Raw genomic sequence first — 72,089 nt, forward strand, 5'->3', positions numbered from 1 at the left:
TCACGGTATCATGCTGGATGGCCAAGAACTGCAGATACAGGTGGCACATGATGGTCAGCACTAGGTTCCCATCATGACCACTGCTGCCAGAGAGCTTCTCTCCACAGGTGTAAATGCCAGAGCCAAAGCCCCAAGCATCAATACCGTTCCAACAGTAGAAGCTGATCCTGATTTCAGGGCAGATCTGGCTTCAGCCACATAAAGTCTTGCTCTCACTCTTACAGTAGCTCACCATCAACTTCTACATCCAGGTCTACCCAATGATCCAAGTACAAGTCACCCTCAGTTTCCAGTTCTTCCTCCCCAACTAGGTCCAAGTCTAGATCCAGAAGCCTTCCACCAGAAAGGAAATCCAAGTTTAGACTGCAATTTAAAGATCTCCTCAGATTTCCAGAAGAGGAAGGAGTGGTGCCCTCTTAAGGTTATGAGTCAGGAAGCAACCTAACTGAGGACTCATGGAAGAGGAGGGAAGGGCAACAACACACTCAGTTGATCAAACAGTCCTTAGAACAAGCCAGTAGAGCTTGAAAAGTTCATTCTTTAACATGTTGCCTAACTTTCTACCTGTTTTAAGTTTTACCTCAAGTGGTATGCTTCTTTTTGCCCTTGCTGTTATTCAAATATCTTATAAGTTAGTGAAGTGAGCAACTGAAGTTATCATTGATTTGGATATTTCAGGTAAAGTTTTATTTTTCCTTATATACCGCTGACTTTGTGCTTGAATGTAAGCAGATTGGTTTTTTAAAAAGATTTTATTTATTCATCACACACACACACACACACACACACGGAGGCAGAGACACAGGCAGAGGGAGAAGCAGGCTCCACGCAGGGAGCCTAACTTGGGACTCGATCCCAGGTCTCCAGGATCACACCCCGGGCTGCAGGTGGCGCCAAACCACTGCACCACCAGCGCTGCTCTATAAGCAGATTGTTTTTTTGTTTTGTTTTGATTTTTTGCTTTTGTTTTTGTTTTTTATAAGCAGATTGTTAATCTAATTTGTGGCCTCCTGATTTAAGAAAATAGATGAAGCCTTTTCTTGTTGAGTAGTTAAAAACTATCTAGTGATTGACTCATCATTGCCATCATCCTTTTCAAAGAAAGACCTACGAGAGAGAGAGAGAGAGAGAGAGAGAGAGAGAGAGAGCTACCAGGGGCATCTGGGTGGCTCAGTCAGTTAAGCAACCAATTCTTAATTTCAGCTCAGGTCATGATCTCAGGATCCTGGGATGGAGCCCCACCTCTGTCTCCCCTCTCAGAAGGGAGTCTGCTTGAGATTCTCTCCCTCTCCCTGTGCCCCTCCCCCACTAATGCACCCTCTCTCTCTCTCTCTCTCAAATAAATAATATCTTTAAAAAAACACTTCAAGTGAAAAGAACTGATTTTTAAAGGATTATCAAACACAGTTCTAATCTTTCATGCATTTTTGTGCACTAGACACAGTTGTATAGCAGCTGAGTAATGCTGGTTGGCTACTAAGGTGTTATTTCCCAGTGTAGAATGCTTGGCTATTTCATGTTATTTCCTGATTGCTCCTATGTAAGGATGACATGCTGCAAAGAAGCTAATGGATATCCAGTTTACTAAAAAGTCTAACAATTGTACTTCCAGTCACCTAGGCCTTGCATGTATTATAACAAAGCATACAGTGAGCACATATAGCAGATGATAAATATGCCTTTATTTTTCCCCTCACCCGCAAAATGGTAAATCTGATCATCTTTATTTCTGAATTTAAATATGAAAAATGTTAAGAAGCAATTAATCTGTAACTTTATAAGTACTAATAACATGCTGTATCTTTTCACTTATGCTTATATTGTACTATAACTACCTTCTAAAATTTAATTAAAACATTCTCCTGGTGTCTTAAAAATTAAAATTTGTTGCCATTATATTCTCATTCATAAAGTTGTGAAATAAAAAAAAATTGAGGTCATCTATCTCAAAAGTCTTAGAAACAAAGATATTAAGACACCTGAGGACTAACCTTCAGAGATCCAAGGTATAAATATTTTAACTTAGCAAGCTAAAATCAAAGTCATACACATATGCTGCTACCTCACAGCTTTGATTGCCAACCTTGTCATAACCTTGCCCTGGCTATGCTCTGAATCTTCTGGAATTGCCTTCTATGGCTCAATACTCCATTTCAACTTATTGGTTTTGAATTAATGTTCTGGGAGATAGTTATTCCTAGCTTGATATTGGAATTTGGACCTGCTCTGACTCCCTTGCTTCTCTGTTAGCTCAGCTTTGCTGCACTAACTTAATCCCCACTCAACCTTTCCTCTTGGCTTCATGGTTGCCAATCCAGCACTATGCTTCAGGTATTCTTTTCAATTCCCACTGCCCAATTTTCTGTCTAAGCAACTGGCTAAATCAAACTTTGAAAAATAGATTCCACTTTCTCATATTAGAGTCTCAGAAATTGGAGTCTAGAGAGTTTAAATGATTGATCAAATAACAAATTAATGATTGGTCTTCAATCTAGGTCTCTAAATTCTCAACCTAATACTCTTTCATTTTTACTGAATTGCTTCAAGTATATTGCTTTTAAATACACTGAATTCAAATAGTTTGGGAAACACCAATTGTGATGTTTGATAACAAATACTAAAAACAAGACTTCAAAGCAGACAATAATGGTAATGCTGTAGGAACTCAATGTTTGAGATGAAATACATTCACATTGCAAAGGAAATTTCAAAACTTAAGTGAAATAGACCTATTACTAATACCCAGAAACTACCTAACCAAACAACTGTTTAAACTTTTCAAACACATCACACCTATATGTGTATGTGCACACACAAGCATACACCTATTCATACTAATTAAGACTTTGCTAAACTTAAGCATCCTAAAAATCCCACCAGGGAGCTAATTGGTCACAAAACATTATCTCACTCTTTATTAAGGTCTCAGTGAAAGACATTTTAGTTCCCACCAGAACCATTTCGTTTCTTAATATAAACCAAATGTTCAGTGGTAATTTACTTCAGGATATTTTCTCTTCATTTGACAATTAAATGAGCATTATTGAGCCAAGGTATCAGAATTCATTGTATAATATGTGAAACACATACGAAAAGAGGGACACTTTAAAAGGATCTAATGATACAGAGAAGTAGGGAATTTATCTAAAAGATAAACATTATATGCCTAACCAGATTTGATTCATAATCAAATGAAAATAACTGCTCATTTATTTCAACTTAATTATTTACAATTTCAGTGCCAAATACTTATTAAATAAATGACAGAAAAATCTGTATTCTTATTTTTTTCATAAAAGTCTAAATCCAATTAAACTTATAGAAATGATAAAATGGACAATAGCAAATAAGTTTTATGTGGCAAATTTATTAAAAATTACTTTTTGACATCTGACTAGATTACTGATCATATAACTCTCTTGTTGCAACTATTAGGAACCATCTAATTATAAGTGACATAAATCCTACACAAGCTTTACATTAAAAAAAAAGAAATACATTGGTTTACAGATTTAAAAATCCTAAGGCACATCTAGCTTCAGGTATTTTTCAATTTTTTTCTTAGGTATCTGGCCTTTTCTCTACTTTACTCTATCTCTTTATGTTGATTTTCCTCATTCTCTGGTATACAAGATAGGCACAGGCGTCTTTAGGTTGAAATCCTACTAGCTTAGCAACCACAACAAAAAATAATTTTTCATTTTCAACAGTTAAAGGTAACATCTCAGATTTAACTTTTTAAAATTTTTTAAAGACTTATTTATTTATTTATTTATTTGAGAAAGACAAAGCATGGGGTAGGGGGAGGAACAGAGAGAGAGTGAGAGAGAAACCCAAGAAGACTCCTTGCTGACCAGGGAGCCCTGCATCAACACAGGTTTTGATCTGACAACCCTGAGATCATGACCTCAGCCAAAACCGAGGGTCAAATGTGCAACCAACTACACCACCCAAGCACCCCAAATTTAACTTTTAAATACACTTTTGGCCACATGCCCATGCTGAAAACAGCTACTGTGACCAACAATTTGAGATGGGCTGATTAGACATGGCTGCAACAGGTGTCCTTTCCTTTATCTGTGGCAGTAAATTCAGCTAAACCTAAACCAAATGGACAAGATTGAAGAGTGGGTTTCTCCTTCAAGAAAATCAAGTTGCTATTGTCATAAGTATGTTAAGTGGACACTAAGCAGACAAAAAAAATCCACTGTTCCCAAAAAATAATAAAACATCTTAACCTGTGCCCTATTTCTTACAGGAAGAACTCAAAACTCAATTTCTATTCTGTGTCAATTAGTCCTTCTAGGATAGATTTCATGTCATTTCCACCCCAACACCAAAATTGTGGCCACAGTTCCCCAAAGAAGCCAAGGTCTTTCAAATATATTCCTTCAGCCTGACATACTCTCTTCACCAACACATACCCGACTGCCACTTTCCACCAATAGAAACTCATAATTATATTTAAAGATCCAGATTTAAATGTACCATCTCTGTGAAATATTTCCCAACTCCCATTAATCACACAGTTCCCTTGTACTTATATAATATTATAGATATAAATCTTTTATCACATATAATATATTATATTTTCAGTTTCTATGTGATGCTTCCATCACCTGGAATATAAATAATGTGGGAGAACAGACTTCTGCAATATTTGACAAATCTCTAGTAGATATTAACTGATTCAGTTTATGCTGGACAGATTCATTATAAATAAGTTCAATTGTATAATGTTTCAAATTCCATAGCCAAATCTTATCTTTACATGAACAACTTGAATGACAGATTCCAAAACAAACGTTAAATGGGTCTGGTAAGATTAATTAGTCCAAAAGCTCTTAGAGGTCTCCTTCAAATAGCACTGCAAATGAGCATGATTCTCACCACACCATCCTGGCTGGACTAACACATATGGAACAGAATCAGCAAAATCAGTATACATGATTGAAGGCAAAATACCTATTATAGATCTGTTTTAAAAGTACCTGTGATGTTATGGCTAGATAAACAATATAAATATTTATAATATAAATATACTTCTCATAATATTTGTTCATAGTATTTCTTTATAATATAAATATAATTCTCATGTATGAGAAAGGAGAACAAAAATGAAACAATGCTTTTGTGGAGAATTCCTTAAGGAACTGACCAGAAAACCTGCCAAAGTTTTTACTCAGATTTGTTTTTGTTTTGTTTTGTTTTGTTTTAACGGAAGCTTGAGAGACTGTGTAATTCAAGATGAAGCCATTAAGAATGAAAAGGATAAAAAAAATAATAGATAATAATAAAAGAGCCAACTACAGAAATTCAGCTATGGCTTTCGCAAATTATCAAAAACTGTGGGCTTTCTTAGTGAGTATCTATGATTTGAGGAATTCATGAGGAAAAAAGAGAGAGCTCCTTGGGCACCTGAAAATGAGAACTGCTGCATTTGACTAGCATGACTTTGGCGTGGCATTTTGAAGAAGGCAGTCATATGTAATATAACTAGCTGCATTCGGGTTCTTTAACTTGACATACAAATAACTAGCGCATAGCAAAGCCTGGAAAAGCTTCCCCGAAAGCCGGAGAACAGGCTCATGCAGATAAAAGGAGGTGAAGGGAAGTGCTAGGCACACAGTGAGCCTCCGCAGTATCTACTGGTTTGGAAAGCGGTGAAACCTACCCTGATCACGGTCCCCAGTTGGTAACAATGACGTACATAATAGATACCTAGGCAACAGGCAACGGTGCCTAGCAACTTCTCATATAAGGGCGGTTCTCAACTAAGGCTTAGCAGAAGCTATAGGACTGCAGCCAGGGCTGCAGGAGAAGCCTGAGCGGAGGCAGATCCAACCATGTCGGGCGGGTCCTGACACGGTAACCATAACAGAAAGAGAATCCAGTTATTGTATTTCATATTATGTATTTCATATTATTCATATTATGTATTCATATGTAACCATATGTAAGATCCAGTTATTGTTTTTCAACATCATGCCATAAAAGTCAGGTATCTTTCCACTTGTTCATCAAGATGGAAAATTCAGGTTCCGATGATGAAGAAGATGAATCTGCTGCCCGGCGCAGAAGGCAGATGACCCGATTGCTCCGGGAAGAAGATTTCTATCAATTTGTAAATAATCTGAGTGAAGAAGATTACAAGCTTATGAGGGATAACAATTTGCTAGGCATCCCAGGTGAAACTACATTAGAAGAGTTGCTGAGGAGACTTCAACGAATTAAAGACAACGTAGCACAAAATTCAGATGAAAATAGAGGTATATTTCATTTTTAGGGAGAATAGAATGGGATGGGTAAGGAACTTCATAATACTTTATTTGGTAGCAAGTAAAGTATCAAATACTTTAATTTGGTAGCAAGTAACTTCTCATTAAAAAGAACTGGCATTTACTTGATTTTTGGTGAGAATGGAAAAATATGTTTTTCCCCCAATTCACATTTGAGTCACTTTAATTGAGAAACAAGTGTGAAATAGGCTATTGATATTTTTCTTGGTTTTCCACCTCAACTAAAAGTTCCTCCTACTTCCTGAGCTATTTTTTCTATAAAGACATAGACTTCTTCACCAGTGAACAAATATATTCTATTCAACTGGGGGTAATTTTGCTCCCACCCCTCAAGGGACATTTGACAATATCTGGAGATATTTTTGGTTGTCAAAAATGATGGGTGGGTGTTACTGGCAAATAGCGGGCAGAGGCCAAGGATACTACCAAACACTTCACAATATAGGATAGCTCCCCAAAACTAAGAATTATCCAACACCAAAATGTCAATGGTGCTAAGGTTGAGAAACCCTGATCTAATCAGGTCTGCTGCTTCTCTCCTAGTGTGAAGTAGAAAATTTTACTATCAAATGAAGATGATACATAATAGTTTGGTTCTTAAGCATGGCCTCATATATACTATGCCAGGTTCAGTCTATTCATCTGATCTCACCTTCAGTTTCATGTCACCTCAAAATCTTGGTAACATTAAGAAGTATTCAAATAAATTTTAAACCTATACATATTATTTAAATTTGGGCAATGACTACAATAGTGTTATATTTTTAAACAACTTTGTATATTACCATAATAATTTAAGAGCCTAGAAGTACTGTTGTAGACTAATGAGAATTAGGCAGTAGTGTAAATTGAACTAAAATACTAGCACTGAAAAAAAAATAAAATAAAATACTAGCACTGTACCTTAACCTTATTTAATTGTATTAGTGTTTTGACAGTGGAGTGAAAAAAATGTTGTCTCTTGACTTTCCTCCCACAGTGGTACACAAGGCCATGAATATGATGAAATATTGAAAACAAACTTCCTCCAGATTCCTAAAAAAACAAACAAACAAACAAACAAACAATTCTCTCAATTTATCTAAGATTAGCTAGCTCTTTTCAGAAGGAACTCAAACTTGTCAATTTAGAAAATGTAGTTTATAAAATATTAACTCTATAAATGTGAAATCTGTTTAAAACATCTCAGTATTAAAAGTCTAATTTTTTGTTTGCTTGATAGTTCTAATTTTGATAGTTCCTTTCTGCCCCCCCCCCCCCCCGTTTTTGTTAACAGGTGGAAGACATTCTTCTGACAGTGTATCTAGTAGTGACTCTCTATTAGAATGGCTTAACTTTTTCGAGCAAACTGAAAATGTGACAAGTGAGGAAAGTGAAAACCAATCTTGGGAAGAATCGAGCTGGATTAATTCAAACAGTGATGATTCCAGATTCAATTCAGAAATAAATTTTAACCTTGATAATGGGAGCCCAAATCTAGAGAACCTATATGTACCATCTACAAGACTTACCAGAGGAGACAATATGGAAAACAGCCAAAGGCAAGTGGAAAATCCACAATCTGAATCAACATTTATAAGACCACCTAGATCAGAACAAAGTACAACTGAAACATTAATAGAAGTCCCAGTTACCAGAGTTCGGCGAAGAGCAAGAAGCAGGAGCCCAGAGCATCGGAGAACCAGAGCAAGAACTGAAAGTAGTTCAGCTCCAAATTCAATGAATGAATGTTTACTAAGATTTCATCAGAATATATCACCTGAGACGTTTGAGTACCTTCAGGTAAATGAGGCTGACATATTTTCTAGAATTCAGCAACAAGTAACAACATCAAGACAGCAAATAACTGGACTTGAGCTGCAAAATAGTGACCTTTTTACAACGTCTGGAACAAGGAGTGCTATTGAAGAAGAAAGTTGGTCAGACACAACCAGTGATGATGAATCTTGGGAATTGGAACAGATAAATCCAATCATACCATTTCATCTTGAAGTAGGACAAGTTCATCCTGGGGCATATTCTCATAGAGATGAGAGAGCTAGCAGAACTCCTTTAATATCTGAGACACCAAACAACACTGTCATTTTACAAAGTGAACAAGGAGGATTTGGGCACATGTTTCCATATTTTGAGCAGACAGAAGAAAGAATTTATGTCAGTACCATCAGAATTCCCATTCATAGCATTTTAAATACTGGTTTAAATGATACAACATCTGTTACAATTCAGAGCACATTTACAGAGACAGTGACAGTATTTAGTGACTCAAGTGACTTCATGGACAGTGACAGTGATTTAGTGTACAGTGTCTCACCCTCAAGTCAAAACATGGAAAGGGCAGAGTCACCAAATGAAAGAGATGATTCTGATGGTAGGACTAGTTCTGATTTCCATCCAAATTTTGCATTGATTTCTAGTTCAAATTCCAGCTATGTGTCTAGTTTCAATTCTAGTCCTATTTTCAGTTCCAGCTCCAGTGATGAAAATTCAACAATTAGTTCAATAATGTTTGAAGGCAGTAATGAAATAAGGACACCATCAGGCTCACCATCAGAAAGCAGGCAAGAAAGTACATCTATGAGCTCAATAACATTTGATGATAGTGACTCTTGGACCTCTCTTAATCTGGACCACTTTTTCGTCTTGAATGAAGACAATCACGACCAACCTACAGGACTCACCAAAGCACAAATTGACAACCTGGCTGTAAGATCTTTTGGTGGAAGTGGTGCATTAAAAGCCTGTAGCATTTGCATCACAGAGTACACAGAAGGCAACAGACTTCGCATCCTACCTTGCTCCCATGAATTCCATGTCCACTGTATCGATCACTGGCTGTCAGAGAACTCCACCTGTCCTATCTGTCGTGGGCAAGTAGTGGGTTCTGGTGAAAAAGAAAATTCTAATTGAGATCTGAATCCTTATCTATATAAACTGTTATAGTGATGGACAAACTGTAGTCACCTGCCTAATGTCCACTTTTGGAATGATTCTTAAATATAACAATCTGAATCTAATTTAAAATCGAGTCCCAATGTAACAATCTGAACTGACTCATTGGTTCCTGAAGGAATGACTGGACTTTCTCCAATTTCTCTTCCAGAATAAAAGGATATGTTTAAAAACGAAACAATACTATCCTGTCTGACAGGAAAAACAAATTTCACACTACAGTGGATCACTGAATTTCAAAAGAAACTTAGCAGGTACACTGGGGTAGGAGGAATGTTCCTGATTCCATGAAAAAAATGTCTGAATATATAACCAATTCAGATAGAAACTAGTAGTCTTATCTAGTCATGCAAATCCCAGACGTCTCATATCCCTATCCCATCTTAGATGTGCATACAAAGAGACAGAATACAACCAAAATAATTAAGCGAGTAAAGAATTTATTAGACCTCTTTTCCTACTGGAACCATGGAGGGTGTAGAAGAGAAGAAAAAAAAAAAAGGTTCCTGCTGTGCAAGAAACCCTTAAAAAAGTGAAGAAATTTCTCAGAGTTGAAGATCAAGCATCTGAGAAAAAAGTTTGCCCAAAAGATGCTTCGAAAAACAAGGAGGAAGATTTATCTATGAAAAAGCTAAGCATTACCACAAGGAATACAGGCAGATGTACAGCACTGATATTCAAATGGTGAGGATGGAGAGAAAAGCTGGCAACTTCTACGTGCCTAGAGAACTCAAATGGGCATTTGTCATCAGAATCAAAGGCATCAATGGTGTGAGCCCAAAGGTTCGAAAGGTGTTGCAGCTTCTTTGCCTTCGCCAGATCTTCAATGACATCTTTGTTAAGCTCAACAAGGCTTCAGTGAACATGCTAAGGATTGTGGAACCACATATAGCATGGGCCTACCCTAACCTGAAGTCGGTGAATGAAATGATGTACAAGCACGGTTATGGCAAGATCAACAAGAGAATTGCCCTGACAGGTAACACATTAATAGTCCGATCTCTTGGTAAGTATGGCATCATAAATATGTCATGGAGGATCTGATTCACAAGATCTATACTGTTGGAAAACGTCTCAAAGCAGCAAACAACTTTTTATGGCTCTTCAAATTATCTTCTCCACACGGGGGAATGAAGAAAAAAACCACCCATTTTGTAGAAGGTGGAGATGCTGGCAACAGGGAAGACCAGATCAACAGGCTTATTAGAAGGATGAACTAAGGTATATAACATGAACATTTTTGTAATCTGATCAGTTAATAAACAACTACTTTCCAATGGAAAAAATAGTTTATTAGAGACACTCACATGAAGTCATTACATTCATAATTTGCTATAAAAAGCTTTAAAAATTTTGTCTTCCTATTTCTCTTCCCAACAGTTTGTCCCACTTCTTCATACTGTCTTAAAGTTTCTCTCATTTTCTACTACCAATGTATCAGTTAGGGTCCTGGGCAAAAATTGATGGCACACTTGAAAAGGGTGATGGAAAAAGTTTAACAAAGAGGCTATTTACTAAAAGTGTGTAAAGAATGAAAGGAAGCCAAGAGATGATGAAGTACCCTGAGGCTAACAACTGTGAGAAGCCTGTATTATCACCACTAGGCTTGAAGGGGTATAGAAAGGTAGTAGTTCCTGCAACAAAGAGTGTCCTGTGGTTGTAGTAGAAGGCCATCCAACAAGAGCTGTGACCTTAGATAAACAAAAGGCAGCAATGCCAACCTAAAACTTAGGGTAAAGTGTCATGGAAATAAACACACCCTTACCTTCCTTTGCTCCAGATTGCTAATCTTCTGTTGGTAGTTTCCATTAGCCAAGCCCAACCTGAGGACACAGAGATACTGATTGATAAAGCTGATAAGGGTCGGCCTCCTGGAATCCTAAAGCAGGGCAGAGCAAGATGGCCAGTGGATCCGAAGAGCAAATCAGAAACCATCTACCACAACCAGCATTCCCAATTCTCTTCAAACCCGGTCTGTGTATGCTTTCTTGCCTCATCCCCTTGCCCTTCATTCTGCTTTGACTCAGCTCTTTAACAGTCTTCTCTTAATTTTCCTTTCATCTACTCAGAACTGATACCATGAAGAAGAGAACAAGTACATTTTATCTTTAGAAGTGATGACATGACAAACCCATAGAATTTAATTATATTGCTCTTAAATGTCTCACATTTTGGATTGCTGTGATTATAAACAACTAAGGAAAAAAATCCAGTATAGGTATTGCTTCAATGTTTGCTTTGTAAGTATATTCTAGTCTCAATTTCTTTTTTCCCGTCAAGTGCCCCCCTCAGTGCCCGTCACCCATTTGCCCCCACGCCCCGCCCTCCTCCCCTTCTACCACCCCTAGTTCATTTCCCGGAGTTAGGAGTCTTTATGTTCTGTCTCCCTTTCTGATATTTCCCACACATTTCTTCTCCCTTCCCTTATATTCCCTTTCACTATTATTTATATTCCCCAAATGAATGAGAACATATAATGTTTGTCCTTCTCTGATTGACTTATTTCACGCAGCATAATACCCTCCAAATAAATGGTGCTGGGAAAATTGGACATCCACATGCAGAAGAATGAAACTAGACCACTCTCTTTCACCATACACAAAGATAAACTCAAAATGGATGAAAGATCTAAATGTGAGACAAGATTCCATCAAAATCCTAGAGGAGAACACAGGCAACACCCTTTTTGAATTCAGCCACAGTGACTTCTTGCAAGATACATCTACGAAGGCAAAAGAAACAAAAGCAAAAATGAACTATTGGGACTTCATCAAGATAAGAAGCTTTTGTACAGCAAAGGATACAGTCTTTTTTTTTTAAGATTATTTTAGAGAGAGAGTATGTGTGAGTGGGGGGTGGATGGGAAGAGGGAGAGAAACTCAAACAGACTCCATGCTGAAGGCAGAGCCTGACTTGGGGCTCAATCTCACAATTCTGAGAACATGACCTCAGCCAAAACCAAGAGACCGACGCTTAACTGGCTTAGTCTCCCAGGTGCCCAGAATTTCTTTTTATAAGTTTAGTTCATATAATTTTTAAAAACATAGCCTAAAAAAATAGCCTAATTCTTATAAAGTGTCATATAGTTTATATATCTTAATTTTCATGTGAATGATCCAAAGTATCCAATTACTGCTTACAGCCTCCCAATTTCAATCTGAAAGCTTTAAGGTAAAACTTGAGTTCAAAACCATGCCTACCAAACTCAATTCTAATTGTCCTCATCAAAGTATTACCCAAAACCAAGACACTTTAAAATCAAATCTAGGCCATGCTTGTATTCCAATCTAAACATAGTGAAGGATTTCTTTTTCCTAATTCAGTCTGGAAACTGGAGTTTTTTAAATTTTTGTTTCTGTTTTTTTGTATATTGGCCAAACCAGCGAATTTTGCTTTTAAATTTTCAATCCTGATTTAGGTGAGAATACACTGTATTATAACCAAAGCAACAGTCATAAATTTTGCACAATGTGTAACATATATAAATATGGACAGTGTTAAGTATGTTAAGTTTAAACTTTCTCTAAAAACTTAAAGTCAGAATCATCACTGACTTTTGTTTTCTGTGTGAATTGCTGGCAACCACAGTAATTACATGGAAACATAAATGGAGTGTGCTGGTGAAGTCTTTTAATGTATCTTTGAGCTGGTATATTTTTCACACAGAAGATATTTGCATGGCCAGAAATGAAGTCTTAAATGAACCTCTAAGATTCACATTAAATTCTGAAAGTTGTTTGACTATTCTGATTGTTACTGTTTCTTATACAAGATATATTTCATTTAAAGTGAATGGAATAATTATAACACGACTTTTCTTCTTGCTATCCTAACGTGTTCCAACCTTCCAGAGGATAACAATTGCCTAATCAATGCTTCAGTACATTCACATATGCTTTCTGTGGTAGAATCCTAAAATGTTACCCACTGACTTTCATAGTAGCCCTTCCCCTGGAATACTACCTGTGAATGTGATGGAATATCATACCCATTACTAGGTTATGATGTATGGCACAGTTGATTGGGAAATTATCCAGAATGAGCCTGACCTAATCAGGTGAGCCCTTAAAAGTCACAGAATTTTGACTATTTGTCCAGATAAGATGGTTTATACTCCTCTCTTCCTGCTCCCCACTCTGTAAGTACAACTATATATCCGAGAAATACACAAGACAACCAAAGGAGAACTCTGAAAGTTCTAAAGAAGAAACTTAATTGGCTAGGGACTTTTGGAATGGATGAACAACTTCATGGAAGGACATCTTATGATCCCCACCCAAAAGAAACAGGTGACCCAGGCTCAGCACTTACTCTCAACTTAATAACAGAAAGCAGTTCAAACAGGCTCTTCCCCCACCAGATCAAATGGGAATCCCACCGAAAATACTCAGGTGAGCTCTGCAGAAGCTGTAAAAAGGAACAATTGGAATCCCTGCTAACAATAAGTGACCTGAAAGAGTGCTTTTCTTCCCCACTGGGTCTGAGGTCTCCTTTTACAACCCAGACATACTGGTAATCAAGGGTACCAGCAAAAGTGATCCCATAGCATAAAGCTCCCACCTGGGAAATGCTCTTCTCCTTAGCTGGGCCTTAGACTCCTCTCCCATACACAGAGATACCAGGCAACTTGCCTGTACCAGCCAATACCACAAAAGGATTTCAACCTGGTAAGTATTCACCATTCCTTATAGATAAGGGAGATCCTGACATAGTGCTTGTGGACGAGAGTTTCTCTTCCCCCATCTAGAAGCACCAGGTGCCCTGGCCTGGGAAGATTTTTCTGCCCCCTTAAGCAGCACAAGCACAGACCAGTACTAACCCCACCTGCACAAGATAAATCAAACAAAGTAGTACTGCAAAGGTTCTGAAAATAGAGTGTCATGAAACCATAGCCCACAAAAGTAGAAGAGGGACTGTGTGCCAAATCTAAAAAAAAAAAAAAACCTCCTAAAATTTAAACAAAACAAAAAACAAACTTTAACAGGAACAGTATCCTAACATAATAACCAAAGTGTTCAAGAGACAGTAAAGTGTCACATTTCATACCAAGAATGAGATGCATGACAACTTGAATGAGAAATGAATGATGCCAATCCCAAAATGAATTAGATGTTTGAATTATCTGACAAGGTTTTTATTTATTTATTTTTTTAAATTTATTTATGATAGTCATACAGAGAGAGAGAGGGAGGCAGAGACACAGGCAGAGGGAGAAGCAGGCTCCATGCACCGGGAGCCCGACGTGGGATTCGATCCCGGGTCTCCAGGATCGCGCCCTGGGCCAAAGGCAGGCGCCAAACCGCTGCGCCACCCAGGGATCCCATCTGACAAGGTTTTTAATACTGATTTCAGGCCTTTAAGACCTTTAACAGAGAACCCAGTCACTTCATGATGATATTCTGACTTACAGACCTTGAACTAATAAAGAGATGTTTTAAATCACTATATTTGTGCTATTTTCTTATGAAGCAACAGAAAACTAATAAACTTCTCTTCTATGATCCACCCTGTGCCCAGACAAATATTATAATGAGTCCTAAAATGTTCAGTGTCTTGCTTCTACTATAACTTTATTATATTATTGGTCCTGCAAAAAATACAATTCTTGACCTTTGGGCACCATTTTCCCCTAGAATGGAATCCCTAACTAATTCTTGCTATTGAAGCTTCAAGAAGAAAATATCCTTCCTGTTTGAACAACTGCCAATATCTTAACAGTTTAACTTTACTTCACATCAACCGATTCCACTCTATCAGTGTATGCTTTTTATATAATAAGCATGATTTAATACCCTGACTTTCAAATTATGAAGGCACTTATTTTTGTCTCAAAGCAACTGCTGAGTATTAGATTGAGCTCCCAAATCATATTCCTCTATACTTGCCCTGCCAAATATCAGAAGTTGGGAAGATTTGTACCTGAATTTTCTAATCTCCACTTGATCTGTTTTTACATTATAATTTATCTGTTTAGGTCAGAGGGGAGGAGCAAGATGGTGGAAGAGTAGGGTCCCCAAGTCACCTGTCCCCACCAAATTACCTAGATAACCTTCCAATCATCCTGAAAACCTACCAATTGGGCCTGAGATTTAAAGAGAGACCAGCTGGAATGCTACAGTGAGAAGAATTCGCGCTTCTATCAAGGTGGGAAGACGGGGAAAAAGAAGTAAAGAAACAAAGGCCTCCAAGGGGGAGGGGCCCCGCGAGGAGCCGGGCTGAGGCCGGGGCGAGTGTCCCCAGGACAGGAGAGCCCCGTCCCGGAGAAGCAGGAGCTGCACCGAATCTTCCCGGGCGGAAAGGGGCTCGCAGGGAGTTGGAGCAGGACCCAGGAGGGCGGGGATGCCCTCGGGCTCCCGGGGACACTAACACACACCTGCGCGCCCAGGAGAGTGCGCCGAGCTCCCTAATGGCTGCAGCGTGCACGGCAGGACCCGGAGCAGCTCGGAGAGGCTCGGGCGGAGGAAGAGGCTCCGCGCGGAGGGGGCTGCGTGGCTCTGGGAGCAGCTCGGCGGGGCTCGGGCGGCGGCTCCGCGGAGGGGGCTGCGGGCCGGGAGCGCGAATCCAACAGCGCAGGCTCCGGAGCACAGGGCGCCGGGACACAGCCCAGGATCCGGCCTCCCCCGGGACAGGCAGAGGCCGGGAGGGCCCAGGACAGCAAGGACGCTCCTGCCCCGAGCTGAGCAGATCAGCGGCCCCGCCCGGAGCCTCCAGGCCCTGCAGACTGAGACCTCCGGAGTTCCTGCGGGGGGTGAATCCAGGTTTCCAGAGCTGCCCCGCCACTGGGGCTGTTCCTCCTGCGGCCTCACGGGGTAAACAACCCCCACTGAGCCCTGCACCAGGCAGGGGGCAGAGCAGCTCCCCCAACTGCTAACACCTGAAAATCAGCACAACAGGCCCCTCCCCCAGAAGACCAGCTAGACGGACAGGGGAAAAACAAATTATTGACCAAGCAGCACTGGAAAGTTCCAGGGGAAATCAAGGGATTTACAGTATACAGAATCGGGATACTCCCCCGTGATTTTTTTTTTCTTTTTGATTTCTGTTTGCTTCCCCCATCCATTTTTATCCTTTCTTTTTTCTCTCTCTCTTTTTCTCTTTTTTCTTTTTTCTTCCTTTTTTCTTTTTTTCTTTTCTTTCCTTCTTTCTTTTCTCTCTTTTTCTCCTTTTCCCAATTTACTTGTTTTTGGCCACTCTGCACTGAGCAAAATGACTAAAAGGAAAACCACACCTCAAAAGAAAGAATCAGAAACAGTCCTCTCTCCCACAGAGTTACAAAATTTGGATTACAATTCAATGTCAGAAAGCCAATTCAGAAGCACTATTATAAAGCTACTGGTGGCTCTAGAAAAAAAAGCATAAAGGACACAGGAGACTTTATGACTGCAGAATTTAGATCTAATCAGGCAAAAATTAAAAATCAATTGAATGAGATGAAACCCAAACTAGAAGTCCTAATGAAGAGGGTTAACGAGATGGAAGAACGAGTGAGTGACATAGAAGACAAGTTGATGGCAAAGAGGGAAACTGAGGAAAAAAGAGACAAACAAAAGACCATGAGGATAGATTAAGGGAAATAAATGACAGCCTGAGGAAGAAAAACCTATGTTTAATTGGGGTTCCCGAGGGCGCTGAAATGGACAGAGGGCCAGAATATGTATTTGAACAAATCATAGCTGAAAACTTTCCTAATTTGGGAAGGGAAACAGGCATTCAGATCCAGGAAATAGAGAGATCCCCCCCCCAAAATCAATAAAAACCGTTCAACACCTCGACATTTAATAGTGAAGCTTGCAAATTCCAAAGATAAAGAGAAGATCCTTAAAGCAGCAAGAGACAAGAAATCCCTGACTTTTATGGGGAGAAGTATTAGGGTGACAGCAGACCTCTCCACAGAGACCTGGCAGGCCATAAAGGGCTGGCAGGATATATTCAGGGTCCTAAATGAGAAAAACATGCAACCAAGAATACTTTATCCAGCAAGGCTCTCATTCAAAACGGAAGGAGAGACAAAGAGCTTCCAAGACAGGCAGGAACTGAAAGAATATGTGACCTCCAAACCAGCTCTGCAAGAAATTTTAAGGGGGACTCTTAAAATTCCCCTTTAAGAAGAAGTCCAATGGAACAATCCACAAAAACAGGGACTGAATAGATATCATGATGACACTAAACTCATATCTTTCAATAGTAACTCTCAACCTGAACAGGCTTAATGACCCCATCAAAAGGCGCAGGCTTTCAGACTGGATAAAAAAGCAGGACCATCTATTTCCTGTCTAGAAGAGACTCATTTTAGACAGAAGGACACCTACAGCCTGAAAATAAAAGGTTGGAGAACCATTTACATTCAAATGGTCCTCAAAAGAAAGCAGGGGTAGCCATCCTTATATCAGATAAACTAAAATTTACCCAGAAGACTGTAATGAGAGATGAAAAGGGAAACGATATCATACTTAAAGGATCTATCCAACAAGAGGACTTAACAATCCTCAATATATATGCCCCGAATGTGGGAGCTGCCAAATATATCAATCAATTAATAACAAAAATTAAAACATACTTAGATAACAATACATTTATAGGGATCCCTGGGTGGCGCAGGGGTTTGGCGCCTGCCTTTGGCCCAGGGCGCGATCCTGGAGACCCGGGATCGAATCCCACGTCGGGCTCCCGGTGCATGGAGCCTGCTTCTCCCTCTGCCTGTGTCTCTGCCTCTCTCTCTTTCTCTCTCTGTGACTATCATAAATAAATAAACATTTAAAAAAAATTTAAAAAAAAAACAATACATTTATACTTGGTGACTTATATCTAGCGCTTTCTCCACTCCATAGGTCTTCTAAACACAACATCTCCAAAGAAACGAGAGCTTTAAATGATACAATGGACTAGATGGATTTCACTGATATCTAAAGAACTTTACATCCAAATGCAACTGAATACACATTCTTCTCAAGTGTAGATGGAACTTTCTCCAGAATAGACCACATACTGGGCCACAAATCGGGTCTGAACCGATACGAAAAGATTGGGATCGTCCCCTGCGTATTCTCAGGCCATAATGCCTTGAAATTAGAACTAAATGACAACAAGAAGTTTGGAAGGACCTCAAACACGTGGAGGTTAAGAACCATCTTGCTAAAAGATGAAAGGGTCAACCAGGAAATTAAGGAAGAATTAAAAAGATTCATGGAAACTAATAAGAATGAAGATACAACCGTTCAAAATCTTTGAGATACAGCAAAAGCAGTCCTCAGGGGGAAATACATTGCAATACAAGCATCATCCAAAAACTAGAAAGAACTCAAATACAAAAGCTAACCTTACACCTAAAGGAGCTAGAGAAAAAAGAGCAAATAGATCCTACACCCAGCAGAAGAAGAGAGTTAATAAAGATTCGAGCAGAACTCAACGAAATCGAGACCAGAAGAACTGTGGAACAGATCAACAAAACCAGGAGTTGGTTCTTTGAAATAATTAATAAGATAGATAAACTATTAGCCAGCCTTATTAAAAAGAAGAGAGAGAAGACTCAAATTAATAAAATCATGAATGAGAGGAGAGATCACTACCAACACCAGGGAAACACAAACGATTTTAAAAACATATATGAGCAGCTATACACCAATAAATTAGGCAATCTAGAAGAAATGAACACATTTCTGGAAAGCCACAAAGTACCAAAACTGGAACAGGAAGAAACAGAAAACCTGAACAGGCCAATAACCAGGGAGGAAATTGAAGCAGTCATCAAAAACCTCCCAAACCACAAAAACCAGGGAAGATGGCTTCCCTGGGGAATTCTACTATCAAACGTTTAAAGAAGAAACCATAACTATTCTACTAAAGCTGTTTGGACAGATAGAAAGAGATGGAGTACTTCCAAATTCGTTCTATGAGGCCAGCATCACCTTAATTCCAAAACCAGACAAAGACCCCACCAAAAAGGAGAATTATAGACCAATATCCCTGATGAACATGGATGCAAAAATTCTCAACAAGATACTGGCCAATAGGATCCAACAGTACATTAAGAAAACTATTCACCATGACCAAGTAGGATTTATACCGGGACCCAAGGCTGGTTCAACACTTGTAAAACAATCAATGTGATTCATCATATCGGCAAGAGAAAAAACAAGAACCATATGATCCTCTCAATAGATGCAGAGAAAGCATTTGACAAAATACAGCATCCATTCCTGATCAAAACTCTTCAGAGTGTAGGGATAGAGGGAACATTCCTCAACATCTTAAAAGCCATCTAGGAAAAGCCCACAGCAAATATCATTCTCAATGGGGAAGCACTGGGAGCCTTTCCCCTAAGATCAGGAACAAGACAGGGATGTCCACTCTCACCACTTCTATTCACCATAGTACTAGAAGTCGTAGCCTCAGCAGACAACAAAAAGACATTAAAGGCTTTCAAATTGGCAAAGAAGAAGTCAAACTCTCCCTCTTCGCCGATGACATGATACTCCACATAGAAAACCTAAAAGACTCCACCCCAAGATGCTAGAACTCATACAGCAATTTGGCACTGTGGCAGGATATAAAATCAATGCCCAGAAGTCAGTGGCATTTCTATACACTAACAATGAGACTGAAGAAAGAGAAATTAAGGAGTCAATCCTATTGACAATTGCACCCAAAAGCATAAGATACCTAGGAATAAACCTAACCAAAGAGGTAAAGGATCTATACCCTAAAAACTATAGAACACTTCTGAAAGAAATTGAGGAAGACACAAAGAGATGGAAAAATATTCCATGCTCATGGATTGGCAGAATTCATATTGCGAAAATGTCAATGTTACCCAGGGTAATATACAGGTTTAATGCAATCCCTATAAAAATACCATGGCCTTTCTTCAGAGAGTTAGAACAAATTATTTTAAGATTTGTGTGGAATCAGAAAAGACCCCGAATAGCCAGGGGAATTTTAAAAACGAAAACCATATCTGGGGGCATCACAATGCCAGATTACAGGTTGTACTACAAAGCTGTGGTCATCAAGACAGTGTGGTACTGGCACAAAAACAGACACATAGATCAATGGAACATAATAGAGAATCCAGGAGTGGACCCTCAACTTTATGGTCAACTAATAGTCGATAAAGGAGGAAAGACTATCCACTGGAAGAAAGACAGTCTCTTCAATAAATGGTGCTGGGCAAATTGGACATCCACATGCAGAAGAATGAAACTAGACTACTCTCTTTCACCATACACAAAGATAAACTCAAAATGGATGAAAGATCTAAATGTGAGACAAGATTCCATCAAAATCCCAGAGGAGAACACAGGCAACACCCTTTTTGACCTTGGCCACAGCAACTTCTTGCAAGATACATCCATGAAGCCAAAAGAAACAAAAGCAAAAATGAACTATTGGGACTTCATCAAGATAAGAAGCTTTTGCACAGCAAAAGATACAGTCAACCAAACCAAAAGACAACCTACAGAATGGGAGAAGATATTCGCAAATGACGTATCAGATAAAGGGCTAGTTTCCAAGATCTATAAAGAACTTCTTAAACTCAACACCAAAGAAACAAACAATCCAATCATGAAATGGGCAAAAGACATGAAGAGAAATCTCACAGAGGAAGACATAGACATGGCCAACATGCACATGAGAAAATGCTCTGCATCACTTGACATCAGGGAAATACAAATCAAAACCACAATGAGATCCCACCTCACACCAGTGAGAATGGGGAAATTCTACAAGGCAGGAAACCACAAATGTTGGAGAGGATGCGGAGAAAAGGGAACCCTCTTGCACTGTTGGTGGGAATGTGAACTGGTGCAGCCACTCTGGAAAACTGTGCGGAGGTTCCTCAAAGAGTTAAAAATAGACCTGCCCTACGACCCAGCAATTGCACTGCTGGGGATTTACCCCAAAGATACAGATGCAGTGAAACGCTGGGACACCTGCACCCCGATGTTTCTAGCAGCAATGTCCACAATAGCCAAACTGTGGAAGGAGCCTCGGTGTCCATCGAAAGATGAATGGATAAAGAAGATGTGGTCTATGTATACAATGGAATATTACTCAGCCATTAGAAATGACAAATACCCACCATTTGCTTCAACGTGGATGGAACTGGAGGGTATTATGCTGAGTGAAATAAGTCAATCGGAGAAGGACAAACATTATATGTTCTCATTCATTTGGGGAATATAAATAGTGAAAGGGAATGGAAGGGAAGGGAGAAGAAATGGGTGGGAAGTGTCAGAAAGGGAGACAGAACATGAAGACTCCTAACTCTGGGATACAAACTAGGGGTGGTGGAAGGGGAGGAGGGCGGGGGGTGGGGGTGACTGGGTGATGGGCACTGAGGGGGCATTTGATGGGATGAGCACTGGGTGTTATTCTGTACGTTGGCAAACTGAACACCAATAAAAAATAAATTTAGTATTAAAAAATATATACATAATTTATCTGTTTAAATCCAGAGCATCAATTATTCTCATGAGTGTGAACATAAATATTTCCTTCTTAACAATTTTCTGCTTTATCTTCTTTTAGTTTTTTAATATTTATTTATTTTATTTATTTATTTATTTATTTATTTATTTATTTATTTATTCTGGCCTACTTAAAAAATAAAACCTTCTCTGAACAATACTTTTTGAAAATAGGTATAGCCAATGGATAGGCCTTTGTTAGCAACACAAAGTATATCTTTATTTGGCTAACCATAAAAATAAGTTATGTTCTCAATCTTCCATAAAGAATTAAGTATAAAAATTCTTCTATAAGAGCAAACAAGTTTGAGTATATAACAATATGAAAATCAAAACACTACATGTACGGAAAATTTCACAAAGGGACATAATGTTTCTGTTGAGTAGTATTACCTGTCATCAACTGGCTTTGAGATATCAGTATATTTATCTTCAGTATATTTAAAATAATTAACCAAACAATTTACATCTTTTCATTACACAAGAGGTAAATGTACAATATGTTCTATGAGAAATTTTCCAGTATGAGAATTTGGAATGGAAATCTGAATTTTATTTTTTGTAATTTTAAGATTTGAAAATTCTTTCCCATCCTAACTTGGGCTTTTTCACTGTGAAATAATAAGAGTCTCCCTTTATGTGACAGTTGAAACTAATTTTTATTTATTATTTTTATATGTATTTTTTATTGGAGTTCGATTTGCCAATACATAATACCCAGTGCTCATCCCACCACGTGCCCCACTCAGTGCCTGTCACCTAGTAACCCCATACTCCCACCCACCTCCCCTTCACTACCCCTTGTTCGTTTCCCAGAGTTAGGAGGACAATCATTATATGGTTTCACTCATACAGGGAATATAAAAAATAGTGAAAGGGATTCTAGGGGAAAGGAGAGAAAATGGGTGGGAAAATCAGAGAGGGTGACAAAACATGAGAAACTCTTAATTTTTAGTCATTAAACCAGCACCGTTAATATTGCTACAAAAATGGGGGGGTGGAAAAGCATTTTTAGGAAATTCCTTTTTCTCTCATCCACCATTTATATAGGACAGACACTAATTATCAGCCAACTCTGGGTTCTGGGTTACCCATTCTGACATCACTAGTCATAACACAGCTATCCACCACCCCTGCCCTTGTCATCTATTCTGGAAGTGTAACTTTTGTTGTTGTTATGGCACTTATTTCTAAAATATATTTTTAATTTAACTTGTACCTGTTTCCTCTCCACTCCTACTCCAAAATAGAAGCTCCAGAAGACCTTTATTTTTATTATTATTGCTACATTTCTAAAGAGTATAATAGTTATGGGATCAGTGTGTAAATATATACAATACTCAGTATGTATTTGTGCATCTTTATGTGTGTGTGTATAGCATATACAAAATTAAAACATGTCAAACAAACAAAAATTCTACCAAAGAAAGTTCTTAGTTTGCAGAATTTTTGGCTAATGTCAGCATCCCAGACTTCTTTTTCACCTTTTATTCTCCAGAAAAAACTTATTTTAATATTGTTACCCAGCACTCTGGATTTGATCTACTTCTGTGTAAGCTTCTTTCAGTTAGTTAACATATCTGTGTAGTATTTCTTGCCTGTTAAGTTATAATATCTGCCAAAACTTTTCCAAATCATTATTTCATGCATTCAACACATATATATTTACCCAAAATGTGCCAGGTCTGATGCACAGGATGATAGGATTGTGATTAAGAAAAAAAAGAACTTATTAAACTCAACAGCAAAGAAACAAATGATCCAATCACGAAATGGGCAAAAGACATGAACAGAAATCTCACAGAGGAAGACATAGACATGGCCAACACGCACATGAGAAAATGCTCCGCATCACTTGCCATCAGGGAACTACAAATCAAAACCACAATGAAAAAAAAAACACAATGAGATACCACCTCACACCAGTGAGAATGGGGAAAATTAAGAAGACATGAAACAACAAATGTTGGAGAGGATGTGAAAAAGGGGAACCCTCTTACACTGCTGGTAGGAATATGAACTGGTACAGACACTCTGGAAAACTGTGTGCAGGTTCCTCAAAGAGTTAAAAATAGAGCTACCCTACGACCCAGCAATTGCACTGCTGGATATTTACCCCAAAGATACAGATGCAGTGAAAGACTGCGACACCTGCACCCCAATGTTTATAGAAGCAATGTCCACAATAGTCAAACTGTGGAAGGAACTTTGGTGTCCTTTGAAAGATGAATGGATAAAGAAGCTGTGGTCTATGTATACAATGGAATATTCCTCAGCCATTAGAAATGACAAATACCCACCATTTGCTTCGACATGGATGGAACTGGAGGGTATTATGCTGAGTGAAATAAGTCAATAGGAGAAGGACAAACATTATATGGTCTCAATCATTTGGGGAATATAAAGAATAGTAAAAGAGAATAAAGGGGGAAAGGAGAGGATGAGTGGGAAATGTCAGTGAGGGTGACAGAACATTAGGGACTCCTAGCTCTGGGAAACGAACAAGGAGTGGTGGAAAGGGAGGTGGGCAGGGGTTGGGGTGGCTGGGTGACAGGCACGGAGGAGGGCACTTGATGGGATGAGCACTAGGTGTTACGCTATATGTTGGCAAATTGAACTCCAATAAAAAAATATACAAAAAAAAAGAAAATAGCACTTATGATTAAGAAATGTATTGAATTTTAAAGAAGGCAGGTATATATATATATATATATATATATATATATACTGACAATCTGTGTGATGGATATTCTTATAGATGAATGCCCTAATATCTTCCAGATACAAGGTATAATGGAATGTCCTAGAAGGAGCAATCTACGTTAATATGTCAAAATTCCAAAAGTTAGGTGATATCTGAGTTGTACCCAGTAGTACTAGTAGTAATTAACCAATAAAATGAGGTCATTAATTTTATTCTAAGCAAAATAAGCATTGCATGCAAGAGTGGAGATGCATAACAGAGCTGAAAGTTCAGGGATCAGTAAGCAGTACACTGTGACTGAATCATCACATACTGGGGTACAAGAGGAAAAGGTTTAACTAACACATTAGCAAAATATTAAGAGAGGAGGCCAAAGAGGTAACAAATGGTTTCAGTATATCATGATGAAGGCTAACTAGACCTTCTAAGCAATGCACAGTTGATGTGATTTTAGTAATAAGAATAAAATTATTCAATTTCTAGAATGGTCATGCCAGCAGGGAAGTGCAGAACAGATTGTGGAAAGGTTAGATTGTCCCACTTAAAGAGTTGTGGCATTAATTGTATAAAAAAAGTATAAAGACCTCAAGTATGTGTGTCGATTGATATGTGGAAGTATACAGATTCAAGTACATAGTATTAAAGAAGTAGAATGAAATTTGGCGGCTGCTTGGATAATTTAGAGATGACCTCAAATTTCTTATTTAGATGACTGAATGGATATTGGGAAGATCCAGTGATACAAGAAATGTATTATAACTGGTTTGTCATGGTAGAGGAACAGAAGACAATTCAGCTGGGATCTCTGAGATTTGAGATGTCAGTCATATTTTAGTGGCAATGTTTAGCTGGCTATTATGGAATATCAAGTAAGCTTCTAAAATTAAAACAAAGATGCTAATTGCAGTCAAAGAAGTGCAAAGTATTGACTGTAAAATTATGTTTAGTAATAATGGAGGAAGGAAAGGGATGGAATCCCTTGGAAAAGGAGCAATTATAGACAGACATAAAGGAGATAACAAAGATAGTCAAGATAGAAAAAAGAGAGGTAAAAAGGTAATCATAAAAGCATAATGTGATGCAAGGCAAAAAAAAAAATAAAACATTTCTGGAAGGGAATGCCAAGAGTCCATTGGAAGAAATTTCTCTAGCTTAAATATACATTTTTTAAAATTAAAACATTCTGGAGGCAGGACAAGAAGAGTAGGGTCCCCAAGTCACCTATCCCCACCAACTTACCTAGCTAACTTTCAAATCATCCCGAAAACCTACGAATTCAGTCTGAGATTTAAAGAGAGAACAGTTGGAATGCTACAGTGAGAAGAGTTTGACTTTTCTTTGCCAATTTGAATGCCTTTTATGTCTTTTTGTTGCCCGATTGCTGAGGCTAGGACTTCCAGTACTATGTTGAATAGCAGTGGCGAGAGTGGACATCCCTGTCATGTTCCTGATCTTAGGGGAAAGGCTCCCAGTGCTTCCCCATTGAGAATGATATTTGCTGTGGGCTTTTCGTAGATGGCTTTTAAGATGATGAGGAATGTTCCCTGTATCCCTACACTCTGAAGAGTTTTGATCAGGAATGGATGCTGTATTTTGTCAAATGCTTTCTCTGCATCTATTGAGAGGATCATTGGTTCTTGTTTTTTCTCTTGTTGATAGGATCTATCACATTGATTGCTTTACAAGTGTTGAATCAGCCTTGTGTCCCGGGGATAAATCCCACTTGGTCATGGTGAATCATCTTTTTAATGTACTGTTGGATCCTATTGGCTAATCTCTTGTTGAGAATTTTTGCATCTGTCTTCAACAGGGATATTGGTCTATAATTCTTTTTGGTGCAGTCTCTGTTTGGTTTTGGTATTAAGGTGATGCTGGCCTCATAAAAGGAGTTTGGAAATATTCCTGCCCTTTCTATCTTTTCAGTACAGCTTTAGTAGAATAGGTATTGTTTCTTCTTTAAATATTTGATAGAAATCCCCTGGGCAGTCATCTGGCCCTGGACTTTTGTGTCTTGGGAGGTTTTTTGATGACTGCTCCAATTTCCTCCCTGGTTATCAGCCTGCTCAGGTTTTCTGTTTCTTCCTGGACCAGTTTTGGTGATTTGTGGGTTTCCAGAAATGCATACATTTCTTCTAGGTTGCCTAATTTGTTGCTATATAGCTGCTCATAATACATTTTTAAAATCGTTTGTATTTCCTTGGTATTGGTGGTGATCTCTTTCATTCGTGATTTTATTAATTTGAGCTTTTCTCTTTTCTTGTTAATAAGGCTGGCTAGGGATTTATGTATCTTCTTAATTATTTCAAAGAACCAACTCCTGGTTTTGTTGATGTGTTCCACAGTTCTTCTGGTCTCTATTTCATTGAGTTCTGTTCGAATCTTTATTATCTCTATTCTACTGCTTGGTGTAGGTTTTATTTCCTGTTCTTTCTCCAGTTCCTCTTGGTGTGAGGTTACCTTGTGTATTTGAGTTTTTTCCAATTTTTCGAAGGATGCTTGTATTGCAATATATTTCCCTCTTAGGACTGCTGTTGCTGTATCCCAAAGGTTTTGAATGGTTGTATCTTCATTTTCATTAGTTTCCATGAATCTTTTTAGTTCTTCTCTAATTTCCTGGTTTACCCTTTCATCTTTTAGCAGGATGGTCTTTAACCTCCACGTGTTTGAATTTCTTCCAAAATTCTTCTTGTTATTTAGTTCTAGTTTCAAAGCTTTGTGGTCTGAAAATATACAGGGGATGACCCCAATCTTTTGATATCAGTTGCGACCTGATTTGTGACGTAGTATGTGGTCTAGAGAAAGTTCCACGTGCACTTGAGAAGAATGTGTATTCCATTGCATTCGGGTGGAAATTTCTGTATATATCTGTGAAATCTCTTTGGACCATTGTCCCATTTAAGGCCCTTGTTTCTTTATTGACATTGTACTTAGAATATCTGTCATTTGCAGAAAGTGAGTGTTGAAGTCTCCTACTATTAGTGTACTATTATCTAAGTATGTCTTTACTTTGGTTATTAATTGATATACCTTGGCAGCTCCCACATTAGGGGCATAAATATTCATGATTGTTAGGTCTTCTTGTTGGATAGACCCTTTAAGAATGATATAGTGTCCCTCTTCACCTCTTACTACAATCTTTGGGATAAACTTTAATTTATCTGATATGAGGATTACTACCCTAGATTTCTTTTGAGAGCCATTTGAATGGTGCACTGATCTTCACAGTTTGCAGGGCGCCCAGTAGCAGGAGACTTCTTTCTGTCCTGTGCCCTCCCCGCTTCCACCTGTCTCAGGGGGAATGCAGGATCACCGGCTTTGTCCCCTAGGGCGCCCTGGGATCTGGATCTCTGTGCCACTGGATCCGTGCTCCTGGGGGACCACTTCTCCTGAAGGGAACTGAGTAAAGCCGCCTACGTCCAGAGCAGGCCCACCTAACCAACTGGCTTTGACCAAATGCCCTGGAGGGCTGTGGCACTCCAGCCCTTTACTGATATCGGCCCATGGTTTATGGTGAGCTTTCCCCCAGGGCATCCCTCTTCTTATAGTAACTGTAGGTATCTTGAGGCTTCACTGCTCCTCCTGGGATTTCATCCAACTTCCCTGCTAAGCACGTTTCCATCAGGGAAAATTCCGGCATGGATTTTTAAAGTTCCTGCTTCTCCATGGCTGGGCTTTCCTGTCCTGGAAGATTTTGCTGCTCCACTTTAGCCTGTCTTCTCACAGTTCCCCTCCCCCACTTATTCTTTTTATTTATTAACTTTTTTTTCTGCCTTCCTACCTTGTTAGAAGGGAAAACTTTTCTCTCTGTAGCATTCCAGCTGTTCTCTCTTTAAATCTCAGGTCGAATTCATAGGTTCAGGAAGTTTTTAAAGTTTTCTAGGTAAGTTTGTGGGACCAAGTGAATTGAGGACCCCTCCTCTTCTGCCATCTTGCCCTTCCTCCCCTAGGATATCATTTTAAACTGAAAACAAATACTTAGATTAATAAAAATATAGATGGAAGAGTATAGTGAAACTTTAGGTAGTAGCTTTGAGCAGGAAAGGAAATGTCGTGGACTTCGAGGGCTCTCAGTATACTGCCAGTACTTTATTTTAAAACAAAAGGATACCAATCAAATATGAAAAAATAACCCCTTGAATCTGGCTTTTGGATAGACTAGTGATTCTTTGTTGATTTTTGTAAGACTGATTTATAATTAGTAAAAGTTAAAAAAATTGTCATGAATCTGTCCTTTATTACCTCCTTCAGTCTTGGATCATGGCTTCTCCTCTCTTCCTCCTCCTTCTTCTAATTTTTCTCTAGTATATAATCTTGCATATGGAACATAGTTATGTACACATCAAACATTTGTTGACATGAATAATGCACATGAATATACTTTGCAAACTAAACCCATTATGATAAATATAAGCTTCTCACTAAAACACATATTTTCCTTCCAAGAACTGAACCAATGCAAACTGTAATATTTTACAGAGTACCTCAAAATTAAAAGGTGTAAAAACAGTATTTACAAATTTAAGGGGATCAAATTTTGCTACCCTAAGATAGACCTCTTTGTCATAGTGATTACTTTAAGCTGGTTATGTTGCAGGATTTTTCTTTTAGTGCCTGATTCTTGATCACCCCACTTGGAAGAATGAAGAGGTAGACCAAATGAAAAGTGGTGGACAGCAAAGTAAAGTTTATTGAGCGATAGTACAAAGCTCCCCAAAAGGTAGGGGACCTGAGAGAATTGCCGAGGTAGTACTAGGGGGTTTTATGGGTTCTTTGGTGTGGGCTGTCTTAATCTGATTAACCCTCCATGCACCTATCACCCAGTCAGGTTTCTGTCCATTCACATGGAAAAGAGTGGAGGGCTCCTTCCAAGGTGGTATAAAATAATTTTAAGATTGGTTTCTTCTTGGTGGAGGAGGAGGGCTGGTCCCTGCCTGCCTTTCTTCCAACTATCCTTCATTCGTTATTTTTAAGAAACTACAGATATGAGAGAAGCTCTGAAAATGTAGTAGAAGTTATTCTTACAAGAGTCATTTACATGTATAAGGGAAATTCCAATTGGAAGGGTGTCTCCTTTGCTGTACCAGAAACAGGAGGATGACTCAATCTCTAGAAACTCCTATCAATGGAGAAGACAAGGACTTAAATCTACATAATGAACTTATTCTTGTTTACTGTGCTTTTTCTAGAAATCTCCCAAGTGGTTCCTGACCCCAAGCATCTTTTGTCTTTAGTAGAAGATACTATTTAAGGCCATGGCTTTGGCCATTTTGGGGAGTTGGATTTCCTGGTCTCTCACATGTATACAAAAGGTATACATGTTATTAAACTTTTGTTTGCTTTTCTGTTAATCTGTCTTGCAAATTTTATTATTAGACCAGCCAAAAACCTAAAAGGGTAAAAGGAAAATTATTTTTCCTTCCCCACACATGAATCCTCTAGATATATTTTTGCAAATAAACACTTCTATAGTGACCTTGCCATTTTAGAACACTGGTGGAAGCAAAGCATTTATGAATAAAGTACTGACACACAATTATATGAAACATATGGGGAAACTATTAAGTATGCAGTATGCAGTCTATTAATCTAAGTATAATTCATAGCACAGATGAAAATAGATGCACAATTGTTATGACAGCATAAATGCTATCAGAATTGCACTTGAGATACTACTATAAGGTAGGCCACAGAATGGCATAGAAAAATAGATTTCTCAAGTATGCAAAGCTTAAGAATAACATTTTAATTTCTTTTTCAAAGAAAAGTAGGAAATACATGCATTAACAATGAAACTGAAAATACAACGTAATAGTTTTCATTGCATTTTTTTTTTCTTTCTGGTTACTTGGTCTTGCTAGTATCCTTCTAACCAGATCATTTAATATAAATTGCATTACATTCTGTATATCTGATTTGGTTATGATTTCTAAAAGTGATGTATTTTATTTATAAACTTCAATATTTCATAGAATATAAACAGAATTTTAAGCCCAATATTATTGTGAGATTGAGTAAAATCTATTATCAAATATCCTCATAATGAGATTTCATAGTATACAGGGAACAAAACAGAAATGAAATAACATATGAACATCCATATGCTATAGTTAGTTCAACTTGAGTAACACATTATACAACAATCCCTTGACATTCATAAAATATTTACGGTCTTAAGACAAAAAAATTCCAAATTCATAGGCATTAATCTATTCTAGGACTAATTTTACTACCCTCCCTTAAAAATATTGTCAACCTTTCTTAAACATCTATTCTAAGTCAAACTTTCTGTCATAGTCCAGGGGTTCAGAACAAGTCTCGCCCACAATGTGCCACTTTGGCATATGGACTATTTTGAGCTGAAAGCAATTAAGACCTAGTAGACCCAAGAAACATTTTTACCTCTTCTTAAGCTATCTAAAAGAACTCAGACAGGGGGCCCGGTACAAAAATTGAGTTATCACCAAAAGATAAATTTTTGGCTAAATGACATATCTTCAGGGCAAACATCTAATTACTATACATGTGTCTTTGAAGTCCCTTTGAAGCCCCTTTGAATGTCCCTTTGAAGTCCCAGGTCGCTCCTATTCCTTAGCTCAAGATGGCATATAAGCCTCAACTGTCCACCTTGTCTTTAGATCTCATATTCTTATGGAGGACTTCATATATATGTAATTAAATTTGTTGTTCTGTTAGTCTGCCTTATGTAATTTTGATTATTAGAGCAGCCAAAGGACCTAAAAGTGTACAAGTAAAATTCTTCTTCCTCAAAAATAGTCAACTATGATTTCCATACACTTAATTTGTGGATACAAGAGAAAAACTGAGTGCTGACATCAGAATATCCTCTGAGTCCATGGAGAGATTCTGAGAATAGCCTATAACCATAACAAAAAATCACAAGCTAATGGTCACTATATACAACACTCTTGATAATCATGCATACAGCATTTCCTTCAAATTGATGCTCCATGGATCTTCAGTATACAATTATTTATGGAAAAGAGATGAAATTTTTAAATTCTATAATGTTTCATAAATATACATACAGTTGACAATGTCTATAAGTATTTAAAGCAAATGATCTATTTATATTTTATTTTTCACATTATGAGGGGAAAGTTTCAAACCTAAAGAAAAATTGAAAGGCCAGTATAATGAACAAATATACTAATTATTAATGAATCACCATGCCAGTTCCATCTCTCTGTCTCCACACAAACACACAGACACACATGCCCATATACACCTCTTTCATCAAAGTGAAATTAGCCTGAGGATATCATATTTCACCTCTAAATGCTTCATCATATCTCTCCCTGTATTAAAAAACTCGTATCACCATTACCACACTTAAGAAAATTAACATTAATTCAATTCCATTCACCGTTATACTGAAGGGAAACAGAATTTGCCACCCCCAAATTTACCTTTTTGGAATATAGATTATTTTAGGCTGATTATTTTTTAGAAATAGCAGATACAGAAGAAGCTCTGATAACCAAGTAAAAGTTACCCTTTTTGTAAGGGACATTCACATTTATTAGAGAAATCTGAAAATGTCTGGGAAAAATACTACTAGAGAATGGAATATAAGTCAGACTTGTTAAACTATAGAAAAGCCACACTGATCTCTGTGGTAGAATTTTAGGTATGTGTTGTTTAATATAATTGGTAGTAATAAATAAAGAATATGTACACAATCACTTAAATGTAATAAATTACTATTGATAGAAGTCACAGGATGTATTGCCAGAATATACATTTTATTAACTCTCTGTTATAGAATAGAGATGTTTTTCAGAGCTGTCATCTTTAAAGTGGAACATATCCTCTAGACATGCTGGAGCTAAAGAACAGAAGATAACACCTCAAAAACACAACTTCATTCTCCACCAATCATTGAAAGTCACTACACCCAAGGACCTAACTCTAAATATTGCCTTTAAAAACCCTCAATTGGGAGTGACTGGCTGATCCAGTTAGTGGAGCATGTGACTTGATTTGAGGGCTATGATTTGAGGGTCCATGTTGGGCATGGAGCCTACTTAAAAACAAAAACAAAAACCTTACTTGTAAGCTATTATTAGGGAATTTGGGACTTTGAACATAAGCTCCTCATTCTCCTGGGTGGCACTGCACCAATAAATAGCCTTTCTTCACTGCAAAATCTCAGTGTCAGGTTCTTTTCCCCCATCGGCCTGTTATGCATTGGGTGGATGAAATCTCATTTGATTCAGTTACAAATTTCCATTTGTAAAGGTGTTTCCCCATATGAGTAGAAGAATGACTCTAAATCTCTAGAAACTCTTAACAAATGGAAAAGGCAATAACTTAAATCTGCATATCAACCTTACCCTTGTTTACTGTGCTTTTCCTGATAACCTCCCTTAATTGGCCTCCTCCTTACCCTAACATCTTTTGTCTTTAGCTGGAGATGTTACTTAAGGTACTGGCTTGGGCCATTTTAGATAGTTACTCAGTTTTCCTGGGTATCTTCCATGCATACAGGAGGTATGTATGCTATTAAACTTCTGTTCTAAATAAATAAATAAATAAATAAATAAATAAATAAATAAATAAACTTCTGTTCATGTTTCTCCTGTTAATCTGTTATTATACTGAGGGGAGGAGGGTTTTACCCAAGAACCTAGAAGAGCAGAGGGAAAATTATCTTTCCTCTCCCACAATACTAAAACATTCTTCATTTTCTCTAAAGTGTACTTTTTAGCTGCTGTTTTCCCTAGGATTCAATCCAATTCAACCATTGTATTTTGCTATGATGGCTCTTTAGTCTTCCATGATCTAAAAGAGTTTATCTGCTGCCCTCTACTTTTAAAGGCACTAAATCCTTTACAGAGTCAAGGCCTTTACAGTTCTTCAATATGAAACACATCCAATATTCATCTGAATGCTATATTTAGATTCAGGTAAAATATATCTGGCAAGGATACAATATAGGTGATATTGTGTAACTTCTTGTGCATCTCATCAATAGGCACATAATGTCAGGTCATCATGCTATCAGTGATTTATGATGTGACCACCAATCTCTCAGTTGTAAAGGCATATTTTCCATTTGTAATTAGTAAGTAATCTGAGGGATTGTGAATATCCTGTTCTTTCCAGTTTTTTACAATATGGTTTCAGCTATTGATCCCTCTCTGAATAAATTATTACATCAGGGGTTACAAAATAGTGAGTTTCTAATTCTGAAATTCTTTCTACATTTATTTGCTGAGATCATTTGGTATAACCTCAATTCCTGTGTTTTAAGAGATAATTTACTAGTTTTTGTATCTTTTCTCTTTTCAAAATAATTATGAATATTTATTATATTCTTCATTATATTGAATGCAGTATAATACATTACTACCATTATTCTCTTTAATCGTCAAATTGTACCAAACTTATCCATTGGACTCATGCTGAAGGTAAATCCTGAATCCTTTTGATATGGTGTCACTTGTGTTTGGGTACTTCCTTTTTGCTTGTTCAAGTTGTACTATCTCTGACCTTTCCTATAATCAGCCATATCTTTAAGGAGTGAAAATGACTTTTAAAAACCAAGATCTCACTGAGGCGGGGCAAGATGGAGGAAGAGTAGGGTCCCCAAGTCACCTGTCCCCACCAACTTACCTAAATAACTTTCGAATCATCCTGCAAACCTACGAATTTGGCCTGAGATTTAAAGAGAGAACAGCTGGAATGCTACAGTCAGAAGAGTTCCTGTTTCTATCAAGGTAGGAAGACGGGAAAAAATAAAGAAATAAAAAAGCATCCAGTTGGGGAGGGCCCCCGCAAGGAGCCGGGCTAAGGCCAGGCGGCGAGAGCCTCTGGGCAGGAAAGTCCAGCCCCGGAGAAGCAGGAACTTTACCAATATTCCCGGACGGAAAGGCGCTCGCAGAGAACTCCGGCACGATCCCAGGAGGGGTAGTGGAGCCCCCAGGTTCCCCGTCACTAACCGAGGAGGTGTGTTCCAAGGGAGAACGCACCACACACTGCAGGCTGAGCTCCCTAAAGGCCTGAGGCGAACGCGGCGGGTCCCCAGGAGCAGCTCAGGCAGCGGCTCAAGCAGCGGCTCCACCGCGGAGGGGGTTGTGCGCCCTGGGGGTGCAATTCCAGCAGCGCAGGCCCTGGAGCCCAGGGCACTGGAGGACGCAGCCCAGGATCTGGTGCTCCCCCCGGGACAGGCAGAGGCTGGGAGGACACAGGGCAGCAATGACGCTCCTGCCGCCAGAGTGACCCCGAGCTGTGCAGATCAGCGCCCCCGCCCCTGGAGCATCCAGGCCCCTGCAGACTGGGAGCTGAGGTAGTTACTGCGGTAGCTGACTCGAGGGCCAGGGAGCTGGCCGCCACCACTGTTGTTGTTCCTTCAGGTGTCACCTTGTACCTGGGGCTGAGTGGGGCTGCAAGAGAGCAGGGGCCTCATAGGATAAACAGCTCCCACTGAGCCCTGCAACTGGCAGGGGACGAGGCAGCTCCCCAGGTGCACACACCTGAGAATCAGCACAGGAGCCGCTCCCCCAGAAGACCAGCTGGAAAGAAAGGGGAAGAGCAAGTTCTTGACCAAGCAGCACTGGAAAGCTCCAGGGGAAGTCTAGGGATGTACAGTATATAGAATCAGAGGATACCCCTCCTTGTTTTTTGTTTGTCCCCCGCCCATTTGTTTTCTTTTCTCTTTTTCTCCTTTTTCCAATACAACTTGTTTTTAGCCACTTTGCACTGAGCAAAATGACTGAAAGGAAGAACTCACCACAAAAGAATCAGAATCAGTACTCTCTCCCACAGAGTTACAGAATTTGGATTACAATTCAACGACAGAAAGCCAATTCAGAAGCGCAATTATAAAGCTACTGGTGGCTCTAGAAAAAAGCATAAAGGATTCAAGAGACTTCATGACTGCAGAATTTAGATATAATCAGACCAAAATTAAAAATCAATTAAATGAGATGCAATCCAAACTGGAGGTCCTAACAATGAGGGTTAAAGAGGTAGAAGAACGAGTGAGTGACATAGAAGACAAGTTGATGGCAAGGAAGAAAGCTGAGGAAAAAAGAGAAAAACAAAAGATCATGAGGGAAAGATTAAGGGAAAAATCTACATTTAATTGGGGTTCCAGAGGGTGCTGAAAGGGACAGAGGACCAGAAAGTGTATTTGAACAAATCATATCTGTGAACTTCCTTAACTTGGGGAGGGAAACAGGCATTCAGATCCAGGAGATAGAGAGACACCCCCCCAAAACCAATAAAAACCATTCAATACTTCGACATTTCATAGTGAAACTTGCAAATTCCAAAGATAAAGAGAAGATCCTTAAAGCAGCAAGAGACAAGAAATCCCTCATCTTTATGGGGAGAAGTACTAGAAATAGCAGACCTCTCCACAGAGATCTGGCAGGCCAGAAAGGGCTAACAGGATATATTCAGGGTCCTAAATGAGAAAAACATGCAGCCAAGAATACTCTATCCAGCAAGGCTCTCATTCAGAACAGAAGGAGAGATAAAGAGCTTCCAAGATAGGCAGCAACTGAAACAATATGTGACCACCAAACCGGCTCTGCAAGAAATATTAAGGAGGACTCTGGAAAAGAAAGAGGAAATCCAAGGAAACAACCCACAAAAACAAGGACTGAATAGGTATTATGATGACACTAAATTCATATCATTCACTAGTAACTCTGAATGTGAATGGGCTTAAAGATCCCATCAAAAGGCACAGGGTTTCAGACTGGATAAAAAAGAAAGATTCATCTATTTGCTGTCTACAAGAGCCTCATTTTAGACCTAAGGACACCTACAGCCTGAAAGTAAAAGGTTGGAGAACCATTTACCATTCAAATGGTCCTCAAAAGAAAGCAGGGGTACCCATCTTCTTATCAGATAAACTAAAGTTTATCCCAAAGACTGTAGTAAGAGATGAAGAGGGACACTATATCATACTTAAAGGATCTATCCAACAAGAGGACCTAACAATCATCAATATTTATGCCCTGAATGTGGGAACCACCAAGTATATCAATCAATTAATAACGAAAGTTAAGACACACTTAGATAATAATACACTTATACTTGGTGACTTGAATGTAGCACCTTCTACAATTGACAGTTATTCTAAGCACAACATCTCCAAAGAAACAAGAGCTTTAAATGATACACTGGACCAGATGGATTTCACAGATATCTACAGAACTTTTTTTTTTTTTTTTTTTTTTTTTTTTTTCTACAGAACTTTATATCCAAATGCAACTGAATACACATTCTTCTTAAGTGTAGATGGAACTTTCTCCAGAATAGACCACATACTGGGTCACAAATCAGGTCTGAACTGATACCAAAAGATTGGTATTGTCCCCTGCATATTTTCAGATCATAATGATTTGAAACTAGAACTCAATCAAAAGAAGAAATCTGGAAGAAATTCAAACATGTGGAGGTTAAAGACCATCCTGCTAAAAGATGAAAGGGTCAACCATTAAATTTTAGAAGAATTAAAAAGATTCATGGAAACTAATGAGAATGAAGATACAACCATTCAAAATCTTTGGGATACAGCAAAAGCAATACAAGTATCCATCCAAAAACTGGAAAGAACTCAAATACAAAAGCTAACCTTGGACCTAAAGGAGCTAGAGAAGGATCAGCAAATGAAACCTTCACCCAGTAGAAGAAGAGAGTTAATAAAGATTTTAGCAGAAGTCAATGAAATAGAGACCAGAAGAACTGTGGAACAGATCAACAAAACCAGGAGTTGGTTCTTTGAAAGAATAATAAGATAGATAAACCATTAGCCAGCCTTATTAAGAAGGAGACAGAAAAGACTATAATTAATAAAATCATGAATGAGAAAGGAGATATCACCACCAATACCAAGGAAATACAAACGATTGTAAAAACATATTATGAGCAACTATACACCAATAAATTAGGCAATCTAGAAGAAATGGACACATTTCTGGAAAATCACAAAGTAGCAAAACTGGAACGGGAAGAAATAGAAAAACCAGAACAGGCAGATAACCAGGGAAGAAATTGAAGCAGTCATCAAAAACCTCCCAAGACACAAAAGTCCAGGGACAGATGGCTTCCTTGGGGAATTCTATCAAACGTTTAAAGAAGAAACCCTAACTATTCTCCTAAAGCTGTTTGGAAAGATAGAAAGAGATGGAGTACTTCCAAACTCGTTCTATGAGGCCAGCATCACCTTAATTCCAAAACCAGACAAAGACCCCACAACAAAGGAGAACTATAGAGCAATATCTCTGATGAACACAGATGCAAAAATTCTCAAAAAGATACAGTCAGTAGGATCCAATAGTACATTAGGAAGATTATCCGCCATGACCAAGTGGGATTTATCCCCAGGAGGCAAGGCTGGTTCAACACTCGTAAAGCAATCACTGTGATAGATCATATCAACAAGAGAAAAAAACAAGAACCATATGATCCTCTCAATAGATGCAGAGAAAGCATTTGACAAAATACAGCATCCATTCCTTATCAAAACTCTTCAGAGTGTAGGGATAGAGGGAATATTCCTCAGCATCTTAAAAGCCATCTAGGAAAAGCCCACAGTAAATATCATTCTCAATGGGGAAACACTGGGAGCCTTTCTACTAAGATCAGGAACACGACAGGGATGTCCACTCTTGCCACTGCTATTCAACATAGTACTGGAAGTCCTAGCCTCAGCAATCAGGCAACAAAAAGAAATAAAAGGCATTCAAATTGGCAACGAAGAAGTCAAACTCTCTCTCTTCGCAGATGGCATGATACTGTACATAGAAAACCCAAAAGACTCCACCTCAAGATTGCTAGAACTCATACAGCAGTTTGGCAGTGTGGCAAGATACAAAATCAATGCCAAGAAGTCAGTGGCACTTCTCTACACTAACAATGAGACTGGAGAAAGAGAAATTAAGGAGTCAATCCCATTGACAATTGCACCCAAAAGCATAAGATACCTAGGAATAAACCTAACCAAAGAGATAAAGGATCTATACCCTAAAAACTACAGAACACATCTGAAAGAAATTGAGGAAGACACAAAGAGATGCAAAAATATTCCATGCTCATGGATTGGAAGAGTTAATATTGTGAAAATAATAATGTTACCCAGGACAATTTACACATTTAATGCAACCCCTACCAAAATTCCATGGACTTTGTTCAGAGAGTTGGAGCAAATCATCTTAAGATTTGTGTGGAATCAGAAAAGACCCCAAATAGCCAGGGGAATATTAAAAAAGAAAACCATATCTGGGGGCATCACAATGCCAGATTTCAGGTTGTACTACAAAGCTGTGGTCATCAAGACAGTGTGGTACTGGCACAAAAACAGACACATAGATCAATGGAACAGAATAGAGAATCCAGAGTGGACCCTCAACTTTATGGTCAACTAATATTTGACAAAGCATGAAAGACTATCCACTGGAAAAAAGACAGTCTCTTCAATAAATGGTGCTGGGAAAATGGACATCCACATGTAGAGGAATGAAACTAGACCATTCTCTTACACCATACACAAAGATAAACTCAAAATGGATGAAAGATCTAAATGTGAGACAAGATTCCATCCAAATCCTAGAGGAGAACACAGGCAACACTCTTTTTGACCTTGGCCACAGCAACTTCTTGCAAGATACATCCATGAAGGCAAGGGAAACAAAAGCAAAAATGAACTATTAGGACTTCATCAAGATACAAAGTTTCTGCACAGCCAAAGAAATAGTCAACAAAACTAAAAGACAACCTACATAATGGGAGAAGATATTTGCAAATGACATATCAGATAAAGGGCTAGTATCCAAGACCTATAAAGAACTTATTAAACTCAACAGCAAAGATACAAACAATCCAATCATGAATTGGGCAAAAGGCATGAACAGAAATTTCACAGAGGAAGACATACACATGGCCAACAGGCACATGAGAAAATGCTCCGCATCACTGGCCATCAGGGAAATACAAATCAAAACCACAATGAGATCCCACCTCACACCAGTGAGAATGGGGAAAATTAACAAGGCAGGAAACAACAACTGTTGGAGAGGATGTGAGAAAAGGGAACCCTCTTGCACTGTTGGTGGGAATGTGAACTGGTGCAGCCACTCTGGACAACTGTGTGGAGGTTCCTCTCAGAGTGAGAATTAGATCTGCCCTACGACCCAGCAATTGCACTGCTGGGGATTTACCCCAAAGATAGAGATGCAGTGAAAGACTGTGACACCTGCACCCCGATGTTTCTAGCAGCAATGTCCACAATAGCCAAACTGTGGAAGGAGCCTCGGTGTCCATCGACAGATGAATCAATAAAGAAGATGTGGTCTATGTATATGTATACAATGGAACATTACTCAGCCTTTAGAAACGACAAATACCCACCATTTGCTTCGATGTGGATGGAACTGGAGGGTATTATGCTGAGTAAAATAGGTCAATCAGAGAAGGACAAACATTATATGGTCTCATTCATTTGGGGAATATAAAATAGTGAAAGGGAATTAAGGGAAGGAGAGAAAATGAGTGAAAATATCAGTGAGAATGACAAAACATGAGAGACACGTAACTCTGGGAAACGAACAAGGGGTAGTGGAAAGTGAGGTGGGCGGGGGGTTGGGGTGACTGGGTGGGGCACTGAGGGGGCACTTGGTAGGATGAGCACTGGTGTTATCCTATATGTTGGCAAATTGAACTCCAATAAAAAAAATCATTAAAAAATAAGAAAAAATTAAAAAAAAATAAAAACCAAGATCTCAATGTTATTTTTGCTCTTGGTACTAGCTAATCAATGTGTCAAAACTCTATAATCATATATAACTCTTTTTTGTCCTAATTATGTTCTAGAGTTAGACTATGATTACCATAGTGAAGTGTGGTTCCTTTAATGAATGACAATAAAGAGACGATTATATATTTGGATTTTGTATTATTATTTATTTCCTATACAACCTCTAATTCCCTTTACTTTACCCTTTCTCTTCATTTTCAAAAGTCCAGGGAGTGGACTCCTCCTTTTCCCCCAGAAGGAGTATCTTCCTATGATTGTCATCACTGGTCCCACACTCATACGTTCCTTCCTTTGGATTCTCACTAGCAAGTGTTCTGGTCCTTCTTGTTTCATACCTGTTCTTACTATTTCCCCACTCAAAGTAAAGACCTCATTTTTCCAAGAGAAATGTATCTGTGTTCTGGCACTCGCCTTATCCAGCTGCATGCCCATGATTTGCAAGCAGTCTCACCTGAATCTTCTCTTCAGCCTGGGCTTCAAAGCCCAGTTGTGTTGGTTTCGGGAGTTTTCCTATTACATGTAATTTCAAGTTATAGTATTCTTTAACTTCTAGTTATGCTGTTGGCATGAGTTTTATGCGGTTTTATTTTCTTTCCTGGTTGATCTCTATGGTTTTTGCAGCATGTTTGGAAAATTAGGATTTAAGAAGCTGCTATTACTGCATAGAAACCCAAAAGTCTGAAATAATCTCTGTATGCTTGAAATTATTTCTATATTTTATGTAAATAAATCTTGTCTTGCCTTGTGAGTTATTCCTTATAATGGGGAAGGGCTTAAAAATGCATGATATAATTTTATTATAAGATTCATAGTAACTTTAGACTTAATTTTAGCAGAGCTGATGCCTCTAAACCAAGTTACTTATCATTTTTGAGGTTTACCTACAGTGCTCTGAAAATTTTAAATACAAAGATAAAGTATTTTGTGTTCTTCAGTCTAGCGCTCCTGAATTAAGTAAAAAAAAAATAATCACTTGCCTTTGTGCCTACTGACTAATGATGTGTTAGACATCAAAAATTAATTTTAATCTGTTGTTCAATTCTTTACCTGCTGGTCTAGTGTTCAGCTAGTTAGGCTTTTTGCAATCAGATGCTTACAATTCTTGTAGATGAAAAATTTTCCTGAAACCTTTAAGGTTTTTTTGGCTAGTCTTAAGAAGTAAACTGACATGAAACAGATTAACAGGTGAAAATCATATGTAATTACATGTATACAGGGAATCTACATAAACATGAGAAATTTCAAATAAAGGAAAAATGATGCATATAAGTCATTCTGGACTAAGGAGAAGAAGTAAGAGTCTGCAGCTTCAAAAGGAATGAAAGCAATTCACAGGAGGAATGGAAAGAATAAATGTTTGGTAAACAAATGTTTGGTGGGCCATACAGAAATAATGAAACACAGAGTGGACTTTGATCAAAAGGGTCTTGCTCAGTTCCTCCCTGTCTATCTACATCTAGTTTAAATCATACTATAGTTATCTATGGTGATAGCTCCCTTCCTGGAGCAGGCCCACCATCTAAATCCTTTTAGGCAATATGAGAAAGGCAAAAAAGAAAAATGTCTTGAATCTTCTGTTTCCCAAAAGTAATCAGCTTAAAATAACTCACATGCCAGAGACACATTCTGGGGTGGCAAAATATGCTCCCCCACACATTGTTTTTAAATAAGAAACAATAAATCAAGTTATATTACAAAAAGAAAACAAAGGACACTGGGAAATGCTGAGAGCATCCAATTAAATAGAATTAAACTTACGAATTTATCAAAATCATTTCAATTTTCCAATCAGATATAGCCAATGTTCTCCTAAAATTTACTGATTGTTTTTACAATCACTTACTCCTTTCCCCAAATGGTTTACAACCTACAGTAATATTGCAGTGCTTATTGGTAGAATTACAAAAAGAGGAATCAAAATCATCTTAATCTTGCTGTGGACCACAGCCATATCTTTGGGTGGCAAGGGAAATTGTGTGCTCTAAATAGATAAATGTAAAACAAACCATGGGAACTTAAAGTTATAGTAAGACTTTTTTTGTAAAACATTTATTAATTATTTTTTAAATTTAAATTTTAGGTAGTTAGCACAGTGCAATATTGGTTTCTGGAGTAGAACTCAGTGATTCATCACTTACATAGAAGACCCAGTGTTCATCAAAACAAGTGCTATCCTTAATACCCATCACCCATTTAGCACAACCCCCAGCCACATCCCTCAATTAAACCTCAGTTTATTCTCTATTGATAAGAGTCTCCTAGGGCTTGTTTTCCTCTCTCCTTTTTTTCTTTTCCCCCTTCTCATATGTTCATCTTTTTTCTTTCTTAAATTCCACATATGAGTGAGATCATATGGTATTCATCTTTCTCTAATTGAGTTATTTCACTTAATATACTCTAGACCATCCATGTCATTGCAAATAGCAAGATTTCATTCTTCCTTTTTTTAAAGATTTTTATCTATTTATTTAAGAGATACAGAGATAGCAACAGAGATAGAATACGGGCAGGAAGAAGAGGGAGAAGCAGGCTCTCTATGGAGCAGGAAGCCCGATGTGGAGCTCCATCTCAGGACCCTGAGATCATGACCTGAGCTGAAGGTAGATATTTAACCGACTGAGCCACCTGAAGCTCCAAGATTTCATTCTTTCTGATTGGCTAATGATATTCTGTTGTGTATATATACCACATCTTCTTTATCCATTCATCATTCAATGGACATTTGAACTCTCTCCATAGTTTGGCTATTATTGACAATGCTACTATAAACATCAGTGTGCATGGAAGAACACACATTGTTAAAGTGTCTATACTATCCAAAGCAATCTACACATTTAGTGCAATGTCCATCAAAATACCAGCAGCATTTTTCACAGAGCTAGAAAAAATAATCCTAAAATTTGTATGGAAACACAAAAACACCACAAATAGCCAAAGCAATTCTGAAAAAGACAAAATTGGAGGCATCACAATTCCAGATTTCAAGCTATATTACAAAGCTGTAGTCATGAAGACAGTATGGTATTGACACAAAAACAGACACACAGATCAAAGGAACAGAATAGAAAACCCAGAAATGGACCCACAACTCTATGGTCAACTCATTTTCAATAAAGCAGGAAACAATATCTAATGGAAAAAAGACTCTTCAACAAACAGTGCTAGGAAAACTGGACAGCAATATGCCAAAGAATGAAGCTGGACCACTTCCTTACACCATACACAAAAATAAACCCAAATGGATGAAAGACCTTAATGTAAGAAAGGAAACCATCAAAATCCTAGAAGAGAACAAGGGCAGCAATGTCTTTGACCTCTGCCAGAGCAACCTCTTACTAGACATGTCACCACAGGCAAGGGAAACAAAAGCAAAAATAAGCTATTGGGACTTTATAGAGATAAAAATCTTCTGCACAGCAAAGGAAACAGTCAACAAAACTAAAAGGCAGCCTACAGAATGGGAGAAGATATTTGCAAATGACATATCTGATAGAGGGTTCATATCCAAAATCTATAAAGAACATTTACAACTCAACACCCAAAAAACAAATAACCCACTTAAGAAATGGGCAGAAGACATGAATATATACTTTTCCAAAAAAGATGTCCAGATGTCTAACAGACACAGGAAAAGATGCTCAACATCATTCATCATAAGGAAAATGCAAATCAAAGCCACAATGAGATACCATCTCACACCTGTCAGGATGGCTAAAATTAACAACAAAAGAAACAACAGGTGTTGGCGAGGATGAGGAGAAAGGGGAACCCTCTTGTACTGTTGGTGGGAATGCAAACTCCACTCTGAAGAACAGTATGGAGGTTCCTGAAAATGTTAAAAATAGAATTACCCTACAATCCAACAACTGAACTTCTAGGTATTTACCCAAAGAACACAAAAATACTGATTTGAAGGGATATATGCATCCTGATGTTTACAGCAGCATTATCAACAATATCTAAACTATAGAGAGAGCCCACACAGTAAGACTATCAACTTGAATCCCTAGCCACATTTCCCAATGCAGTGAGGTGTGGTAAACTAAAATGGACCACATAAAAAAGATCCATTTTTCCTAAAGTAGGCCTAAATAGCTTCATGTCAAAGCAGACCATACTCTGTTTTAATCCTTCTCTAATTTATTCAACACACATTTTACTGAAAGTTTAAAATGTGACCAGTTACATGCTATAAGCTAAATATATATTCTTACATAAAATATACTCTGTACCTATCTTTCCAAAATTCAGTCTTGTGGGAAAGCAACACTGAAACAATACCAACAATATGCAATCATAAATATTGATAATTGTTTGACACAAAAAAATGGCCTATTTTAAGACACATAAATATAACGCTAGTCATGATTCAGTTGTAAGATTAGAAGATCTCTTTGAAGAAGGGACATTTTTGCTTGGTTCTGACAATAGGAGTTAACCACAGGAAGCTCCCAGGGAGAACAAGTAAGCAGAAATGTAGATGATATGGCAGGTGTCCAAACTCAAGCCTCCTTACTTTCTAGATTCTAGCTGAGTGGCAAGCAAAGGCAGAAGAAAAACAAAATAAGTCATTGGTTTGTTTAATGTTCTAATCATTTGAGTAAAAGAGAAAAAACTCTGATAAACTAAAATTTGAATCCTTCATCCATTTCTAAAAGTAAGCAAAGCTTATTTAGTCTAACCTATTCATAAACTATCCTCCTCCCTTTGGATGTTTTATATGAGGAATTAGGAAAGGTTTAGTGAGTAGCCTTTATTTCTCAGGCAAGCAACATACAGATTTTAAACAGATGATTTCCCAGCAAGAAACATCTGGAGGCATTGCTTACCTTTCTGACTAATGATTACTGTGTCAGTAGTGTATCTCCTTAAAATGTCTGCAGTCACATCCAGTTCTCCTTCCTGTCCTAGTGAAGGAAGTATTCTTTAAGACTGTGACAATCCTTCTAACTGTGTTCTAGATTCTATATGTTCTCACTTCTTCAAGCAGAGATTAAGATATCCTTATTTTCTCAACCTCTATTAATTCTTTCCCTTTCAGCATTTAAGAAATATTCATTTAAACCATTCAAACTTTTAAAAGCAACTCCTTGTCTATTCTCCATCTCCCCCATCATTATCACCATCACCACCAGCAATCTTACTATTTCTTTTTTTTCTTTTTTTTTTTTTTTTTTTTGCAATCTTACTATTTCTTTTAAGGACCTCCTATCTTAATTTCTTTTGAAAAGTTATATAAATTCTCTACAAGAGAATTACAAGATATTCAAAAGAAAACCTTTTCCTACTTTTTTTCTTATTTCTGTAAGCAGAACCACAACACAGCTAGTTTTTCAGAACAGATTTTTCTTTTCTATATAATAAATGTCCTGATTCAGGCCCAAACTACACCTATTCCTCTTCCCCATACACATACATTTCTATCTTTGTTGGTGCATGCGACATTCTTAACCTATGTACTATACTGGTCTGGTCTCACTGGGGGGCAGTTATGAGGCCCACTGTTTATTTTTCTTGGTTATTCCACAGATATTCTGTTAAACAAAAATCTGAGCATATCCGTTTAGTCTCTTTGGTAGAGCATAATAGCAGTCAACACTCCTATAGCATTTGCTACATGACAGAGGCTATTATAAAAAATTCTGAAGCTATTACCTCATTTAATCCTTAACAAAACTTTATAAGAGAAGTATTATAACTATCTCAATTATACAGATATAAATTTAAGGCTCAAAAAGACTCAATAACAGTTAACAATGTATAGAACTTGGATTTGTACCAAGGCTGTATAACTTCAGAAACTCATTAACTGACTTACCGTGGTGATCATTTCACATAATATATGTTTATCAAATCATCACTTTGTACACCTTAAATTTACACACTGTCTTCTGTTGATTATACTTCAATAAAGCTGGAGGGGGAGGGGGAAAGAAACTGCTGTTAACCAGCGCACAAGATCTGGTGTTCTCTCTTCTTTCATTGTCTTCCTTCAAATTTCCTGAAAATGTCATATGTATCATGTCTCCAAGACCTTTAATATTATTTTCCTTTCACTTGGGATACACTTCCCATGGCCACATCCATACCAACCATGTCTATCCGGTTAACTCCTCTTTCAAGAAGAAATGCATATTACGTCCTCCAAAACATTCTCCTGACATCCCTATCTTTATCTTATGAGACGCCAAGTATATCTCTACCACTGTACTTATTATCTGCTATTATAATTGTGGTTTTCTGCTTATTTGTTTTTCTTATTAAGAAAAAGATCATTAGGCCAATCACTGTTTAACAGTAACTTATACATTGCTTTATACAAAATGTACATAAAGACTGTTTATTAAGTTGAGTAAATAAAGATCTAGAGGAATAATATTTATGTAACTGATGGTAAAATAAAAATAATTCCCTTGTTATGATATATTTTTTCTTATGGAGATTATATGAGCTAATATATTTAGAGCATTTTTTACAATGTCTGGTATATGGCATAAGCTCAAGAAACTATAATAAAATAGTAGTAATATATTAATTATAATAATAATTTTGAAATAGACCTCTAGAATTCTAAATTCCACGTTGCTTCCTGACAAAACTTTTGCAGAATGAATTTATGTAAAGAAAATGAGGGACAAAAATTAGAAGCAGGTAGGTGAGAGGTGGGAAAGACAAGTCAAGAAAATTTGCAATAGGGATAACTCAAAATGTGAGCAATACTAAGAGGATTAATTTTAAATAACAAATGAAAGATATAGGAAGAAGAAAGCTTAAATATGGAAATGTAATATTCAACTCCAAAGTTGTATCAAAACCCCTTGAATTTAGTGAGCACTCAATAGACATTTGATTATAGTGGATAGTGGTTGATTAAGGGTGATTAAGTACTAAATTCTGCAGCAGATAACCTGAAGTCTGGTTCTTTGGACATATGAAGGGTTAAGGAAAACATGGTTTTCTCACATTCTTCTGAATAAGGACAGCGAAACAGTAAGACAGATGCTTGCTCTCTATCTTGCTTTCACTATACGTGTGTGTGTGTGTGTATGTACTCACATGCTCAGAGATATTTGTCAAAGCGTTGAAACTCTTCTTTAAGTGCTTAGTATCCATACTCTTATCCATGAATGTGAATATTGACTTCTTAATAAACAGGAATCTGAGTGCAGGTCAATCTGCTTTGACATCCATTGTCAGCACTGAGGAAGGAGGGAAGCTTCCTATGAAAGATCTGGTTATTTTCAATCTTTTCTTCTGACATCTCTTTAGCTAGACAGATATTCCATGACCACTATGACACAGTCTAGTCAATTTTGAACTTTATCAGCTTTTCTCCTTCCAACATCCAGAGTGTCTCCAGCAGTTTCCCAGACCTGTAGAGAGGGAGGAACTTTAGCTACTTTGAAAGGCAGCTCCAAGGATATAAAACATATTAAAAAAAAAAAAGGAAAGAAAGAAAGAAAAGAAAAGTTACCTGGTGTCAGAGGGTACTGAGGTCCAGGTTTTTCTTTTTATATGCCTTCATTTTTTGAGGTATAGTTGACATATAACATTATATTAGTTTCAGATGTACAACATAATGATTTTCAAACTGGTAACCAAAGAGTTAATGGGACCACCAATGCTGCCTCTTGAATAAACCCTTTCCTCCCTGCATACTCCATACCTCAGTTGTTGTCTTTCCTGCACATCAAGCAGACGAATTTGGGTTTTGTTACAATTTGATATTTGTATATATTGCAAAATAATCACTTCATAGGTGTAATTAACATCCATCACCATACATAGTTACGGAAATTTTTTTCTTGTTATGAAGACTTTTAAGATGATAATTTCATTTTAATTGAATTAATAATTATTTGAACAATGGCAAAGACTGAAAGTCCAGCTTTGTTCATGTTGCTGGATCATCTAATTAGATCTTGGCTTAAAGAAGAATACAAGTAAACAGTGAAAAAGAACAACAGTATCTAGCTAGAATGTTCAGTCAAATAAATCTAGAACATTAGGAGGTAACATAGGCAACAAGCAAAATTTCTCATATATCATCAGATGCTGGGAGATCCAAAGAGGTTCAACTCCACCAATGTTGTATCACTTCTAGTTCTCTTGTAAAACACAAGTAAATACACACACACATATACAAAGACAAACAACAGAATTTATTAGCACTGTGTAGTTAGGCAAAAGACATGTAGAAATTCTCTTAGAAAATGAACTATTGTTTTAAATTGAATCTGAGCTTTACTTGAGCCCCAAACTTTTATTGTTACCTTGTATTTATGGATTACATATATAGCATGTGTTGGAGCAACTTCACCTGATTTATAAAGTCACAGTTTTAATCATTTTTAAAACTCAATTAGATATCACTAACAAAAATTACCAGTTTTAGGAAGGCAATTCTGGGAATGTAAGAGCTATATTACTGTCATAAGACATTAAATCAGAAAAAAAAAACCATGATCTCATCATAAAGAGGTATTCTCTGATGAAGTTGTTCAAGCACAGATTTAGGGTGAAATGTGAAAAATGACTTTAGAATAATATTAGAAAGATCCTAAGGGTTTTGAGTATTTTGTATTCTATTTGTGTTTCTGTAGGTGTGTGTCTGTGTATATGTACGTGTTTATTGTCCCTTGTTATAACTCTACATTGATATATTTTAGTAGATGAGGAAAAAACCAAAACAAACCAAAACAATATGAACCAATTTTTAAAAACCTATTATAAAGTATAACATGAATTTGAAATGAATCATGCCTTACCACAGAAACGAAATGTATAGATCAGAAAACAAGTCTATAAGATTGTGCAAAATGATACTAAAATTGCCCATTATCTTTTGTATTGAAGAAGAAAATACATACTATGGTGTCTCATGGCAAATCTAAGGGCTGTTTACCATCAGGTCCAAATCTCATCTGTTTTCAATTTCACATTTCCAAATAGCTCTGGCAAAAATCTCTAAATGACTATGAATACTCATAACATTTCTCAAACCACATTTCATACTCTAAATTATTGAATCAATGTAAATCAGTGCTTATTAATGCTACCTATTCCTTGAAAATTTTACTTTTTCATGAGAATTAATTTTAACTGAGGTAGAAGTAAATATAATCTGTTAAAGCTCCTAGGAGGAAAAGATTCTATTTTCCCCTTAACTCAGTGAATCTATTGCAAATAGAAGCAACATTGCAATCTAACATGACTAGTCCACGAATCTCCATATACTTAGCAGTAAATCAATGTAATCTACCCTGCAACCCATGCTGTTGCTGCAGTCATGGTGAAGACTGAAAGGCCAGCTTTGTTCTTTTTGCTAGATCCCAGAATTAAAAGACAAAATATAGTGTTTTAATAGCCCAGTAAAAGAATTAATGAAAAGCAAATTTAAATTACCCCATGATCAGTTCTGAATGCTTTATGTTTTAGGATTAAGGAGCGCAAAGTATGTGTACTTTGAGGCAGAACAATTATTCACTTGAATTCAACAAAAATTTAAGATCCTATTATATGCAAAGAATTGTGCCAAGTATTGTAGAAATGTATCAATAAAAAAGAAATCTTGCCTACAAAGAGCTCATAGAATAGTATGTTAGAAAAGCAGACAGAAAATAATTCTAAAGCAAATTTTAATGGAATGTGTCTATGGAAGACTTCCAAATTGCTAATATAGGCAGTGATAGAAATACTTCTTTTACCTCCTGAGATTATAAAGTGATTCATGAAGGATAAAGTGGTATTTGAAGGATCCATGAAAGACTGACAATTCTTTGACAGAGGTGGATAAAAGAGCATTGTAGAAAGATTCATTTTAAACGTACATATACTAAAAGATACAGGTGTTTTCAAAACAGTCATTCTCTGTGCCCAGATTATCATGCAGAAAAATGGAAAACAAGGCTTGGAAAGCAGATGTCCCATCACCCAATTTAGAAAATGAGAATTTTTTTATAGAGTAAGAAAGAAGCAATATTATTCAAGAAAGAAAGTTATATGGTCAGAATCAAGCTCAAGAATATTCTCACACTAGTATTTATGGAATGATGAGATGAAAAGTGGACCAATTCCTCCAGCAAAACAATCACAGCTGGTGAAAATCATAAGCAAAAGCTCTAACCTAAGCATTGCAGGCTAAAAATCCTCAGGTACTAGAGGCCCTTGCCCCAGCTCATTCATTGAGTGGAAGTTCCACACCAGGAGAAAGCAGTAGGGAAGGTCAAAGGCTACTGCTCCCTCCAGTACTTTGCTTGCAAAGCAGGGCCTTTATGCCAGTCCTCAGCTCCAGAACAGTGGTACAGAGATTTTTCCCAGTGGGAAGAAGTTGTCTGTAAAAAGAGACAGATTCAAAGCTCTCCCCAAAAGAACTGACTGAGATTGAAAAAGTTCAAACCTATGGGTGCTCTTGACAATAATGGAGATTTTGGTAGTAAACAAATAAAAGGAAGCTAGTAACTAAGAACCTCAAAGTAAACCATATGCAAACTAATTTACTAGCAGGAAAAGAGACACCTAAGAAGAGCCCTCCTGGAGTCAGAACAAACCTCAAGGAATGGCCTCAAAAATCACCCTTGCATAGGATTCTAAATTAACTGATTATTGTCACCAAGAAAAAGTCAGTAAAACACAAGCAAGCCACATTCTACAACATATAAAAAGTAATATATACCATGACCATATAAGATATATCTCATGAACACAAGGTTGGATTAACATCCAAGACATAACTAATATAATACACCTTTATCAAAAGAATAAAAGACAAAAACCACATATCATTTCAATAAATACAGGGAAAGGATTTGGCAATATTCAACACCCCTTCATCACCCCCTAGATGAAAACACTAAAAAATATATATAAAATAGCTACGAAAATATCACAGGGTACTTAATTGTGAAAGATTGGCTTGCCCACAATATGAGAATACCAAGACAAGGATGGCCACTCTTATTATTTCTATTAAACATAATACTACAAGTTCTAGTCAGGTTACTTGGGAAAAATAATTAACTTGGGTGGCTCAGCGGTTGAGCATCTGCCTTAGGCTCAGAGTGTGGTCCCAGAGTCCTGGGATCAAGTCCCTCATCGGGCTCCCTGTGGAGAGCCTGCTTCTCCCTCTGCCTATGTCTCTGCCTCTCTCTAGGTGTCTCTCATGAATAAATAAATAAAAATCTTTTTTTAAAAAAAGGAAAAATAATGAAATAAAAGGCATCCAAGTTAACAAAGAATTAAAAAATGCAGATGATACAATCTTATATATTGAAAATCCTATGGAATCCACTAAAAAAAAGGTTGGAACTAATACATGCATCCATTAAGGTTGCAGGGTACTAGACCAATATGGAAACATCAATTCTCTCAGTAAAGGGCTGGAGCGGGTGCCCGGCGGGGCCTCGGGGAGAAGCCGGTGGGTCACGCGGGGGCTCCGGGCAGAGGGGGCTGCGCCCTGCTGCCTTCGGGAGCCTAGACCAGGGAGCCCGATTCCAGCAGCGCAGGCCCCAGATCTCAGGGCTCTGGGGGACACAGCCCAGGATCCTGCGCTCCCCCTAGCACAGGGGGAGGCTGAGAGGGCACAGGACAGTGAGGACGCTCCTGCCGCCCGGTGCCCCCAAGCTGTGCAGGTCAGCGCCTCCCACCCTGGGAACATCCAGGCCAGTGCGGACTGGGAGACTGCCAGTAGTTACTGTGGGAGCTGCCTCCAGAGCTGGGGAGCTGACCGCCGCCAGTGGTGGTTTCTTCCTGGTGTCACCTCCTGCCTGGGACAGGGCGGGGCCACTAGGGAAGAGGGGCCTCAGGAGGTCAACAGCTCCCACTGAGCCCAGCACCTGGCAGCGGGGGAGGGGGGTGTGCGGGGCAGCTCCCCCAAGTGTACACACCTGAGAATCAGCACAGCAGGCCCCTGCCCCAGAAGACCAGGTGGAAGGATAGGGGAAGAGCAAGTTCTTGACCAAGCAGAGCTGGAGAGGTCCAGGGGAAGTTGAGGGATCTACAGTATATAGAACTAGAGGATACCCTGCCTTCTCCCCACCCCCCCCCCGCCCTACTTTTTCCAGTACAGCTCGTTTTTATACCAGACTATAAATTTCCAAATTTTTTTCTCTTTTCCCACCTTAACTGCAATATTTTACCACCTCTTCATTTTTAAGTTTCTTCCTTTTTGACTCTCATATTTCTACAATTACAGGTCTTAGATATAGTTTCCACTTCTAGATTCCCTTCAACATACTCAACTTAATTTTGGGAGATATACAAGATATGTTTGGGGGGGTTTGTCTTGTGTTTTTGTTTTCTCTACCTCATTTTGTTCTACAATGGTGGAAGTTAATACCTTCTAAAACATGGCCAGCATGCACCCAGAACCAAGTGGTATACCGTGATGCTTCATTCTGTGAGATTACATTCTCTCTTCATTCCCATTCTGCCCCCTCCTTTTATCTCATTTATGTTTTGGTGGTCAATGGTGGGGCATTCTACAAGTATTTCTAGTTTATATAAATTTGGGACTGAGCATCTTCTACATACAGAACTTAATATACTCAGAACCAAGAGGATCACCCTCTAGGACCCCTCAGGTAGACTACATTCTCCCTCCACCATAACTTCGTCACCACCACTGTCTCCAAGTCCCCCCCTTTTTTTCTTCTCCCTTTTCCTTTTCTTTTTTTCCTCTTTACTTTTGCTTTTTTTCTGTTCTCTTTTTCTCTTTTCTTTTTTTCTCCTTTTTTTGGGATTCTTGGCCTTTTACTTTCTACTACTTTGTTTTAAAATTTGTTTTTCACTTTAGTGGTCCTTTTATTTTATATCATTCTGATTTTTTTTTAATTTCTAGTTTCTGACCTCAGCAGAATCATCTAGGGTGAAATTTACCTAGGTCGTGGTTCATATTCTTAACTCAGACTGTTCAAACAGCCACTCTGCACTGTGCAAAAAGTCTAGAAGGAAGAAATCACCACAAAATGAAGAATCAGAAACAGTACTCTCTGCCATAAAATTAGAATTTGGATTACAATTGAATGTCAGAAAGCCAATTCAGAAGCACAATTATAAAGCTACTGGTGGCTCTGGAAGAAAGCAGAAAGGATTCAAGAGACTTCATGACTGCAGAATTTAGATATAATCAGACCATTATTAAAAATCAATTAAATTAGATGCGATCCAAACTGGAGGTCCTAACAATGAGGGTTAATTAAGTGGAAGAAAGAGTGAGTGACATAGACGACAATCCTTGACATAGAAGACAAGTTGATGGCAAGGAAGGAAGATGAGGATAAAAGAGAAAAACAAAATATCATGAGGAAAGGTTAAGGGAAATAGATGATAGCCTCAGAAGTCAAAATCTATGTATAATTGGAGTTCCAGAGAGTGCTGAGAGGGACAGAGGGCAAGAAAGCATATTTGAACAAATCATAGCTGAGAACTTCCCTAATTTGAGGAGAGAAACAGGCATTCAGATCCAGGAGATAGAGAGAGGCATTCAGATCCCCCCCACCAAAATCAATAAAAACCATTCAACACCTCGACATTTAATAGTGAAAGTTGCAAATTCCAAAGATAAAGAGAAAACCCTTAAAGCAGCGAGAAACAAGAGATTCCTACCTTATATGGGGAGAAATATTAGATTAATAGCAGACCTCTCCATAGAGACCTGGCAGGCCAGAAAGGGCTGGAAGGATATATTCGGGGTACTAAATTAGAAAAACATGCAGCCAAGAATACTCTATCCAGCAAGGCTCTCATTCAGAATAGAAGGAGAGATAAAAAGCTTCCAAGATAAGCAGAAACTGAAAGAATATGTGACCACCAAATCAGCTCTGCAAGAAATATTAAGGGGAACCCTGTAAAAGAAAGAGGAAGCCCAAAGAAATAATCCACAAAAACAGGGACTGAATAGGTATTACAATGACATTAAATTCATATCTTTCAATAGTTAGTGAACTGGCACAGCCACTCTGGAAAACTGTGTAGAGGTTCCTCAAAGAGTTAAAAATAGAGCTACCCTATGACCCAGCAATTGCACTGCTGGGGATTTACCCCAAAGATAAAGATGCAGCGAAAATCCAAGACACCTGCACCCCAATGTTTATAGCAGCAATGTCCATAATAGTCAAACCATGGAAGGATCCTTGGTGTCCATCAAAAGATGAATGGATAAAGAAGATGTGATATATATATATATCATATATATATACACACACAATGGAATATTAGCCATTAGAAACAACGAATACCCACCATTTGCTTTGACATGGATGGAACTGGAGGGTATTATGCGAGTGAAGTAAGTCAATCGGAGAAGGACAAACATTATATGGTTTCACTCATATGGGGAATATAAAAAATAGTGAAAGGGATTATAGGGGAAAGGAGAGAAAATGAGTGGGAAAAATCAGAGAGGGTGACAGAACGTGAGAGACTCCTAACTCTGGGAAACGAACAAGGGGTAGTGGAAGGGGAGGTAGGTGGGGGCATGGAGTGACTGGGTGACGGGCACTGAGGGGGGCACTTGACGGGATGAGCACTGGGTGTTTTACTATATGTTGGCAAATCGAACTCCAATAAAAATTATACCAAAAAAAAAGAAACATCAGTTCTATTTTTGCATACTAGCAATAAACCATTCAAAAATGAAATTTATAAAATAACTTTCAACAGCATCAAAAAGAATAAAATATTTAAGAATAAATTTAATGAAAGAAGTATAAAACTTAGATTCACACTTCTATACTTCAAAACTTACAACCAAGCTATGATAAATTAGAATTTGGTAGGGGTATAAAACTAGACACATGGATTAATGGAATATGATGGAGAGTCCAGAAATAAACCTCCACAATTACATATTACTGATTTTCAATAGGGTTGCCAAAATAATTCAATGGAGGAAGAATAGTCTTTTCAATAAATGGAGCTAAGATAACTGAATATCTGCATTCAAAACAATGAAGTTGTACCCATCTCTCACATCATATACAAAAATTAATTCAAAATGGAAGTGTAAGAGATAGACCTATTAAACTCTTAGAAGAAAACATAGGGATAAATCTTTGTGAATTTGGACCAGGCAATGGTTTCTTAAAAATGACACTAAAATCAAAGCACAAGCAACAAAAGAAAAAAATAGATAAATAGGACTTCAAAATGAATAAAAGGCCTATGCTTCAAAGAACATCAAAGAAATGAAAAGACCACCCACAGAATGGGAAAAAATATTTACAATCATACATAGCTTGTATCTAGGATATATAAAGAACTCTTACAGATCAATAATACACAAACAACCCAATTAAAATTGGTCAAAGTATGTCTAAATAAGCATTTCTCCAAAGCAGATATACAAATGGCCTATAAGCACATGAAAAAATGCACAATATCATTAACTATAAGGGAAATGCAAATTGAAACCACAATGATATATCACTTCACACACAATGGCATGGCTATCATCAAAAAGACAAATAATAACAAGTGCTGGTTAGGATGTAAAGAAATCATAACCCTCATTCACTGCTACTGAAAATGTAAAATGGTACATCTCCTTTGAAACAGTCTCACAGTTCCTCTAAATATTAAACACAGAGTTATCATATGACCCAGAAATTTCATTCCTAGTTACATAACGAAGAGAAAATGAAAAAACATGTCACACAAAAATTATTTGCATGTAAATATTTACAGTAGCATTATTCACAGTAGAAAAAAATAAAATGCTGAATATCTATGCAATGGAAAACTATTTGGCAATAAAAAGAAATGAAATATTGACACATGCTACAATATGAATGAGCCTTGAAAACATTTTGCTAGCTAAAATAAACAAGTCACAAAAGACCATATATAGTATAATTACATTTATATGAAATGTCCAGAATAGGCAAATCTATAGACAAAAAGTAGATCTCTGGTTGCCAAGGGCTAAGAGATCTGGGGGAAATAAGGAATAGCTACTAATAAATATGATGTTTCCTCTGGGGATGATGACAATATTCTCAAATTGATTGTGGTGATTATTGTACAACTTTGTGAATATACAATCAATGTTGTGTAACATGCAACTATATAGGTGAAAAGAATCGGCAAAATTGCAAGCAGATTTCAATAATCACCAAAATTTTGTGAATTTTAGAAATTAAGTAAAGATGAAGTTCAGCTTTCAACTATTATGAGAGGCACAGATTCGTCTATAAGAACGCAGTATTTTGTATAGGAGAAATGCCAAAGTACAAACTCATTTCTGATTTTTCAAAAGAGAAACATCTTTTGTCTTTTCAAAATATGCTAAGTCTTATGTGTGTTACTTTATTTACACTTGCTTAGATTTTCAGTGTGTCACATCAGGAAAAAATACACTATTCTGATAGCTTCTCTTCCTTCTACCATGTCTCCTCTGCTTTCTACTTAGGCTTAGAATATACTCTTAAAAAAAATAACAGCTTCATTTTGACATTATTCACATACCATACAGTTAACCCATTTAAAATTAATAATTCAATGGCTTTTAGTATATTCACACAGTTGTACAACAATCACCACAATAAGTTTGAGAACAGTGTCATCATCCCCAGAGGAAACTTCTACTCCCTATTCAACTGTACTTCAATTAAAAATAAAACAGAAAAAGAAGAAAATCATCTTCCAATTATCCATCCTACTCTAGTCATGGAATCCAATGTTAAGAGATACAGTTATTGAAAATTGGAGTACTGAGGTTGTTTAACATCTCCCAAAGTCATACTTCTGAAAAGTGATTATTGATGTACAATGCCCATCTCTGCTCAATTGCCTCATTTTTTGCTTCTTAAAGTAATAGGGAGCATGCTAACATTGTGTCTTAGAGGTAATTGTTACTGTAATTTTGGTACTTACTACCAACACATAATAAAAAACATATTTGGCATCTTACAATCTAGCAAAAAATTTTAATATCAGATTATTTCATTAGCTTTCCCTTTTAGTTTTCCTTTTAATTTTTGTTTTGTTTTGTTTTAAATCAACATGACATTGTTAATTCTCTGTATTCTTGGCTTTTACGTGTCACTTCTCTCTCCTTTGACATCTATCAAATATCTGTATATAATTATACTTCTAGTTAGGCATCTGCTTTTCCAGGTTTTCCAAATTTAGTTTTCCTTGTTTAATAATTCTTCATAAATCTTTCTAGGCATGTGTCATCTTGTTCATCTCTGAACTTCGATTTCATCTAATTTCACCCTTAATTTTCACCCTGGAAATATTGCAAAGTTTGTTCCTGCTGAAATATCAAGAAAGTTCATGTTTTATTACTTCAATAATCAAATGAAAAGAACACGAAATTGTAGATTTATACTTGGACTTGGTTTATTTTTAATTGAAATACAGTTGACCTATAACATTAAATTAGTTTCAGATGTACAACATAGTGATTAAACAATTATATACACTACAAAATGCTCACCACAACAGGAATATTAAAATATTGTTGACTATATTCCCTATGTTGTACTTATTTTTTTTTCTTTTTAAGTAGGCTCCACACCCAGGGTGGAACTCAACATAGGGCTTGAACTCACAACCCTGAGATCAAGACCTGAGCTGAGATCAAGAGTCAGATGAGGGCACCTGGGTGGCTCAGTCAGTTAAGCATCTGCCTTCAGCTCAGATCATGATCTCAGGGTCCTGGGATTGAGTCTCGCATCAGTGGGGAGTCTGCTTCTGCCTCTACCCTCCCCCTTGCTTGTGATTTCTCTTTCTCTCTCTCTCTCTCTCTCTCTCTCATAAACAAATAAAATCTTTATAAAAAAAAGAGATACTTAACCAATTGAGCCACCCAGGAACTACTCCCTAACTATACTTTCTATCCTCATGACTTATTACACTGTAAGTTTGTACTTCATAATCCCCTTCCCCACTTTTTACCCATCTTCCAACCCCCTCCCCTCCGGCAACCACCAGTTTGTTCTCTATGAATCTGTTTCTCTTTGTTGTTATTATTTGTTCATTTGTTTTGTTTGTCAAATTCAACATATAAATGAAATCATATGGTATTTGTCTCTGGCTTATTTCACTTAACATAATACCATTTGAGTCTATCCACATTGTCATGAACGGCAAAATTTCATTCCTTTTTTTATGGCTGAGTAATATTGCATTATATTCACATCTTTATTCATCTATCACTGTGTACTGATTTTCATACACTAATGTAATCTATTTTCATGTAAAAGTGAAGTGAGCTCTGCAAGCATTACTTGGAAAACATGATGCTTATTCATGAAATTTCACTTGATAATTGTAATTATGTAATTGTAATAATGTAATAGGATATAATTGTAATAATGGATATGTATAATTTTTGTTGTATATCTATCCTGCTGTATATCTATCCAAAAAAGTATATGCCTTTTAATGAAATGGGAATACAGGGAACCCTCAAAGATGTTGGAACATCAGATGTTTTCCTATACTGCCAATTAACTTAAGGTAATATGCTAATCATTTTTTCTTCTTTATATGAAAGTGTCACTTTGTGCCAGACCTTAAACAGAGAGGTTTTCAAACTGCAGAGAATAAAAATAAGAGTAGTAAAAACAGTTACAAGCAATGATTGTTGGACTAGACCAAGTTCTCACTGAACAATGATCATCTGAATTTTTATTCTTTTGCTTCATACTGTAGCTTTTGACACCAATCTTTGGTCATCTTAGTTGTATTGATATATTTAACTCTACTTTATTGATTTGCAATCTCTACCTGCCTCACTCAACACTTAGAAAGGATGTACTACAAGGATGAAGTTTGAACAAAATACATCAAATATTCATATGAAAACATTATTTCATCTAGCAAAGAATTGATGGGGATTTTACTATAAAGAAATCATTGTGTTTGTATCCTTAATTGTATTAATTTGAGGATCTAGCACACTGCCTGACACAAAATGGGAATTTAACAAACATTTTAAATAAATGAATGAATGAAAAACTGGATCTTAAGAAAAGAAAGAAATTGTACCCACAGTTGAATAATTATACCTAATCTGTAATTTGAATATTACAGTATTATTGGCTATGACAAAAGAAAAGCTATGCCACACCAAGACTGTAAAACATCTGTGGGAGGAGTAATGATGGTGGAGTAGGAGGAGGGCCCTGGGCTTGCCTCATCCCTTGAACAGAGCTAGATCAACATCAAATCATTTTGAACAACTAGGAAATCAATCTGAGGATTAAGAGAACATCCTGCATAATAAGAGAGAGAATGTGGCAGATGCAAGGTTAGGAGACATGAACTGGGGAAGAGAAGAGCCCTGGTGCCATGGACAGAAGAGAGCCCTTTTTGCAGAAAGGAGTTAGAGAGAGTGGAGGAGAGTCAGGGAGAGAACAGCTTCTAGTGTTCATGCAAGATGTCATGGTGTGGGGATCCCCTGGATCGGACTGGGAGAGAACATTCCCCTTCCTGGAGTACATTTGGAAGAGAGTATACTGCCTCTCCAAGGACAAAAGGCCCACTGGGCACCACTGAGAAGCCGTTCAACAGCAGGGAACAGAGGCCTGCCCAGAATGTAGATAACCTGGTCACAGCTTTTCACTGTGTTTCACCATAGATTCCAGGCACCTGCAGGGCCATGCAATTGTTTTTCTGGGACAGAATGGTGCCAGGTACAGTGCTGGAAGCCTCTCCTCGAGGGAAGGGGAATGGGTCCACACCTTGTTGGATCCTTTAAGACTTGGAGTTTTGAGGGGCACATGGGTGTCATAGCTGGCTAAGAGCCTGACTCTTGGTTTAAGCTCAGGTCATGATTTCAGGGTACTGAGATTGAGCCCCGAGTCAGGCTCTGAGCTCAGCACAGAGTCTGCATGAGATTCTCTCTCCCTCTCCCCCTGCTCCTCTCACTCATTCTCTCTAAAATAAGTACATATTTTTCCTTTCTTTTTTAAAAAGTAAATTCAATTAGCCAACATAGACTGCACATTAGTTTCAGATATAGTGTGCAATAATTTATCAGTTGTGTATAACACCCAGCGTTCAACACATCACGTGTCTTCGTTAATGCCCATAACTCACATTACCCTATCTCCTAACTCACCTCCCCTCCAGCAGCCCTCAGTTTGTTTCTTAGAGTTAAGTCTCTCATGGTTTACCTCCATCTCTGATTTCCTCCCATTCAATTTGAAATAAATAAACTTTACACATACACACATACAAAGATTTGGAATTCTGAATCCCAGCCACTGGACTGGTCAAAGGTAAAACACAAGAAAACTGTGGTGCTGGCAGTGCCGATGGCCCAGGCACAGACAGGCTGAGGATAGGGATCCAACAAAAGCCTGTGACACAGGAGGGGAGATAATCTACTTTTCTATGAGGGCCTCCTGAACAAGAGCGGTCAGGAGTTCCCCTCTCTGGTGTCATCTTCCACCATCCCCCTCCACCTCACCCCTCCCCACCACCCCCACATACCAGCAGGGTCAGACTTCAGAGGGAAACACAGCACCTCCAGTGGAGTTTGTAGTCACTTACACCAGACCTCCCACCATCCCTGAGCCTGGCAGGGGCATCTTTACTAGGTCAGGTCTGACTGAGCCATAGCAGTCCTCTCCCTCAGAAGAGCAACACAGGCCACCGCATATACCAAGTCTACTACTGATCATAGAATGATCCAAAGTGTCAGCCTCCAATTCTGGTAGAAATAGGACCAGGTTTCCTTTCTTGTCTTTTCTTTTATAAAATGTATTTAATTTATTTTTTATTTTTCCTTTATTTTTATCCTTTTTTTTTATAATCAGGCTTATAGTTTTTTTTTTTTTTTGTACGATTGTTGGTTTGTTTCCTTTTCTCATTTTGGATCAAGCTTCTTTTTTCCCCCTTTTTCCATCCTTCTTTTTCTCTTGAATCAGGCTTATAGTTTGTTTGTTTGTTTTCTTTTTTGTTCCTTTTCCTTTTCTCATTTCTTGGATCAGGATTTTTTTTAAATCAAGATTATCTTAACACATCAAAGCACACCTAGTTAAAGTTCAAAACACTCTCCATTGCAAGTAAGAAGGAACTTTGCAGAGGATTAGCCTATAGGAAAGAGCAGCCAAAACACAACAGCATAGTGCATACAGCATACACCAGAACACTTCCAGAAGCACCAGGCCCTATACAGCATATGACCCCTTCTTAATAGAGTATTACTCTCAGAAGCTGAAGATATAATAAGCTTTCATAACATGCAAAAAACAGAAACCTAGACATAATGACAAGATAGATGAATTCTCCCCCAAAGAAAGATCAAAAAGAAGTCATAGCCAGGGATTTGCTCAAAACAAATATGAGCAATGTGTCTAAACAGGAATTTAGAACTACAGTTGTAAAAATACTACCTGGGCTCGAAAGAAGCATAGAAGACATCAGAGAAACCCTAGTTGTAGAGAGAAAAGACCTAAAACCTAGTGAGGCTGGAATAAAAGATGCTATAATTGAGATGCAAAGCTGGCCAAAAGTAATCACAATGAGGATGGAAGAAGCAGAGGAATGAATAGGTGAAATAGAAGATAAAATTATGGAAAACAATGAAGCTGAAAAGAAGAGGCAAAGAAAACTATTAGATCATACAATAGGCTTAGGGAACTCAGCAATTCCACAAGGTGCAATAATATCCATATCATAGGAGTCCCAGAAGAAGAAGAGTGGAAAAAGGGGCTGAAGGTTTATTTGAACAAATCTGAACAAACTGTAGCTGAGAACTTCCCTAATCTGGGGAAGGAAACAGGCATTCAAGTCCAAGAGACACAGAGGATTCCTTTCAAAATCAACAAAAACAGGTCAACACCAAGACATATCATAGTGCAATTTGCAAAATACAACAATAGAGAATTCCAAAAGCATCTAGGGACAAAAGGTCCTTAAACTACAAGGGTAGACACATAAGGTTAGCAGCAGACATGTCAACAGAAACTTGGCAGGCCAGAAGACAGTGCCATAATACATCCAACATGCTAAATGGAAAAATATACATCCAAGAACACTATATCTAGCAAGGCTCTCATTCAGAATAGAAGGAAAGATAGAGTTTCCAAGACAAACAAGAACTAAAGGAGTTTGTGAACACTAAGCCAGTTCAGCAAGAAATATTAAAAGGGACCCTTTGAATGGGAAAGAGAGACTAAAAGCAACAAAAACCAGAATGAAACAGATAATCTACAGGAACACCAAGTTTACAGGTAACACAATGGCATTAAATTCATATCTATCAATAATTACTCTCATTGTAAATGGACTCAATGTTCCAATTAAAAGACATAGGGTATCATAATGGATAAAAACTGAGACCCATCGATATACTACTTACAATAGATTCATTTTAGACCCAAAGACACCTCCAGATTGAAAGTGAGGCAGTGGAAAACCATTTATCATACTAATGGACATCAAAATAAAGCTGGAATACCCATACTTAAAACAGACAAACTAGATTTTAAAGCATCACATTGGTCAGCCCTTAACCAATAAAAACAGACTGAGATCCTACCATGCATCTTTTCAGACCATAATTCTATGAAACTTGAAGTCAATATAAGAAAAAATTTGGAAAGACCACAAATACATGGAGGGTAAAGAACATCCTACTAAAGAATGAATGGGTTAACCGAGGAAATAAAAAATACATGGAAGCAAAGCATAATGAAACCACAATAGTCCAAAACCCCTGGGACACAGCAAAAGCAGTAATAAGAGGGAAGTGTACAGTAATACAGGCCTTACTGAAGAAATAAGAAAGTCCCAAATGCATAACATAACTTTACTCCTAAAGGAGCTGGAAAAAATAACAGCAAATAAAACTTAAAACCAGCAGTAGGAGAAGGGAAATGATTAAGATTAAAGCAGAAATAAATGATACAGAAATAAAAAAACAATAGAACAGATCAACGAAATTAGGAATTGATTCTCTGAAAGAATTAACAAAATTGATAAGCCTCTAGCCAGGCTTACTACAAAGAAAAGAGAAAGAACCCAAATAAATAAAATTATGAATGAAAGAGGAGAGGTCACAACCAACCAAAGAAATACAATTATAAGAGAATATTATGAACAATTGTATACCAACAAATTGGGAAATCTGGAAAGTGGAGAAATTCCTAGAAACACATAAACTACCAAAACTGAAACAGAAAGAAATGGAAAACCTGAGCAGACCCATAACCAGCAAAGAAATTAAATCAGGATTTAAAAACTCTGAACAAATAAGCCTTCAGGGTCAGATGGCTTCCTAGGGGAATTCTAAGGAACATTTAAAGAAGAATTAATACTTATTCTTCTGAAACTGTTGCAAAAAACAGAAAGGGAAGGAAAACTTCCAAACTCATTCTATGAGGCCAGCATTACCCTGATTCCAAAACCAGACAAGGACTCCACTGAAAAGGAGAACCACAGGCCTATATGTCTGATGAACATGCATGTAAAAATTCCCAAGAAGATACTATGTAACCAAATCTCACACTACATTAAAAGGACTATTCACCATGATCAAGTATGATTTATTGTTAGGTTGCAGGGGTGGTTTGATATATACAAATCAATCGATGTGATGAACTGCATTAATAAAAGAAAGTATAAGAACCATATAATTCTCTCAATAGATGCAGAAAAAGCACTTGGCAAAATACAGCATCCTTTCTTGATAAAAACCGTTAAAAAAAGTGTGGATAGAAGGAACATACGTCAACATTATGAAGGCCATATACACAAAATACCCACAGCTAATATCTTCAATGTGGAAAAACAGAGCTTTTCCTCTAAGGCCAGGAACATGACAGGGATATCCACTCTCACTAGTGTTGTTTAACACAGTACTGGAAGTCTTGGCCTCAGCAATCAAACAACAACAAAATAAATAAAGAAACAAGAGGCATCCCCTTTGCAAGGAAGAAGTCAAACTTTCACTCTTGCAGACAACATGATACTCTATGTAGAAAGCCTGAAAGACCACCAAAAAATTGCTAGAACTCATATGTGAATTCAGCAAAGTTGGAGGATATAAAATCAACATACAGAAATCTGTTGCATTTCTATACACCAATAATGAAGCAGCAGAAAGAGAAATCAAATAATCGATCCCATTTACAAAGGGACCAAAAGCCATAAGATACCTACAATAGGAATAAATCTAACCAAAGAGGTAAAAGATCTGTACACCAAAAACTATTGAACACTTATGAAAGAAATTGAAGAAGACACAAAGAAATGGAAAAACATTCTATGCTCCTGGATTGGAAGAACAAATATTTTTAAAATGTCTATATTACCCCAAACAATCTGCACATTCAATGCAATCCTGATCAAAATAATACCAGCATTTTTCCACAGAGCTGGGACAAATAATTCTAAATTTTGTAGGCAACCAAAAAAGACTCTGAATAGTCAAAGTAAAACAAAGTGGGAGGCATCACAATACCAGACTTCAAGCTGTATTACAAAATGGTAATCACGAAGACAGTATTGTACTAGCACAAAAACAGACACATAGATCAATGGAACAGTATAGAGAACCCAGAAATGGACCCACAACTGTATGGTCACCTCATCTTTGATAAAGCAAGAAATAATATCCAATGAGAAAAAGAAAGTCTCTTCAACAAATGGTGTTAGGAAAACTAGACAGCGGCATGCAGAAGAATGAAACTGGACCACTTTCTTACATCATACACAAAAATTAACTCAAAATAAATGAAAGATCTAAATGTAAGACAGGAATCCATCAAAATCCTAGAGAACAAGGACAGCAACCTCTTTGAACTCGGCTATAGCAACTTCTTATCAGACATGTCCCTAGAGACAAGGGAAACAAAAGCAAAAATGAACTATTGGGACTTCATCAGGATAAAAGCTTCTACACAACAAAGGAATCATTCAACAAAACTAATAGGCAGCGTACAGAATGGGAGGCGATATTTGCAAATGACATATCTGATAGAGGGTTCATATCCAAAATCTATAAAGAACATAGCAAACTCAACACCCAGAAAACAACCCTCTTAAGAAATGGGCAGAAGACATGAACACACACTTTTCCAAAAAAGACATCCAGATGGCTAACAGACACAGGAAAAGATGCTCAACATCACTCATCATCAGGAAAATACAAATCAAAACCACAATGAGATATTATCTTCTATCTGTCAGAATGGCTAAAATAAACAACTCTGGAAATAAGAGATGTTGGTGAGGATGCAAGGAAGGGGAATCCTCTTGCACTGTTCATAGGATACAAACTGGTGCAGTCACTTTGGAAAACAGTATGAAAGTTTCTTAAAATTTAAAAATAGAACTACCCTATGATTCAGCAATTACACTGCTACTTATTTATCTAAGGATACAAAAATTCTGATTCTAAGGGGCACATGCACCCCAATGTCTATAGCAGCACTATCAACAATATTCAAATTATGGAAAGAGCCCAAATGTCTCGCTGACTGATGAATGGATAAAGAAGAAGGCTCTGTCTCAGCCAAGCCCACTGACCTTCAAAGCTCTAGGCTCTAAGCCCCACTAGTTACAAAAACTCAGAGAATTCAGCCCTTCTCACTTTTCAAGACAGTGATTTTGGGGAAGTGTTCTCTTTGTGCATTCCCCTGGGTGCCATTCTCTCTTGCTCTTCTCTGTGACCACATCTCTGTGCACTCTGCAGCATCCATAATCCCTTTCTCCCCTAAAACACATCTCCACACTTCCTACCTTCTTTATGTGGCTACTTCTCTCCATTTAGCTGTGAAGTTCTGTCAGTCGCTAGGTGTATTTTGGGGGTACTTAGGATGATTTGATAGTTATCTAGTTGTGTTCTCAGAATGAGAAGAGGGTAGGGATCTTCCTACTCTGCTGCCATCTTCCCTCCCTCCAACTTTATTGTATTTTAGATAAATACTCCTCTACTAGCTGGTAGTTAGAGTATTGTTATAGGAAATGGTTGAAGCATTGCCTCTTGAATTTAACACAAAGTGTTTAACACAAAATTTCTCCAAATGAGAGGGTTAAAATATATCCATTTCAAAATCTGCCTTACCAATTTTAACATTATGAAATCTACTAAATATATTGAGACTTTAAAGAACATTCTTAAAATCAGTAAATGAAAATATTTGTGAGATATAATTAGGTCTCTAAGGTTTTTCTTCCCCTTTGTGCATTTACTATAGCTTAGTTCTGGTTATAATTATACTATATAAAATAGCAATATTATACTGAATGTTTATTCTGTGCCTGACACTATCAAAATCAAGTTATGTAAATTATCTTGCTTTATACTTAATCCATTTGTTTGATTTCATGAAAAACTTAAAAATAATACACTGTGTCCAGTTTACACAGGAGGAGCCAGAGGCAAAAAAGGCAATTATCATGCCTTATTTACAAGGAGGACTAAGGCGTACTTGAGAGTAATACTAGAAAACATCATTCATCTATATATAACAAGGGAAATGATAAACATTCCCTTGACAAGATAAACACATTCAAAACAGTTTATTCTGTCATGAAAAATATGACAAAAGAATAACCCAAAATGAATCTGTCTATATATAAATCTTTAAAAAATAAATTTTTCATAGGCATTGTTATAGGCACCATTAAAAGAGATAAAAATTTAACTGATATTCTTCATGGAAAAATTAAGGTCTGCAGTTGGACCTATAGAGTGAGAAATATAACTGTGACATTAATTGCCTACTGCTTAAAAAAAAAGTCTTAATTTTCAGGGTCTAATGTATTTCTTTTTATTTCTTTGGAAATTTTTTCTTCTTGAAGATCATATTGTGCCACCAGTATTTAAAATTCTCATATCATTCCTTCATTTAAAACGTAATTATGGGGATCCCTGGGTGGCGCAGCAGTTTGGCGCCTGCCTTTGGCCCAGGGCGCGATCCTGGAGACCCGGGATCGAATCCCACATCGGGCTTCCGGTGCATGGAGCCTGCTTCTCCCTCTGCCTGTGTCTCTGCCTCTCTCTCTCTCTCTCTGTGACTATCATAAATAAATAAAAATTAAAAAAAAAAAACAAAACGTAATTATGGGGCAGCCCCGGTGGCTCAGCAGTTTAGCGCCGCCTTCAGCATGGGGTGTGATCCTGGAGACCAGGGATCGAGTCCCGCGTCAGGCTCCCTGCTTGGAGCCTGCTTCTCCCTCTGCCTGTGTCTCTGCCTCTCTCTCTCTGTCTGTCATGAATAAATAAATAAAATCTTTTAAAAAACCCGCATTTTTGTTAAATTCCTTCTTATGGAATTTTTAAAATATAATTGCATGATGGGGAAAATTCCTTACCATTTGCTTATTTGTCTTATTTCATAGAATGAATCATCTGAATGAGTACGAATAGTCAGGACAAAATAGATTTTGACAAGCATTATTTTGTTAACATGTACTATCTAGCATTTCTGGTTAAGGACTTGATGCACATCTGATTCTTACTGTACATTGTTTTCTGATCTGAAATCTTTTTGAAACGGCTTATTTTTGAGATTCTGAAATTGCATCAGCATATATTTCAGCGCAGGTTATTTTTTTATCTTTTTAATTCAGTACTTTATTCCATAGACCTATTTCATTCTGTAAACTCAGATCTTTCTTCAACTCAGGGATATTTGTTCATGTCTCTTTGATGATTGTCAATGTTCTCTGACTTTAGGACATCCGTTAGTAGTTAGTATTATGTTGGACGTAATCACCACATTCCTTAACTATCTCTCATATAGTCACTTTACCTTTTGTTCAACATTTTGTAGTATTTCCTAGTTTTATTTCCCTTTTGTTTGACCCACTGCATTATTTATTTCATATACTGAAGATATAAATTCCGAAAACAATATTTTAATTATTTATAATATATGTAACATATTAATTTCAAAATGTTGTTATATTGCTTGCTTAAACTAAATTGTAAATACAGATAAAGATCTCTTATGTGAATTTTTTCTCAAGGATATTCCACTTGATCTGTGAAGTGTAGTACATATTACTTGAAAAAAATGTTGTGAGGTCAGATGAGTTTAGGAAACCCTGTGTTTGACAAACGTCAAACTTGTTTCTTGAATCCATTATTTTAAATAGCACTTAATAAACGTATGGGCATTAGAAGGTCTATGAAGCTTTTCTATACAGAGAATTTTTCAGATTTATTTTACTAAAACTATTAATAAGTCCAGAAACCAATTAAGACACAGGCTAGTCTAAGAAATGGAAAAATACCACTTTAGAATATATGGAATTGGTAATAAATTTTTTACAGTGAAACCTTAAAAAATTAATGTGGTATATTGCTAGAAATTTCTAATATCTCTGTATTAAATACCTACATTAAGAGCTATTTCTGAGTATAAGAGTGAGGGAATATCATTTATTCCTCTATGCCCCATTCCATTTCCTCCTGCAAAATTTCAGGACTAACTTTTTACAGTTCTAGTTTGAGAGTTTTAAAGTTTGGTTGTATTTTTCTAGATGATGTAATGATATAAATGAAGGTAATCCAAAGACTACTGTAAGGCTTAAATAAGCTTATTTCAGCTTTCCACCTTAGCACTACTAAGAAAGCAGTATTCAGTCAAGATCTGTCTTTATGGAGAGGAACTGTTGACAGGGTCTAAAAGAGGCACTGTGTAAGATTTTTCTTATATAAAATGTATTATAGGGGATCCCTGGGCGGCTCAGTGGTTTGACGCCTGCCTTAGGCCCAGGGCGTGATGCTGGAGTCCCGGGATCGAGTCGCGCATCGGGCTCCCTGCATGGAGCCTGCTTCTCGCTCTGCCTGTGTCTCTGCCTTTCTCTCTCTCTCTCTCTCATGAATAAGTAAATAAAATAAAATAAAAAATGTATTATAATCAGATCAATAGTGGGCCATAGAAATCTCTTTGTAAAGTAGAATGAGTCAACATACATATTAACTACCTGTATCTTTGTAATAAGGTGAGCTATATGGGATACTGTCTGTTTTGTAGCCAAATTCTAGAATAATGACATTTGTTTATGCTGGTGCCTTTTCTTCCTCCAACAGGATGGGCAGACTATTCTCAGTAACATTAGAAATATTTCAATGTAAGGGTGCCTGGGTGGCTCAGTCAGTTACCCATCTTCCTTTGGCTCATGTCATGATCTCAGGGTCCTGGGATTGAGCCCCGCATCAGGCTGTCTGCTGAGTGGGAAGTTGGCTTCCCCTTCTCACTTGCCCTCTATGCTCTCTCTCTCTCAAATAATCAACAAGTATATAAAATCATTTTTTAAAAAAGAAATGTTTCTGAGAGACACCTAACTCTGGGAAACAAGGAAGGGGTAGTGGAAAGGGAGGTACGCAGGGGGTGGGGTGACTGGGTGATGGGCACTGAGGGGGGCACTTGATGGGATGAGCACTGGGTGATATGCTATATGTTGGCAAATTGAACTCCAATAAAAAATAATAATAAAAGAAAGTTTCATTGTATTCAATTTTGGGGTTGCAACTGTATTTATTTTAATTGATTTAACTCATATGGTTAAGGGTTGGCAAGCCCCTTTATATGTAAATCTTTGCTGCATTATACTGCATTATTGAATATAATTCATTAGATAATGGAATTTTATGAACTTTATTATTTTTTTTTCCTTTTCCTATGCAGGAATAAATAAAGTGCTCATTCTAAATAATACATTTTATAAACTATTGGTAAGATGGCTTTGCTAAAAAAAAAAGGCAAGCAAAAATAAATGAAAAGCTTGTTGCTCTCTTCTGCCACCGTCATCTTGCAGAACACAAGTTTCATATTCACATTAAAAAGACATATTGCTTATGTTGATCATTAACCAGGAAAATGAGCCATAGGGGATACATTATGCTAAAGAACAGTTAAATGAGACATATTCCCAAGACATCTGCTTCTGGAAAACAGCCTATAACTAAAATATTTTAAACTGCATTCTATCTTTTTATAAACTGTTATAATGAAAAAGTGAAAGTCAATACCAAAATCTGAGATGTAACCACACCCCCATATTGTGTGACCTTAAATATCTGTAAATTGAAGACCTCCTTTTACATTAATTTTAGTTTTAATAGTATTCTGATAGTTTGCAAAAAAGTTGTAAATAATAGCTTTATGATATAATAGCAGATTTGGGAATTGAGATAATTCATGATCTATATTCTCAGTGTACTACTACTTCATTTGAGATACATAGATGCAGAATGAATGCAATAAGCATTCCTTATTCCCTCCTTAGGAGTTGATAAAAGACTTGGGGTTTTGTGTCAAATAGCCCTCAGCTGAGGGCACCTGGGTGGCTCAGTGGTTGAGCATCTGCCTTTGGCTAAGGTAATGATCCCAGGGTCCAAGGATCGAGTTCCGCATCAGGCTTCCCCACGCAGGGGGCCTGCTTCTCCCTCTGCCTATGTCTCTGCATCTCTAACTCTCTGTGTCTCTCTTGAATAAATAAATAAAATCTTAAAAAACAAAACAATACTGACTTCTGGGCATTGATTTAGTATCCTGTCACATTGCCAAATTGCTGTATGAGTTCTAGCAATCTTGGGGTGGAGTCTTTTGGGTTTTCTATGTAGAGTATCATGTCATCTGTGAAGGAGGAGAGTTTGACTTCTTTGCCAATTTGAATGCCTTTTATTTCTTTTTGTTGTCTGATTGCTGAGGCTAGGACTTCTAGTACTATGTTGAATAGCAGTGGTGAGAGTGGACATCCCTGTCTTGTTCCTGATCTTAGGGGAAAGGCTCCCAGTGCTTCCCCATTGAGAATGATATTTGCTGAGGGCTTTTCCTAGATGGCTTTTAAGATGTTGAGGAATGTTCCCTCTATCCCTACACTCTGAAGAGTTTTGATCAGGAATGGATGCTGTATTTTGTCAAATGCTTTCTCTGCATCTATTGAGAGGATCATATGGTTCTTGTTTTTTCTCTTGCTGATATGATGAATCACATTGATTGTTTTACGAGTGTTGAACCAGCCTTGTATCCCGGGGATAAATCCCACTTGGCCATGGTGGATAATCTTCTTAATGTATTGTTGTATCCTATTGGCTAGTATCTTGTTGAGAATTTTTGCATCCATGTTCATCAGGAATATTGGTCTATAATTCTCCTTTTTGGTGGGGTCTTTGTCTGTTTTTGGAATTAAGGTGATGCTCGCCTCATAGAACGAGTTTGGAAGTACTCCATCTCTTTCTATCTACCTGAACAGCTTTAGTAGAATAGGTATGGTTTCTTCTTTAAACGTTTGATAGAATTCCCCAGGGAAGTCATCTGGCCCTGGACTTTTGTTTCTTGGGAGTTTTTTGATGACTGCTTCAATTTCCTCCCTGGTTATTGGCCTGTTCAGGTTTTCTATTTCTTCCAGTTCCAGTTTTGGTACTTTGTGACTTTCCAGAAATGTGTCCATTTCTTCTAGATTGCCTAATTTACTGGCGTGTAGCTGCTCATAATATGTTTTTAAAATCGTTTGTATTTCCTTGGTGTTGGTAGTGATCTCTCCTTTCTCATTCATGATTTTATTAATTTGAGTCTTCTCTCTCTTCTTTTTAATAAGGCTGGCTAATGGTTTATCTATCTTATTAATTCTTTCAAAGAACCAACTCCTGGTTTTGTTGATCTGTTCCACAGTTCTCTGGTCTCTAGTTCATTGAGTTCTGGTTGAATCATTATTAACTCTCTTCTTCTGCTGGGTGTAGGATCTATTTGCTGTTTTTTCTCTAGCTCCTTTAGGTCCAAGGTTAGCTTTTGTATTTGAGTTCTTTCCAGTTTTTGGATGGATGCTTGTATTGTGATGTATTGCCTCCTCAGGACTGCTTTTGCTGTATCCCAAAGATTCTGAATGGTTGTATCTTCATTCTCATTAGTTTCCATGAATCTTTTTAATTCTTCTCTAATTTCCTGGTTGACCCTTTC

General features: G+C 37.5%; 1 protein-coding gene, 1 long non-coding RNA gene and 1 pseudogene across 2 annotated transcripts; 2 read left to right on the plus strand and 1 right to left on the minus strand.

The window, feature by feature from the left end:
* The first annotated feature begins 5,801 nt into the window (after positions 1-5,801).
* LOC491808 (E3 ubiquitin-protein ligase RLIM-like) lies at positions 5,802-9,783 on the plus strand. Its single transcript, XM_038587157.1, has 2 exons — positions 5,802-6,269; positions 7,576-9,783. Exons 1-2 carry the CDS (start codon positions 6,026-6,028, stop codon positions 9,207-9,209), a joined length of 1,878 nt encoding a protein of 625 aa, XP_038443085.1. The 5' UTR covers positions 5,802-6,025; the 3' UTR covers positions 9,210-9,783.
* LOC111094841 lies at positions 6,146-48,132 on the minus strand. The gene is made up of 5 exons (XR_005386241.1): positions 47,687-48,132; positions 47,269-47,585; positions 11,017-11,074; positions 9,094-9,183; positions 6,146-7,334 (listed from the first exon to the last, which is right to left on the minus strand). It is a non-coding gene; the product is annotated as an uncharacterized LOC111094841 (long non-coding RNA).
* LOC100687043 lies at positions 9,836-11,809 on the plus strand (annotated as a pseudogene).
* Positions 48,133-72,089: the final 23,957 nt, after the last annotated feature.

Source organism: Canis lupus, chromosome X, assembly GCF_011100685.1.
Source record: "Canis lupus familiaris isolate Mischka breed German Shepherd chromosome X, alternate assembly UU_Cfam_GSD_1.0, whole genome shotgun sequence".
Lineage (NCBI taxonomy): Eukaryota > Metazoa > Chordata > Mammalia > Carnivora > Canidae > Canis > Canis lupus.

Coding starts and splice junctions, on each gene's coding strand:
- LOC491808 (XM_038587157.1), top strand. CDS start 6,026: ATGGAAAATTCAGGTTCCGATGATGAAGAAGATGAATCTGCTGCCCGG. Junction 6,270..7,575: donor AAATTCAGATGAAAATAGAG/GTATATTTCATT, acceptor TTTTGTTAACAG/GTGGAAGACATTCTTCTGAC.